Consider the following 71,531-nt stretch of genomic DNA (forward strand, 5'->3'; position numbering starts at 1 on the left):
AGCCGAGCTGTGTGGCTCTGGTCAAAGTGTGTGACTTCCTGGGCTTTGGTTTCCTTTTTTGCTCAAGAGGCTCAAGCAGGATCTCCCCGCCCCTGTTCCCCTTCTGTTCTGACATTCTCCTATTCCTTGAATCGGTGATGCGGCGATGGTGAAGTGAGGAAAGAACCCCACCTGGTACACAAGTACCACTTCTGTCTTGGAAACTTGTAAGCGTTTGCGGAGAATGCGGCCACCTCCCCACCCTGTCTCCGTCTCCCTCTCGCTCCCTCTCGCTCCCTCTCCCATACTCACAATCTCTCCTGCAGTGGTGAAACCTGCTTTGGCCTCAGACACAACAAAAATTCTGCTGAGAGACAGATGGGTAGACCTCAGAGTGTCTATGGCAGGACTTTAATTTTATAAATATATTTTATATACTTACATGTGTGTGTTTTCCTCCAAACTCTACCCTTCCAGACCTAAGACAACTATTCTCTTGCTAACTTTTCACAGATGTTTATTACACGGGCATGCCAATGCCGTCTTAAGATTCATGCATTTCTTATTATTTCACTTGAGTTTAGACTTATAAAATGATAGCGTTTGATAGGTACGTTTTTGAGACTGATCTTTCCACTTACAATTAGATTTCTAAAATGCATTCACATCCTTAGATGTCAAACTAACAGTGGGATTGTAGCCTATGATCGTGAACTAAAAAACACGCATTAGAATCAGTTAAATAAAGTAGTTGGAAGCTTTCCAGCTGAACACGGGAAACTTCAGGTTCAGGTTGTAAGCCGGGATCAGGTTTAATTTAACACAGGCGAAGTGAAATGAAACAGTTTCTGTGTAACTGTCCCATCAGTGGGTTTCCAGGTAGAGCTTGGCTTTTTTTTTTTTTGAGTTGGAGTCTGTCACCCAGACTGGAGTGCAGTGGCCGCTCCTGGCTACCACAGCCTCAACCTGCTGGGCTCCGGCGATCCTTCCGCCTCAGCCTTCCGAGTAGCTGGAACCACAGGCGTATGCTACCATGCCCGGCTAATTTTTGATTTATTGTATAGACGAGGTCTTGCCGAGTTGCCCAGGCGAGTCTCAAACCCCTGGGCTCAGGCAATCCTCTTGCCTCGGCCTCCCAAAGTGCTGGGATGACAGGCTGAGCCACTGAGCCCAGCAGGATTTTTTTTTTTTTAAAGGAGCCAATAATATATTTCCTTAATCATGTTTTTTTTTCCTCACGGATAAAGCCATTTTTCCCAAGACAGAATTGTCCTCTCCAATCCTTTGACGTTTAGCAGCGATGAGACAGGATGCAGCCACTAGATGGCCGCCTTGCCTTTCAACTTCATAATTTCCTGGGCAAGGATGCTGCGTTTGAGTAAATATGTCCTTGACTTGGTTTATTTATTTTCTGCTAAAATGGCTTTCATGACAGTTACTCAAACATACCACCACTTCGCACTGCTAGGCTGGCGTCTTAAACAGGGCAAGCGCAGCAGAGCGATGGTTGCTGTAGTGGGTCTGTCTCTGCCACCCAGGCTGGAACGCCACGGCACAGTCACAGCTCACCACAGCCTCCACCTCTTGAACTCAGGCGATCCTCCTGCCTCAGGCTCGTGAGTAGCTGGGACTACGGGTGCATGACATTACGCCCGGCTAATGTTTGGATGTTGAGTAGAGACAAGATCTTGAACTCCTGGGCTCAAGCAATCCTCCTGCTTCAGCCTCCCAAAGTGCTGGGGTTATAGACACGAGACACTGTGCCAGGTGACTTTTCACTTTCTAAGGCCACTTTTTTTTAAGGTACATAGAACATGCTCCATGTGGACTCCTAGCAGGCTCAGTGATGACCCCACCCCACCCCAGCACCCTGAGGACATCCACTTTGGGAAGATCATAGCCTCCCTGTGGGTCCAGAGTCTGCTGGAGCAGGTGCCATGACTCTTGGCAGGAGGGCAGTGAGAACCTCCCACTCAGTGGGGGTCCTGCATCTCTTCACACTCTGCACCTCACAGGCTGAGGACCAGTCTCCAGGTGGTGATTCCTGTGCAGGAGTGTGCTGGCAGCTGCGGCTTACCCCAGCTTCCGATCACATTTTGTCAGTAAAATATGGGTCTGGATTCCCCTCTACACGTGGCCTCTGCAATATTCTCTAGCTTCCCGGTGGATTCCAGGAACTCTCCCCAGTAACGCTGGGCCCCGCAGTCCAGACACACCAGCAGCCCACGGCGGCCATCCTGCAACAGGGTCCATGGTGTGACATGTCCTCTGGGTGGAGCCGGTTTTGCAGATGACACCTAAGGGCAGACCCCAGGGAGGGCGCACTTTGATGAGTTCTTGGCCAGGAGGCCATGCAGAGGCGACGAGAAAAAGGAATTGGCCACCCAGTGAGTAAAAAGCGGAAATGGCCACACTCTCCTCCAAAGAGATGTTCACTCTGTCACCCAGGGAGACGCCCACACTGTCCTCTTCAGGGTACGCCCACACTGTCTTCCAAGGAGATGCCCACACTGTCCTCCAGGGAGACGCCCACATTGTCCTCCAAGGAGATGTCCACACTGTCCTCTAAGGAGATGCCCACACTGTCCTCCAGGGAGACGCCCCCACTGTCCCCCAGGGAGACGCACACACTCTCCCTTAAGGAGACACCCATGCTACCCCTTCCCTTCAGGCGTCCAAGAATTCCCGTGATGCTCTGTTTCTTGTCCTTTGCCTGAGGAATCTCTGGGCCTGCTGGCGAGGGACTTTGGGGGGCAGCAGAGGTCCAGTGACCGTGCTGCCTGGGGGTGCAGGAAGTGCGGGCACCTGTCCGCTCTCAGCTGTGTTCACCCTGGGTGGCAAGTGGCCATGCTGGTGCCTCCTGTCAGGGGTCGGGAGCCCCCTGCCCTGCGCCAGGCACCTGGGAAGACGTCCCTGTCCCTACCCAGTGTGGGCAACCGTGGCTCCCAGTTTTCCTTGGCCTCTTCCCCAAATGCATTAATCTCAACTAGTCAAAGAGGCCGTCTTCCGGTGCGGACTTAGGGCTGAGTCGTTCCGACCAACATGGACGATCAGGAACAGGGATCTCTGCCCTCAACCGGGGCTTGGGGGGCTTCGTTATGTGACAACAGGCTGAGACCTCGGGGTCGGTCTCCATTGTCTACGAGCCCCCACATGGCACTCGGGAAAATGGGGTTTCCTTGTGGTCACATGCAGTCAAACACTTATTTGGCAATGAGAAATTCCAATTGATTGGATATACACAGTTCTCGTCATAATCCAAGCCATCATCTTTATTTTTTTGCGTTGGAGTCTCCCTCTGTCGCCCAGACTGGAGTGCAGTGGCCGCTCCTGGCCACCACAGCCTCGACCTGCAGGGCTCCGCCGATCCTTCCACCTCAGCCTTCCAAGTAGCTGGAACTACAGGCGTGCACTACCACACCTGGCTAATTTTTTTTGATTTATTGTAGAGATGAGGTCTCACCAAGTTGCCCAGGCGGGTCTCGAACTCACAGGCTCAGGCAATCCACTCACCTCAGCCTCCCAAGGCGCGGGATGACAGGTTGAGCCACCGAGCCCGGCTCATCATCTCTTTTGAATACTGCCTTTCCTTATGAGTTCTTTGGTATTTAAACCCAATCCAAGGCACAGCTGATTCTCACTATTTGGAAAGGAATGATGTAACCAAGCTTTCAGTTGAAGCTTGTTAGGGCTACTCAGGCTCTGAGAAGGGCTGAATTTATTTGTGTGGTTACTTAAGGGGGGGTTGGTGTCCGGGAAGTTCCAGTTTCTGGTGAGGGCCTTTCCTGGTTTGTGGACGGCGCCTTCTTGCTGTGTTCTCTCTTGATACAGAGACGGGGGGGGGGGGAGAGAAGAGGGGGAGAGAGAGACAGAGAGACAGAGCCACAGACAGAGAGAGACAGAGAGAGGGATCAACAGAGAGGGAGTCAGAGAGAGAGAGAGGTGGGAGAAACAGAGAGAGGGTTGGGGGGAGGCAGAGGGAGGGAGAGGTGGAGGAAGAGGGCTGTAGTCTGCTCCTCTCCCAACGGGCCCCTTCCTGGAGCTGCACACTCCTGCTCTCACCCGCCGTGGTCACCCCCAAGGCCCCACCCCTGGCACCATCACCTTAGAAGTTAGAGCTTCAGCATCTGAGTTTTGGGGGGTCCAGACCTCCAGTCCATACGAAAGGGGAACGCCGGAGGGTCAGGCGGTGGGCTGAATTGTGTCTCCCCTAAAATCTTATGTGGAAGCCCTCGCGCCCCCCACACCTTGGAATGTGGCTGTCTTTGGAGACAGGCCTTAAGGCGGTGGTAGGCTGAGACGAGGTGACTGGCGTGGCTCTAATCCAGTGTGACAGGAGCCCTCGTGAGACGAGAACATGAGGACACAGGGGGACCACCCCGGGAGGACACAAGGAGGGGGCGCGTCTACATGCAGGGGCCTGGGAGGAACCAGCCTTGACCACCCTTGGCCCTGGGCTTCTGGCCTCTGGAACCACGAGGCGTTAACTCTCCGGGTTGAGACCTCCAGGCTGTGGCCCTCCGTCCTGGTGGCCCTTGTGCACAGATACGCCAGGCAGGGAGGCGTCCCTTAGCCTGAAGAAGCAGCGGAGATGTGGTCCAGGGGGAGGTGGGGGCGGAGAACTGTGACCCAGACCCCTCCAGCTCTCGGGCACCCCTTAGCTCCTGCAGTGCCTGGAGGGTTCTCTCAGCGGAAGGAAAGTAGGCTGAACTGAATTTGGTTTCTTTGCTTTGAGTTGGGGTCTTACTCTGTTGCGCAGGCTGGAATGCAGCGTCACCATCACGACTTACCACAGCCTCGACCTCCTGGGCTCAGGCCATCCTTCCACCTCAGCTTCCCCAGTAGCTGGGACTACAGGCGTGTGACACCGTGCCTGGCTAATTTTTTATTTCTTATTTTTTTGGAGTCTGACTTTATCGCCCAGGCTGGAGTGCAGTGGCATGCTCACGCCACCCCATTATTGATCTGCTGAGCTCCGGCAGTCCTGCCTCAGCTTTCCAAGTAGCCGGAACTACAGGCATGCGCTACCATGCCCGGCTAATTTTTTGATTGACTGTAGTGACGAGGTCTCACCAAGTTCCCCGGGCTGGTCTCAACCCGGCAGGCTCAACCAACCCACTCACCTCGGCCTCCCAAAGTGCTGGGATTACAGGCTGAGCCACCGAGCCCGCCGATTTTTGATTTTTTTGTAGAGACGAGGTCTCGCTTTGTTGCCCAGGCTGGTTTCAAACTCCTGGGCTCAAGTGATTCTCCCACCTTGGCCTCACAAAGTGCTGAGATGACAGGCGAGAGCCACCACACCTGGCTTGAATTGAGTTTTAGTGGAAACCAGGGCACCTTTCTCATGGCCTGCAGGCAACACACAGACGGAATAGGCAGTCCCCTGTGTGGACAACAAGGGCACAGTGAGGCACAGCAAGACACATGCGCGACCCGGCCACTGTGGGCTGTGGGGAGTGGGGCTAAGGCTTCCAAGGGGTCTTCGGGTGGGCAGGGAGGCGAGGAGGGCATTTGGAGGGACCAGCAGGCAGGGCAGAGCGGGAGCTGCAGGAACAGAGGAGTTAAGCGGGGCAGCAGGGAGCGGCCACGGAGCCGTCGCCGGGCTCGTTTCCAGAAGCCCGAGGAAGTCAGTCGGGTGCGTGGTCTCCACGGAGTCGAAGCTGCCCTGTCTCACCCAGGAGCAAAGCTGCTCTTGGCTGCATCACACCCCCCACGAGCCCGCTGGGAACTCCAGACCCAGAGGCAGGTGGGAGCCCGCTGTCAGGGCTTACGGCTGCTGATTTGCCGTCTGGGCTGAAGGCCGTTGTCTTTCTAACGAGGCGACTGATGAAAGTCCCGACCCAGATGAACATTAACTGATGCTTGCAAATCTTAAACATGAATGAAAACCCGGCACTTGCTACGTGCTGGGTCTGCTAGAGGTTGGAAGTGGACGCGGGAGTGAGGCGTGCTTAGTCAACCGTAAGGGATTTAGTTTTTTGGAGGGAAGGGGTCCCAGTAGCCGGCCGGGCAGGGGGCCCTTTGATATGGTTTGACATTTGTCCCCTCCAAATCTTATGCTGAAATGTGGTCCCCCATGTTGGAGGAGTCCGGGGTGGATGGAGGGAAAGCTGGGTGGGAGGGGGAAGAAGGATCTGAAAGGACAGGTGGGTGATTGTCAAATGTCACCTGATCTATTGTTTCTTTTTTGTTTGCTTGCTTGTTTGTTTTTGAGCCAGAGTCTTATCCTGTCGCCCAGGCTAGAGTGCAGTGGCACGATCATGGCGCACCAAAGCCTTGACCTCCTGGGCCCAGGCAGTCCTTTCACCTCAGCCTCCTGAGTAGCCGGGACTACAGGTGCACACCACCACTTCCAACTCGTTTATTTTATTTTATTTTAGTAGAGATGAGATCTTGCTACGTTGCCCAGCCTGGAGAAAGTAAACTGTCCTCATAGGCGTTCCCACCTCTGAAACTTAAATAGTGTACACAGGGGAGGCGCACTTCTGAAACACAATGACTCATTTACATATCATTCATTCATTCACTTAATAAATATTTATTTAGGGCATGGAATGGGGCCAGGCCCTGTGCCCAGCTCTGAACACACAGATGGAACTAAGCGAGTCCTGCCCTGCGGCAGCTTTCACTGCAGCCTTGGCGCAAGGGCTGGTAACCGAAAGCATGACTGTCGGGCTCTAGGGTGTGTCTTGAGTGCCCTGGGAGCCCACGAAGGGCCGAGATTCACACACAGAAGGGCCTCAAGCCTGGCGCTTCTGTGAAGGCGGGCGATGGTGAACTTCCCAGTCGTGTGGACGACATCATTCAAACAGCGGTGGTGACACCCAGAAGCATCTATGCTGTGTCTGTGAAGACTCTGAGCGGCCCCCCCACATAGTAGAGGCTGGCAGGGGGTGATTGCGGGTGGTACTACCCCCGGGCTGTTCAGCCTCCCTGACTCTGTGCCCTGGGCCCTCACACCACCATTACAGGACACGCTCTCAACACGACATGGGAACATACCGGCTGCTGTAAAGGCACAGGGGAACCTACGCGTTGCTTTTGAAAATCCTTGCCTTGAAACCGGAGCGGAGACAATGCTTTGCTCATCGAAGGGTTGCAGGTGCACAGCCCAAGTGGCGGCCTTCCTCCGTGCAGATGCTTAGGGGTGTCCACCTTGGGCCGGAGGACATAGGAGCCCACGAGGCACGCCCCAAGCCTCCACCGAGACACACAGCCGACAGCCTCTCTGTTTCTCAGATGCTACTGCTTCTCAGCAGGCTTCTTTTTTATTTTTCCTCTTGAATTTCTGTCACCAAAGTGGATGCCCTATCCCAGGACAGTCGCTAAAAATTTGCAAAACAAAAACATTAGGAGAACCGAATACCTCCTAGATGTCTTCTTTTCTAAAGAGTTTTCTAAAAGATTTCAGAAACGCCTTCTGAAGAGGGCCGCTGTCAGACGCACAGAACCCCCAGCGAGGCAGCAGGTATCTGCCTCACGTTCTCTCTGCTAATAAATGGCTTCTCTCCATCCTTCCAGCCCATGAAAAGAACGTTGAGAAGCCAAGTGCGGCGAGTTACAAAACAATGTCCTAGGGAGATGCTGAGATCATATATTTTACTGAGTCTTATGAAAAGCAAGCATCTCGCTAACCGAAACGACAGTCCTAAAAACATCCCAGGCGCCAGCCCCCATCAGGATTCCAGGCAAGGAAGTCGTGTGGGAATTTATTTAGGATCTGACTTTCTCAACTTGACCCGACTTTGCCCCACAAGCTTTTTTGGCCCTTCACTGAGAGTATCTTCAGGATGTGCACAGAAGGCCCAGAACCCTGTGGCCATGACCCAAGGCCAGCAGAAGAAACACAGATGGGCAGTCCCTCTTTCTGTGGACACCAACTTCACAACAGTAGGTGCCACAATGCGCTTGGCCGGCCCGTCTGCAACCGTGGCTCAGATTCCAATAACTCTACGTTGCTCAAGAACGTAGCTCTTTTGCAAATGTTTATTTTATTTTTAATAGACAGAGTCTTGCTCCCTCACCCTGGCTGCAGTGAAGGCTGGAGGGAAGTCATGTGGTCGTAGCTCACGGCAGCTTCAACCTCCTGAGCTCAAGCGAGTCTTCTGCCTCAGCTTCCCTGGTAGCTGGGACTACAGGTGTGTGCCACTGTACCTGGCTGCTTTTTCAAATTTTTATTTGTAGAGACAAGGTCATGCTGGGTTTCCTAGGCTGGTCTCAAACTCCTGGCCTCGAGCCCTTCTTCCACCTTGGCCTCCCAAAGTGCTGGGATTACAGATATGAGCCACCATGCCTGGCCACATGGATGCACTTCTTAAAGCAGGTGGTTCTGACACCTCCCAGGCAACACGGGAAATGAGGGTCCATGAGTAGGGTGCAACCAGTTCATTGCAATCTACTGTTAGACCACAAAAACACCTTAGAAAAAATTTCCCAAAAGTTTTTTATGGGGTTTAAAATCTATTTACCCACATGTCTTAATGTGAAAATCTCAAGACTTGTTCAAGCTTCAGGGGACTTTGAACTTTCTAGCACGAGCTGGACATGGTTCTTGCATATGTATGTATTCAGATTTTTCCTGAGAAGAGGCTCAAAGACATGTGGTACCTTTCCCACAATCAAAAAGCATGCTCTCAGAGTTCACCAGGGTGTGTACCCAACAACAGGTGGGGGCTCTGGGAGGAATTTCAGACCAGGAGAGAAAAACCAGCTCCCTACCAGAGTAGACTGCATCTCCTCCCAGCCAAACCATGGGCTGTCGGACAGGGCAGCAGGGGCAACCCCAGGAGGCCCTTTCCCCGTGGAGACGTCAGAGGAAGGCGTTACCAGGAAGGCATCCGAGCTGTTTGTTGGCCTTTCCCTGTCCCGGGAAGCCTTGCTGCCTTGCTGCAGGGGGCAGGGAAGAGCTGACTTGTGCCAGGACGCAGGGCGGGTCCACAGAACGGCAGGCAGGGCCGGAGAGTGAGCATGTTCTCCAAGTGAACCCCTTCCCTGGAAATCACAGCGCAGGGAGATCCAGGCACCCCTCCCTGAGACGGATGCTGATTGGCTTCTTATGCCTTTCGAGTCCAGGGTCATGCTCTCCTGAAAATATTGTGAAAACAAAGAGGGAAACATTAGAACTTCTTTGAGAGAATACAGAAATGTGCAAGACTAAGACGAGAGAGGCTAGCGAGAGGCTCGCTGAAGAGGAAAGATCACGGCAGAATTCACCAACCTCCAGTCAATCGTAACCCACATCTGCACGGCTGCATCAGGGGTGACTTGCAAGCGGTTCATTAAATCTTCCCTGCACACGGGATGGTGCAACTTACATGCCGTGCTTTGGTTCTCACGTTAGCCACTCGTTACTGCAATGTGAGACACAGGTGAGTCAAACTGCTTTCTGCTATGACCCTACGGGGTAGGGTGTCAGGGCCTGGGTGCAGGTGCTCAGAAAGCTGAGGCCTGGCCCGTCCCTCTGCACCCTTCAGTATTCAGGCGTGTTCCCCATGGAGAAAGCTAGCCTTGCCACCTTGAAAAGGAACTACCACTGTGCACCACCCACGGAAACACCTTGTTCGGAAGTCTCCCACAAGTTGCACGCAAAGTCCTGTCCTGAAAGCACATGTATGTGAGCCTCACGTGCTCGGACACCTAGGCCTGCCACTTATCCTTCCTGAGATGGGCTGAGGGGGCACCAGAGTCTTGGAGTGGTCAGCACATACTGCTCTTGTGACGCTGCTCAAAACACGTAATTACAGCTCCAGAAATAATTGCATTCATGAAATTAAGAACATACACGGTTTCCCCTTCTCGATTCCCAACAGGATAAACATTCTAAAAAGACACAGCAATTGTCTTATGATGAAAAGTCAGAATCAGTAGTGTATGAAGCAAATAAAGTCAAAAATCAAATGGCTGCATTCTAGAAACTCTTACGATGCATGTTTTCAAAAGACAACCAAACAAAACCACCAGGAAAAGTCTTTGATCTAAGGTATGCCACTTTGTTGGCCTCCAAAGCATATTATTTTCTTCTGATTATGCTAATTAAAGAAGATTGCCTTTAATAGCACAAAATGGAGATACCTTGTGTCCCATTAATTTCAAGCTTGCTTCGTGCGCCAAAGAGAAAAAAAAAATCCCGTTTTGCTCGTGAGGGGGGTATACCACCCCAGCCCCACCAAAGGGTTCAAAAGGGCTTGCGCTTTATTTAAACACACCTTGGACGGTCCATACCACTGATATGCGGGTGTCCTGATCTCAAGAGGCGCTAGTGTGGTGTGTGAGATAAAAATGGGGAATACTGCCTTTCCAACCCAGCGGGAACATTTATAAGCATTTCAAGGCGTACTCGTGGCAGGACGCCACCAGAGGATATCGTGCCTTAGTTCCAAGCCTTGCAGAACTTCTGACACCAGATTGCCTTCTGTTGTGTATTTCACGCCATTCTTATCCGTGGCCTTGTTAGATGCTTGGAACCTTGGGCTCACGTGAGTGACATTGTTTGGGACAGGAGGTGACGCAACTGGGAGCCGGAATGAGACACGCAGGGCTCAGATCATCGGATGATGAGTCACGGGACTCTGAGCAGCATGAAAGTCTGTTTCTTCGTTTGTAAAAATCGTCTTACACCAGATGTGTTGAGCATTCAGGGAAATGATATATGTTCAACGTTCAACTCAGAACAAGGCACATAGGGAATGCTTAAGAAACGGCAGCCATTATTATCCTGGAAGCTTTTCTCAAGTCACACGGAAACAACTTGGTGACCTGGAAACAATCTGAATGCCTTGCCAGAGAATAAGCCCTGAGCAGGAAGAGAGACACAGGCATTGACCTCCTGTCCATCAGGACAGGGCCTTCCTGGTCAGGTGTCCCCCGTTCCTGGTCAGGTGTTCCCCATTTCTGGTCAGGAGTCCTCCACACCTGGTCAGGTGCCCATCCTAATGGGTCAGGCATTCGCCATATCTGGCCAGGTGTTCTGCATACCTAGTCAGGTGTCCAGCGTTTGTAGTCAGGGGTCCATACTGTCAGGTGTCCACCACACCCGGTCAGGTGCCCTCCATATCTGGTCATGTGTCCTCCATACCTAATCAGTTGTTCCTCATACCTGGTCAGGGGCCCATCTTAGTCAAGTGTCCACCATACGTGGCCAGGTATCCACCATACCTGGTCACATGTCCTCCATACCTGATCAGATGTCTATCGTACCTGGTCAAGGGTCCACCGTACCTAGTCAGGTGTCTACCATATCTGGTCAGGTGTCTATCATCCTTGCTTTCTGGGGCCTCTGCTGGCTGGGCTGGACATGTCCACCCCTGCCCCCAGTGTGTGACGCTGTAACTCTCTGGCAACCCAACCCACTGCACAGCCATCACTGGTCCTTCTGGTACCTCCACGTGGGCTTGGGGACCTGCACCCCAAAAGGCAGACGTCCGGTGTGGGGGCTTCTGTGAGTAACGTCGGTGTTGTTCTCGGACCCACGTGATGTCTGCAAACCTGGCAGACTCAGGGGTGATAACGCCCCCAGGAGCACAAAGCCTCAGACCCAGCAGGCCTTTCTTCTTCTGTTTTTTTTTTTAAGAGGCGACATCTCGCTGTCCTTCCCAGGCCGGTCTCAAACTCCCAGCCTCGAGCAATCCCCCGCCTCAGCCTCCCCAGCTGCTGGCATGGCCGGCGTGAGCCACCATGCCCGGCCCCCAGCAGCCTTCCTCAACACTTTCTCTTCTTCTTTTAGCTGAACGACGGTGCGATAGCAGCATCTCTGCAGGTCCTGAGCCACCGTGGCTGCCGCCTCCGTCTGAGTCCACGTTGGAAGCCCCTTTCCCCAGTCCTGGGGCGGGGCTTGTCATTCTGGAAAGCCTGGAAGGCACCGGAACAGCGGCACTGCCCTGCCCTCTGGTGGCCGCTGCGGATTCCGCATGGAGGGAGAAGGGTCTGGAGACACCTCCCCACCTAGCTGGCCTCGGGCGCCGGCTTCGTGGAGGACAAGTTTTCCGTGGACTGGGAAAGGCGGGGAGGGTTTGGGGATGACTCGAGAGCATAACATGTAGGGCGCCCTTGATTTCTATTATCATCACATTATCACCCAAAATGAAATTATATGACTCACCATAAAAAAGGAGGCAGGGACCGAAGGGGTAAATAAAATGATGGGTGGGCCTTGCTCAGACTCAAATAAGTGTCGCTTCCGACCCGACGCGGCTGCACAGTTGAAGTCCATCAACTCACTTGCCACTCACGGACAGGGTTTTGGTGTGAGTCTGCAAGCCAGTGGTTTATTATGGCTTCTGGGCAGTCAAACCTCCGTGCTCACGTTCGTCTGTGTTTGCCGTTGCTCCCGGGCGTGGGCAACACTGCCTCAGCTCCACCTCAAAGCAGCGGGCATCAGACGGCCGTCAGGAGCCGCAGCCTGGGTCCTTCCACGCGCCTTTACGGTGGGGATCGCGTTCCTGTGAGAATCAACGTGCCACTGAGCTGACAGGAGGCGGTCACGCGAGCGATGGGAGTGGCTGGAAACACAGAGGAAGCTTCGCTCCCTGCGCTGCTGCTCGCCACCTGCGGTGTGGCTGGTGGGGGTGGGGGGCTTGGGTCTGCAGGAGACCGCCCCCCAGGTTCGACACAGCCTTGCCCACGACATGGTTGTCCCTCCCCCGTGTCCCCGCCGTCAGCCGTCACGCTCCCCGGGGGGAGCCCACGCGGCTGTCCTGCAGAAGCGAGCGGTGGCGGTCCTAGCGGTGCGCTCCTCCTCTTCCCGGGGCCTGTCCGCCCCCGCCCGGTGCCAGGGCCCTCCAAAGTGCTGGGCACTCCACGAGGCCGGCTCCCGCTCCCCTGGTTGGGGCAGGGTCCGCACACAGAGCACTGGGCGAGGGCCACGCAGATCACTCTTTCTGTCATCTGGCCCTTCTCTGCGTCTCTGGAGACGCGTCCGCACACGGACAGGGACAAGGCCGTGGCGCAGACCTCTCACTTCCATTTTCACTTTATTCTGTTGCCTTTGTCTTCCCCGCTCCCTTCTTCCTTCTCTCTTTCTTGACAGGGTCTCATTCTGCTACTCAGGCTGGAGTGCGGGGGTGCATCGTAGCTCACTGCAACCTCAAACTCCTGGGCTCAAATGACCCTCCAGTTCAACCTCCCAAGTAACAAAACCTGGCTAGTTTTGTGATTGTTATTTAGAGAAAGGAGGTCTTGCTATCTTGCCCAGGCTGGTCTTGAACTCCTGGGCTCAAGGGATCCTCCTGCCTCGGCCTCCCAAAGTGCTGAGCTTACAGGCATTGAGCCTCCACGCCCGGCTTCGTTTTTTATTTAGAAATGGGGCAGTGGCTTCCACAGATAGGATCTAAGAGTGAACATCTATGCACACCCAACCCGGGATGGTCTGGAGTGGCGCAGATGAGTCCGGGCACTGCTCAGCGCTGAGCCTTGCCCTGTTCATGTTGGCGTATGCTTCCAGGTAAACCCGGCAGGTGGAGGGGGTCAGACCTACCTCGGGCAGCCCAGGCTCATCCCATGGTCGCCAGACACGTCTCCGTGAGGCTGGCGGAGGGGCCTTTCTGGGTCTCCCCGGCCTGTCCAGAGCCGCCTCCTAACAAGGCCTTAAGAACGGAGGCCGTCCCGCGTCCCGTGCTTCCAAGAGGTAGTCGGAATCCCAGCAAGGGGTGGATGGCCAAGCCTCGCAGTGGGTCGGGCTTGGGAGGGCTGAGACGGGACACAAGAGAAGGTTGGAATCTCCCTCCGAGAGGGTGTCCCCCGCACAACTGGGTCCAGTCCCTTCCATCAGCCCAAATTCCACATCGGCTTCAGATGAACCAAACCTCCACGTGAGCCTTTCCAACGGGCCTTGCCTGAGAGCCAGCAGCCTCTCTGTACTGCGGGTCTCAGGCTCATGATGTCTCCTTCCTGCAAGGTCTGGGGTCTGGGGGAGTCCAGAGACTGGGGTGGTGGAGGCTGGGGGCACGAACCTCCACATGTGCCCAGGGAGAGGCATCGGGCAGGGGTGCAGGCTCCGGGCCTGAATCCCAGAGTCTTGGTCATCCATCAGTCTTGAAAAGAAGTCACAGATGAGGGCAGCCCTGCTCGCAGGGGACTGGAGTGACCTCATGGGCTCACGGGGCTCCCAAAGCACCACCTCTCCTAGGTTCTAGCTCCGTGAGGCTGCAGCAGTGTCTCCAACCCGTCCTTGGGATGTGCAGGGTCACTCAGCAAGGAGACCCCCATGCAGGAAGGAACCTTTGCACACAAGGAGCAGGACTGCGATGGGTCCACACCCGGGAGCTGCAAGGGGCCTCCAGGAGGCTGCGAGAATGTCGACTGCCTTCCTTTGGCACACACACACAGACATGGACACAGACACGCAGGGATATAGGCACACACAGAGACATAGATACACGGAGACAGGCACACACGGACACACACAGACTCACATAGCCTCACAGAGACAAGCACACCGTCACAGAGACACACACAACGACACATGCCAGCACACACGCACACACACAGGACACACTCATACCCACACAGCCTATTTTTGTTCTCTCCATCAACAGTAGTGAGTAGTGGCAACCCGGGACACTGTGAGTAGTGAAACTCGCTGAGATTGCAGAGAGAAGTTTCGTGAGGCAGAAGGAGAGACCCCGGGGAAGAAGGGACACGGGGAGGCCTGGGAGGGCATTGAAGGCTGAGCAGGCGGGCTCTGAAGGGTCCTTGCGTTCCCGACCCAGCCCTGGACAGCCGAGGATGGTCCCATGGTCCCATACCTTGACTCGGTCACGTGGGGGGATGCGGGGGATATGGGGCCCGGTCTCTTCACTGAGAGTCACAAAGCCAGAGCGTCTGAAGAGGGCAAGGACCCCAGGTGGCACGGTTGGCTCCAGGATTGCAGGGGACACATGCCAGGGGCTGTGGCACCTCTAGGAGAGAGGGCGGCTCCCTGGCCACCAGCCCGCCGGGAAGTGATCTCAGCGCCACCATCCCAAGGAACCGGACTCCACCCAGGTGGCGGTCAGGGCTCTCCAGGGAAACAGAACCCATGGGATCCCTTGCAGCCATGCCTGTCTATCATCTGTCTCTCATCAATCTATCACCGATGTCTATCTGTCATCCATCTACCTTCCGTCATCGGTCTGTCTACCATCGGTGCCTGTCATCTAGCTGTCTCTCATGGATGCCTATCTGTCATCTGCCTCTCCCTCCATCTATATCTGTCTCTACTTATCTGTCTATCTACCTGTCTAGACCTATCTACCTGTCTGTCTGTCTATCATCCGTCTATGCATCACCTACCACGTATCTGTCTTTCTGTGTACATCTGTCATGCATCTGCCTGTCTTCCCGTGTTCTATGTGTCTATCACCTATCTCTCCATCAACTATCTGTTTGTTCACCGTCTATCTATGTATCAGTCGCCTGCCATCTCCCTGTTTAGGGAAGAGATCCCAGCCGGAGACTCAGGAGAGCAGCTTCCAAGCCCTTCTAGAACGAGGAAGAGCCGACATTGCCGATGAAGTTGAAGACAGGTCCTGGAGCGTTCCCTCCTGCTTGAGGCAGGCCAGGCCTTTTGTTCCCCGAAAGCCTTCAGCTGGGTTCCAGGCCACCCACACGAGGAGGGCAATCTGCTCCACTCTATGCCCACCCACTCGCACGTTCACCTCACCCCAAACAGCCTCACAGACACGCTCAGGACTTTCCTGTGGCCCAGCCAAGCTTGCACACGCTATGGACGCTGCAGTCCACAACGAGCTGGAGGGTGGGTTTTCCCCAAGGCCCGGCCTGGCCGACACTCTGACTGGGGCCCTGGGATGTCCCCAGCAGAGAACCCCGATGAGCCCTGGAGCTTCTGCCCTGGGGAACCGCAGCGCGTGAGCCGGCTGCGTGACCGCCAGGTTGTGGCCGTTTTTCAGGAGCAATGGAAACGGACTGTGAGATGCGTGTTTGAAGTCAGAGGAAAGAAGGGCTCAGCCGCTGGGAACAGCACGTCCCCAGGGCTGTGCTCAGAGGATATGCAGCGTGCCGGAAGTGTGGAGACAAGACTCGAGAGGCCAGGGCCAGATTCCAAGCCCTGCAGGCACCGTGAGTGTTTGACCCGGGAATCCCACCAGGACGTCCTCCTGGCCGACACAGGCTTTAACGGAATCCCTCTGCGCCCTGTGTAGAGTGGGGGATATGAGATGTCTCTGAGGTCTTCCATGTGCAGTTGCGCTGAGTGCTCACAAAACACCAACATGTGATGCTGGTACCTAGGAACGGTTCCCCTTCTATGACTGAGAACAATGAGGCTGTGGCCCTGGGCTACTTCGAGTCCGCTCAGTTTGTTGGAGGGAAGGGGACACAGTCGCAGGCAGCTGCTGGTCCTCTGGGAGGGAGCGGGGCTCTGCATGGCGGTGGGGTGGGTGTCTCGGGCTGGGTGGGGCCCAGGGGCCTCCTGACTCAGGGCCGAGGAGACTTGGACATCCTCCAAGCCCATCCTGGCCTCCGGCTTGGCTCCCCAGGGTACATACGTGGGGGCGGAGTCAGCAGCCCAGGGACGGCGCCAGCCTGCGTGCTCTATTTTCTTCGCTCTCTGGATGATGAGCCATTTATTTCATGCTGCAGTGAGTCATGGCCACTCAAAGCTGGACCAGACTGCACAGGACACCTGACCTCCCTCAAGCCCTCCCTTTTATTTTCCAAAAGGCTCATAAAAATCTACTTGTGATCAGAGAGGAAAGCCTTTAGGGGAGGGGTTCGTGGAGCAGAAAGCAAACCTCCTGTCAGAGCCAAGTGCCTGGGCCGAGAAGCGACGTGAATGAGTGCGAGTCTGGTCATTTCTGAGCCAACTCCAGCCCCATCCTTCTGCTCCTGGCGCTGCCAAGAGATGCAGGGCGGGTGCCTCTCCCGGTGCTTCTGGGCTCCTGGGCGCCACTGTCGGCTCCCCAGCCCCACCTGGCCATCTTTGTAGCAGAACCAGGGCTGGATGTGTTTGAAAATGAAGTGACTCTGACTTCTCCGAGACACTCAAGGCCTGCCTGGTACAGCGGTGCAGCCAGGCCCCCATGGCTGAGGCCATGAAGATCAGGAGGCCACCCTGGCACCGACCCACGTGTGTGCCACAGCTCTGCAGCTCCCCTGGGGGCCTGTGAGCACAAAGTTTCCCAGGCTAGGCAGCTGTCACAAATAACCACGGTGGGGTGATGACAACTTGGCGGCACTGACGGTCGTTTTGAGGGTGTGATATAAAGCGAGGCTGCAAGATTCTAGAACGTCATGGCCCTGGAGACCGCCAGTCCCGTCCTAGGTTTTACTGGTAGGGGAGTTGAGGCTTCTCAGAAGAAGGGGTCTCAGAACCACCGCGTCGGCTGGACAGAGGGGTCCTTCCTGGGGACGGTGGCCCTGATAACATGGGGACTCCTGAGGGCTGGGACGTGTCCCCCAGACAGTCAATCACATGTTCGTCTATCTTATCTATCATCTATCACCTATCTCTCTATTATCTATCTTACCTAATTGTCTATCTACCATCTATCTTTTATTATCCATCTTTTATCTACTCATCTGTAATATATATTCTGTCTGTCGTCAATCTACCTTCAACCTATCTATTACCTAACTCCTCTCTTCTCTTTATCCATCTTCTGTCTCCCTACCCATCTGTCTATCGTCCATTGTCTATCATAGATCGTCTCTCTATTAATCACCTATTATCTGTCTATTATCTATCATCTATGTAGCTGACATCTATCTATCTTCTCCCTGTCATGCTAGCTATCTTTCTGTCTATCATCTGTCACCTACCCATCTTTTAATCAGTCTGTCTTCACCCCCCTCACCTGTGGTGAAACGCACACACCGCGAACCTGCCCGCTCTTGGATGCGCAGCCCGAGCCATGGCACGCCCGCCCCTGCCGTGCAGCCCTCGCCACCTCTGTCCACGGAGCGTCCGTCTCCCCAGACTGATCGCTGTCTCCCCCAGCACTCGCTCCACCGCTCCCCAGCCCCGGGCACCTGCCGCCTACCTTCTGTCTCCCTCTGAAGACAGCAAGAAGGACGTCCCTTCTCCTTTCCGAAGCCGTCCCCGGAGAGCAAGAACACAGGAGGCCAGCCCAGTCTTCGTGGAGCTTCCAACACGGCCACACGGATGTGGGGGAGGCCTGTGGGCCACGGGGCAAGAGGAGGGTCTCTGTCTGGGCACTCTGGACGCAGCCCCAGTTCGCAAGCCTCCTGCCGTCACGCCACAGCCTCAGGGCAGAGCACAGGCCTCGGGCGACGCCAGGGAGCTGCTGCAACTTCTACCACACAGAGAAACCCTGCACTCTCCGAGCATTTCCATGTGTCAGGCGTCACGCGGAGCCCGTGAGACATGACTACCAAGCGCTCCTGTAGGAGGCGGCTACCGGTGAGGCAAGGTGGGAGAGAGCGCCTGGGCGGCAAGCAGCCCACAGCCTCCTTTCAATCCACTGGGGAGAAAGGACAGCAGACGACGCCTGCGCCTGCACACACAGGCACACATGTACACACAGGCCTGCACACATGTTTGCACACACGTGCACAAGAATACACATACGTGGCTGCAAGCACACACATGCACACACACATACACACACGCGCGCGTCATAAGAGCTCCATTCTGAACAAGGGACGCTCTGCCCTGGCTGTTTCCTTGTGGAAACAGCCGGTCCAGAAAAGACTCCATGTGTTAAAGAATAAGAAAGGGAGGAAGCATGGGCTCAAGGGTGACGGGGAGCAGGAAGAGAAAGACCGCTGGGGGTGGGGACGCAGCAGCACCCGCAGGTGGCGGCGAGCGCAGGGAGACGGTGTGAGCCAGGAAGGCGTGGGCAAAGCAGGGAGTGAGACCAGCCAGCCGCCCGCAGAGACAATTCAGGGGGACCCATGTCAGCTCAGGAGCGAAGCTGACGTCAGGCCAGACGTGAGAAGGTGGAGGCGGGAAGCTTGACTAGGCCCCCATGCATTGTGGACAGACGGTGCAGAGATGGACACGGACACGCAGAAAGGCCATGGCGCCGGTCACACGCGGGAAGGGCAGAAGCCAGTTGGCCCCTGCAAATGGCAGCAGATGTCAGACACCAGGGAAACATGGACACAGACGAGGAGCAGTCCTACGGGCGTCTAAAACGAAGAGACACCTCTCAAGCTGTCCGGCCAGTCAGACCAAGCAGCCCAGAGCTCCACACTCCTCAAGGGAAACCCCCTGCCACGTGCCTCGCAGCAGTGCGTAGCGCCAGAAGGAGGCAGGCATCCAGGGGAAAGAACCCGTTGAGCCCCTCTTGAGGAAACTTCCAGAAGATGCCTATGAAACGAGTGCTGATGCAGATACACTGTGAGCTGTGAGCACCGAAGCAGCTTGATGTGGGAACGAGACTGAAACTACCGCAAGACAGAGACAGGGACGGTCTAATGCGGAATGGCCTAAGCAAAAGGCTGTGGAACTAGGGAGAAGGAGGGAGCGTGGCCAGAGGAGGTCTAAACACTCTGCGTCCCTCCTCTTGTCTAGTCTGGGTTTGAAAACAACGCGTGAAGCTGCAAGATGGCACGCGTTCAAAGGTACACGTAATGGAAGGGCTAAGAATAATAAAGCAACAAACGAAAACGATTAGAGGTAAGAAAAGGAGGCGAGAGACTGGAATTCACCAGCTGCATATTGAATCAAAACATGGGCCAGGCTCGGTGGCTCAGCCCGTCATCCCAACACTTTGGGAGGCTGAGGCGAGTGGATTGCCTGAGCCCGCAGGTTCAAGACCAGCCCAGGGAACTTGGCAAGACCGCATCTCTACAATAAATCAAAAATTATCCAGGCATGATAGCGCACACCTATAATTCCGGTTACTTGGAAGGTTGAGGCAGAAGGATCGCCTGAGTCCAGCGGGTCGATGCTGGGGTGGCCGTGAGCGTGCTACTGTACTCTAGCCTGGCCGATGTACTGAGACTACGACTCAAAAAAAAAAAAAAATTTGAGGCTCTGGGAGGCCGAGGTAGGAGGATTGCTTGAGCCTAGCCTAGCTAGACTTCATCTCTACCAGCGGTCAAAAAATTAGCCAGGTGTGGTGGCATACACCTGTAGTTAGGACTATATATGTTGGGAAGGCTAGCCGGGTGCGGTGGCTCATGCTTGCAATCTCAGCACTTTGGGAGGCTGAGGCGAGAGGATTGCTTGCATGGGTTCAAGACCAACCTGGGAAACATGGTGAGACCTCATCTTTACAATAAATAAATTTAAAAAAATTATCTGGGCATGGTGGCATGCGCCTGTGGTTCCAGTTACTTGGAAGGCTAAGATGGAAGAATCACCTAAACCCAGCAGGTCGAGGCTGTGGTGGCCGTGAGTGTGCCACTGCACTCCAACCTGGCCGACAGAGTGAGACTCCAACTCAAAAAACAAAACAAAACCGACCAACAAGCAAAAAACCAGGAAGCCTATCGATACTGTCCAAGAGAGAGGATAACATCTGTTATGTAAATCTAGTTTTCAAAATGTCCAGTGAAGAACTAAGAACAAAATATAAACATTTCAAAATAGCATAAAAGAAAAAGAAAACAAACACAGGTGAGATAAAGATCACACCCGTAGACCATAGAGTGACAAATTTAAAAGAAAGAAAAGCGTTGAAACAGAGGGAAAAATTAAGATAGAGCTCCTTGCGATCCAGCAATCCCACTTCTGGGTATGCACCCCAAATGTCAATAACTGGAAGCAGCATCTCAAGGAGACATCTGTCCAGCACATTTATAGCAGTGTTATTCATGGTAGCCGAACGGTGGAAAAAAATCCATGTGTCCATTGAGGAACAGAATATGGAATGTGCAAAAGGGCTATTCCTCAGACTTAACAAGGAGATGAGTCCTGCCGGGGCAGTCGCACGGGTGAACCTTGCGGACATTAAACTGAGTGAAGCAAGCCAGATCCAGAAGGACAGATGCCGTAGGGGTCCCCTCCATCGAGGGGCCAAGCCCGGGATCTATGTGTAAAAAATTGTGTGGTTGTGCTTACATGTTCAACCTTCAGTCCCCTTCCAAGTCTTCTTCGTTGGATGCAATACACCTGTCGAGACGTCTTTTCCACTGCTCAAAATGGTTTCTGAACTCGTCAATTTTGATGCCGTTCAGTGCTTCTGCCGTTTTTTGCTTCACCTCTTCCACGTGGGCAAAATGCTTCCCTTTGAGGACTTTTATCATTCGGGGAAACAAGAAGCAGTCGCTCGGGGTGAGATCTGGTGAATAGGGAGGGTGGGGTGTGGGGGTCTTGATATTTTTGGTCAAAAACTGCTAAGCATTCAGTGCAGTGTGGGCAGGTGCACGCATAAATTGCCCATCATGAAATGGGCAAATGTATTCAAAGACTCTCCAAAAAAAAAAAATTGATCTGGAGCCATCAGAACCTCTCACGGCAACGCTAACTGGTGCACAGATGCTGATGGCTTCCTAGAACACTGACCTAGCGGGAGAAGCCTGGACTACAAGGGCCTTCCAAAGGAGAATTCCATTTTGGGGGTAGTCCCCTGGGTGATCCCTAGAGTCAATCAAAATCATTGAGGCTGAGAGAGAAGTGTGGCTGCCAGGAGCCGGTGAAGGGGTGACGGGGAGTTATTGATGAGAGTTTCGGTGTGGGGAGATGAAAAGGTTCTGAAGATGGGTGGTGCTGATCATAGCACAACTGCCACCAGACTGCACATTTTTTAAAGGGCCAAGATTGTAAATTTTATGTGGGTTTTACCACAACTAAAACAAAAAATAATTAAAAATTCCAGAAAGCATAAGGTATGATGAAGGCAAGACCCAGCAAGGTCTAACAGTTCTGAGTAAAACATAAACATTTATAAATGCAGAAAAAGCATACTTATCTGTATTAGACTGTATTTATCTGTTTTTCCTATTATAGCCATCCATCCATCCACTTACCCACTCACCCATCCACCCACATATTCGTCCATCCTATCAAGTATCCATCTAACCACCTATTCTGTCATCCATCCTTCCTTCCACCCGTCTGCCCTCCCATCCATTTATCCATCTCTCATCCTATTATTTATTATCTATCTCTCTAATCTATTTCCCCAAATTCATTGAGATATCCTTGACAGATAAGAATTGTGTATGTATAAGGTATACACCGTGAGGTTTTGTATATGTATACCTCATGAACTGATCATCTCACTGAAGCTATACTCACGACCCTCTAGTCACCACATTGATGAAAAGGTATGACCGATCTATTTAAATCATAAGTCAAAGGCACTAATAGTCTATTTTGACATCATGTTGCCAAACCCATATGCTGAGTGACTGAATGGTGGCTCAGTTTTTAAGCAATTGGTGCAGACATTTTACCGTGGACTTAGTGGACTAGGTCTCAAGGGTACAGAGTTGAGAAACGATGCCTCACTTCCCATTTTCAAGATGCTTCTAGTTGAATTTTTCATTATATCTAAGGCTCACACTAGGCTTTACAGAAACTCAATGTATTTTTTCATGAACTCAAATTAGCTGTTGACCTCTAAAAAAGCTCTAATTAGATCATTTAAAACTTGAAGTGCATTTGATTAAATACATAAACAAGTTGTCCGTGTGCAAACTTCAGTCCATAGTACTCAACATCTTTCGGTTGGGATTTCAACACTGTGTGTACTATTAAAGGGATAATTGAACTTGATCCACCTAGGATTATTATTCTAACTTCCTTTTAGGTGGCTTCCATCTTCTGTTTACAGTGAAAAACCAACAGGTATTGTACAGCTGCATCGAATGGGGGTGAGCCCATCCCTTACGTGCATGTCCCTATCTACACAGGAGAAACACAGAGGGCAGCTGTGTGGCCACATTGTTAGCATGACTCAGTGGGCGATTCTGCGGCTGTTGTGAAGCCCGAGAGAGCTTACTCCTCCGAGTAGAGTCTCAGGACTGAATTACAGCCTCAGCAGTCCACTAGATTGCTTCGTGGTCATTCCTAACACCACAAGACAGGTAGAAGGACTTAGGAGAACAGGGCTTCCTCACCTGGAGCTAGACAATTTACCAATTGTCACTCCCAAGAAAAGTTAGTGTAGTCAGCCAAGCGCATCTTTACTGAGCAACTTAAGTAAAGGCAAAATGGGTTTTTCATGTTGGATTCCATTGGTCCACCTCACTGATCCCGCTGTCTTGGAACTATGACGACAATAAATTATTACAATATCTTCATTCAGACTTCAATCACGTGAATGCTCATTCAACGGGTCTTTCACGAATAATGGCACATCCAATGAAATGCAAATGATAAGAAGTGAAATCACGAGTTAACAAACTTTCTCTGCCAAGGAGCTTCCAGGAATTCCACAAATCAGTTCTAAGTCGCGCATCCAGGTAGCATAACGTTGCTTGGGAAGTCTATCGTGTGTCCACCGCAGTCCTAGGTGCCGTGGGGTTTATCGAGGTGCCACCTTAGCTGATGCTCAGTGCCGTAAAGAGCCATTTACGTGGCCTGAATCATCAGAGAGACCTAGATGGGGGTACACATGCAGAAAGAGTGAAAGCAGGGGCATTAGGACAGGGAAGACAGGGAAGAAGACCCCAGCGCTCCCCACTCATTCAGCTGTGACCCCACTGACGTGAGGGCCCAGGGAGGACTCATGACTGTTCGTCTTCTTGGTATTTATCTCTTGGGGTGCTCCACTCTGATCGAATGAGCCACAGGGATTTCTTCCAGAGCGGGGATGCTTACTTCCTAGGCTTCAGCAGTGACGGGAGTAACAGCCTCGTAACGCGAGGTCAGGGAAGAAGTCAGGCCAAGAGCTCCCTGCAGCCTGCGAGCTGGTCTCTCTGCTCTGACCTCATGGGGTCCCCTCCCAGGAGAGGCTGGGGGTGAACAGCAGAACAAAGAGGGTTGGTAAGTGGGAGACAGGATGGCTGAAAGTCAGCTTGGAGGCAAGGAGGTTAAGGGGGGTAGAAACGTCTCCAGGCTCCAGGGTGGGCCAGGCGATGCCTGCCGCCCCTTCCAGCTCCAACGCTGAGCGTCACTGAATCTGAGGCAGTACCAGGTATAGGGAGGTGGCTGAGGTGGGGAGGAGGGAGGCTCCCATGGGTCCTAGGAGACCTCCTGCAACTTCCAGAGGAAAAGGGCCAGAGGACGAGCGGTCATGTTTTGGCACACGACTTCCTTAAAGCACCTGGAGACACCACTCAGCTGAAGAAAGGTGCTCCCTCTTGAGCAACTCAGACAATGGACTTCACCTGGTGCCCTCAGCATACGTCGTACTTAGCAAATAACCGGATTTATTTCATTCGTGTGTTTTCTCTTGGAGCAAACAGCTGATCCCCACTTTTCCACCAGTTGCTTTGCTGAGATTTGGAAATTGCACTGAACCCATCAACGACCCACCTAGACAACGTCCCTGATTGTGTCAGCATGAGGTCCCAGGCGTTGGGTGTCATCTCCAGGACACATGTGCTGAAGGTGTGTGTCGGCAGGTTGTGTGGCTATGCTTGCTGAGTGGCAACCACGAACGTGGCTTACTTCTCACTTGTGCTGTGTGTCCGTCCATATGGGCTGCTGTGGCAGCTCTGTCCTGTGGTCACCCATCTGTTGACCCTTCTCAGCCCACGATCCCAGAATTGCAGGGGGAAGGAAAGGAAAATGGGGTGAACTCCAGGTGGCTCTGAAAGCTCCTGCCAAGAAATGACACTTCACTTTCATTCTCGTTTAATTAGCAAGTTGCACAGCAATGCATGAGTCCAAGCTTGCCCACGTGCTCATGTGCACGCCCACCTGCCCACATGCTCACCTGGCCACGTGCTGGTGCTGGAATGAGAGGAGAGAAGCCTTTGGAGAGTGACACAGTTGGTCTTCCCTGGGGCCTCCCCTTCCCATTAGGTAACTTGCAAATGTAGACGGGGACACAGTGTCTCATGTGTCTTGGACCTCAGAATTGTCTCTCAAGAATCTGGTGACTCCTCCTGGTCAGGGTAGAGTACCGTCCTCCCTTGTGCCATTTTGGCATCCATCAAGGGGTGAGGATGAAGGGACTCACTTGTGCTGGAGTTACCAGTCATTGTTTTATGGAAGATAACACTGAGCCATCTAATTTGTTGAAGGATCACCTATTATTATTATTATTACTCTTGTAAAGTCAGGGTCTCACTCTGGTGCCCAGGCTGGTGTTGGACTCCTGACCTCAAGTGACGCTACTGCCTTCATCTCCCAAAGTTGTGGGATTGCAGGCGTGAGCCACTGTGCTCAGCCCAAAGCATCCATTATTGATCAAGACACATGACCTTGAGATATTGAAGTGTAATTGCTCAGCTCCTCAGAGGCAAGGGAAAGAAAGGGTGATCTCTTGGTCCCAGGGTTTTGGGGCACATGGATCTCGACCCCCGGGAGAGTGAGAGAAGTGCCTGAGGAAGGAAGACTTTCCCAGCAGGGCGGGCATTTGGAAGAGCACAGCTGGGGGCCTGGAGGATGGATAATTTGTGCCATTCAGAGCTCACGTGGGGCAGGCTTGCTGGTCCAGCCCCACGGTGGAGGCTGGAGGTCAAGACAAAATGGAAAAGGAGGACATCTGAGCATTGCTAGCCCAGTCACTCGCACCTCCAGCACAAAGTCCTGTGGCTCTGGGGGGCCTTTTATTGAACATATCTTCCTTCCATGCTGGGCAGGAATGAGGTGGATAGAAAGGGGATCGCTCTTGAGAGCAGCGCTTAGTGCAGGCACGTGGCAGCTATCCAGAAAAGCTCATTGCTTGCGTTAGAGAATGGGCAGGCGCTGCTTCCGATGGGACCAGAGGTGGAGGAGGAGGTTGGTGCTGCCAAGGTCCCCGGACCACAGCTCCAATGGAGGGCACTCTGCTGGGGCTGGGGGTATCCATCGCCCTGCCCTGGAGTCCGACAGGCCTGGAGAAAGAGTCACAGTGGGAGGAGCAGATCCAAAGACTGTCTTCCCCCCACACCCTCCAGGACCAGGAGCATCCTCGGAGCCGAGGGAAGGCACCTCCTTCCCCAGCACACCCCCGGCAGAGACATCGCATTCGTAAGGGCACACCAGTGGCTCACGCCTATAATCCCAGCACTTCGGGAGGCTGAGGCAGGAGGATTGCTTGAGTCCAGGGGTTCGAGACCAGCCTAGGCAACATAGCGCGACCAAATCTCTACAAAAGACTCAAAAAATTAGCAGGGAGTGGTGATGCACACCTGTCGTCCCAGCTACTCAGGAGGGTGAGGTGCAAGGATCACCTGGGCCCAGGATTTTGAGGCTGCAGTGAGCTGTGACTGTACCACTGTGCTCTAGCCTGGGTGCGCAGAGTGAGACCCCGACTTGGGGTAAAAGAAAGAAATGAAAGAGAAAAAAGATTCTGCCTTCCTAAACAAGAAGAACTGCTCTCAACCTTCTAGCAACTCAGGGCTGTGCTGTCATTAAGTGATTGGAACTAGTTAAATGGGCCATGCATCTTCTATCTGGTGAGCAAACTTTCCCTTCATAATTTTCTCTGTGAGCTTATGGTCATCTGTGTTATTCCTCACATTTATTTTTGCCCTTTTCTCCGCCCCCAGATGTTGTCATCACCGAAGAAAAACCCCAGTCTGGAAATGTGGGCCAAAATTATGGCTTCGCTCTTAGCTTTTTAATGTAGCGTCGGGACTGTTTATTATTTCACAATCCTCTGCTAAGAGACCAGTAGTTTGGGAACAAGAGATCATTCTTACATCAAATCAGCCTTAAAACAGGTCAGTTTGGGCGCTACTGTAATTTTGTTTGATGTTTTCTTTTAAACAAAGTCATGACTTGCTAACCACTTCGGTAAACCTTGTTCTCTGGAGACGAGATTGACAAATGCGCTTGTCTCCTCGTGTGGGGGAGGCTTGCTGGGCAAACTCAGTTTCCTCATACAAAAGCAAAGGCAGTAGCGTGTGGAGACAGAACTCGGAACTCCCAGTGGGGCAAAGCATGTACCCTTTGCCCAGTTGAGAACGGTGCCTGGAACACGTGGACAGGGAGAAATTCCTCCTCCAGGCGTCATGGTCCTTACTCTCACCCTGAGTTCTTTTCCCGCCATGAGCCAGCCAGTGACAAGTGCATCTCCAGTACCGCCTTGCAGAAAGCCATCTGCTGTGCTTTCAGATGTCTTGGATACGTGGGATTCTCTCTACTGTCTCCACAGACCGGTAGGAAATTCTTGAGCCGAACGCTCAGCATCTCTGTCCTCTGTTTAGGGCAGTTAGTGTTGTATCTGCGGTTTTTAAAAAAATGTATTTTTATGTATTTATTTTAGAGACACAGGCTCACTCTGTCACCCAGGCTGGAGTGCAGGGACACAATCAGAGCCTACTGCAGCCTCGGCCTCCCGGGTTCAAGGGATCCTCGCACCTCAGCCTCCTTAGTAGCTAGGATTACAGGCTGTGTGCCACCACACTCAGCTAATTTTTTCTGTATCAGTGTTTTTACGTGATCCTTCAGACTCGAGCAAAATTCACATTCTGTTCCTACTTTTCTGTCTTTCCCTCCACCCCATGAGAACCACCCGCATAGCCGCAGAATTGTTTCCTTAAATATTGTCACCTGTGTGTTTGTTTTACAACCAGAATGATACTGCTTAGTGCGTTGTGACCCCCGAAGCGGCAACGCTGAAATGTTCGTTTGTAATGCTTTCCTTACTTTTTTGTTTTTTTCCTGGTCCCCCTGGACTCCGCTCTAGAAAGCTGTTGATTCACGCATAGGTTCTTTGCTCCCTGTTGCTTACCACATGGGCCGTTTGGCCGACACTTCGTCTCTCTCCCTTTCCCCTCCTTCCCGATCTTATGTGCCAAGGACGGCTCAACGACCCAGCAGCAGCAACTATGCCATTTAGGGCTCCACACACAGGCTCACGCTTCTGTCTGTGTTTTGCTGGGGTCCAGGGTTCCATTCCTGGTCAGCTATGTGGTGGTCCGTTTTCAAAATCAGATCTCCCGCTGGAAAAGAGGCCTTTCTGGCCCATTCTTAGCTCTCACCTCTGCTCGTCGGCTCTACTGGCTTTCCTTCACTTCCTTTTCTCCCTTGTGGCCAACTGCTCCCTCTTCCCGAGGCCATGTCCTTGTGTGGTCCACTGACGGGCATCTGGGAGTCTCTCCCACGGGACATCACGCCCAGAGGCGAGTCCTTGCTCTGCCTCCCAACCTCCGGCACACAAAACACACACTTTGTTTGTTGGTTTGTTTCTTGTTACGTAGGTCTTGTGTGTGTCCTCGCTTAGCTCACCTGCAAGCGAAGCAAGATGAGAGAAGACCTAGGGCTTGCCCATAACAAGGTGGGGGGTGGACTTCGGTGCCGTTTCCCGTGGTGTGAGGCTCTGTCCTGTATGCCTGCTCATGGTCCTTGTCTGGGATCTTTCTCATTCCTGAGGCAGAATCTTTATTTTCACCTCAGTCCTTGGTTCAATGTTTCTTTGAGCCAGTGTTAAAGCTTTATGTTAAAAACCATATTTTCGAGAAAAATGCCATTACGGCTTTTCTGCATATGTTGTCGTCTTCATATACAGCACTGTGTGGTTCAGTGGTTTCCAGGGTCCAGGGTGTGCTTGGCATAATAAGCTACCGTCTGACTCCCTCGCAGGTTTGATTTTTGAGACGTTTAGTCGCTATCTGAATGCCATCAATAGTGTTGTGGACATTGGTAGTGCGGCTGAGGGTGATTACAGCGGAGGTAATGCTGGCTTCACTGCTGGCGATGGCGTTTCTACTGTTGTTGTCAAGGATGATGTGTTGGTGATCAAGTTTCTGGTGGAGTTGGTGATGACGTTGGTGGTGACGGTGTTTCTGGTGGTGCTGATGGTGGGGGCGATGTCGGTGATGATGTTTCTGATCGAGCTGGTGATGGTTAACAGTGATGGTGGTGGTGATGTTGTTGGCGAGAGCAGCCCAGACGCCCAGGCTCATCTAGAGAGGCGTGTATTCCAGAGGGAGGCGAAGACCCAGGACATGGATTTCCTCATGGCGGTAGATTCAGTGTTCAGCTGTATGTGCTACTGTGTGCAAGCTTGCCCCTCCAGGAAAAGAGAGTCACTAACATCGCTTTGCATTTTGTACACGATCGTGAACTCTGCCTTTCTGGTATCCTCTCCTAGCACTGGAAAGCACGAACCTTGGAAGAGCAGGTGGCCCCTTACTCTCTCTCCCAAGAGACTCGCGAGAGGAATTTCTCTGTTCTTGTTCCAGGAATGCATCTCCCTAGGAGCGAGTCTGGGCTCATCTTGGGCTCACTCCCGGCTGGTCTCGGTACGTTTTGCTGTGTGGAGCACCTGTTGACAGCGCAGAGCCCAGTCTGTGGCTCACCTCTGACAGATGTGGTGAGTCTCTTATCTGCTTTCTTCTCTCCCCTACCTTTCCTTTGCTCTGATTTCATCATTCATTTCATTCTTTTTAAATTCCAAGCATTGGCATACCCCTGTTTAGACACTTCTTGCAAAAGACAAATCACAAATGAATAATGAACGGACAGCATCCAAACTCAATGCCAGAATACGAGACAGGGAAAGGGGCAAGCGGGATGAGGCACAGTCCCTGGCTCAGATTGTTTTGTCCTTGCCTTGCTTTCATCTGGAAACGCCATCACTTAGCACATCTAATCTTATCCCAGATGCATTTTTTTTTGCCTCATCGCTTATGTTTATTTCTTTAGAGGTGACGGCGTTGACTCTGTTTCTACTGCTTCGGTCAATTCAGAGATCGTCTGGGCAGGCCTGAACAATCCAACAGGCAGTGGTCTCTGGAAGGAAGAGAGAGTTGGCCAGTCCTGGCAACTGTTTCTGAGAGATGGCAGTGGGCACACTCTTATTTCTCTTGGTACCTCCACGGTGGCAACCTGGGCAGAGTGATGAGGAGCTCAGAAGCCATCTACCTGCACTTCCACCTGACTGCAGCCACGTGAACACACAGGCTCAGTCCACCCTTCCTGGCCAGCTTGAGTCCACTTTTCTTATTTTTATTGGGCTGAGGGAAGTCATCCCTTGCTGGAGAGAGATATCATGCATTTTAGAAAGTTTAGATATAAAAATAACGTAGATTTGGAATCATCACGGCTAATTTAGTGAGAGAAAAGTTGTGTTTTTCTTTTTGGCTTGCTTCCTAAATTTCTTTAATGATCTTGGACACATGAACGCATTTTTTTTTTAGATTAGAAAATACAGTTTATTCAAAAGTAAATTAGAGAAAAAGAGAGAGAAAGAGAAAGAGAAGATTCACCTCCCCAAGGTAAGGGAAGGGGATGAATGCGTTTCCCCCCCCCCCAATCTCAGGTACCAGGCTTGGAAATTGCCGTGTCCCGGGTATTTCTGGAATCCAGACCAAACACAGCAGCTTGGAAATCTGCTCTGACAAGTCATGAGGGGACATGTGTTGCTAGCACAAGGGTGGGAGTTACTGGCACAACCCCAGAGTCAGATGTGAATTCTAGAAAACCAGAGACTTTGCGCACGGGAAATTTCAGACATATGCAAAAGTAGACAGCATTACAGCACACCCCCACGTGCTCAGCAGCCAGACTCCTGAGCTATGAATTCACACTGACTGGGTTTCATCCATGGTGGACCCTTCCCTTCCTCCTTCTATCAGTCGGGATGACAAGCGCAAATCCCAGGAGGGTTCTCTTTTGCCACGAAAGCATAAGCAAGTCACCCCATAAGATGACCCGTGTTGCTCAGTTAGAGGTCCCCTCCAGCAGTGCCTTCAACTTTGCCAAAACCACAATGATCTTCACGGAGGTATTGATTCATCTTCCATGGAGGCTGCAGAATCTTGAGGCTTATCATGCAGGAGTTCTTGGAAATGGCACATTGTTTCTAGAAGGCAGCGTTCTGTCATTTGCTGTCTACATTGAACAATATCTGCCCTGAGAATGAAGGGGCCCAGCTGGAGGCTTTGGGATGGAGGGAGTTTCCCTAAGAGGTGGTCACCCACAAGACGCTGACAACAGAGAATTGCATGCCAACGTGCAAGTGTGGTTCCACTTATCAGGCCACAGATTCACATTTGTATCCTTCATTTGGCAAACAGCTGTCGAGTACCTGCTGTATTCCAGTCACAGCAGCAGACAAGACCAGCAGGGGCTGTCCCCACTGGCGTCAGTGCTTGCGGTGTGGCTGCTAGAGGGATGTGACCTCACAGGCACTTGTGTGAGGAGCGGGCGTCAGATCTAAAGGAAGTGCTGTGACCCACCACGGGGATGAGGTTCTCTTCTGCTCCCACGGGTGTTCCGTCTGTTCCGAGTTCTGTCTCTGCCAGATGTGAGACCCCAACCAACATGAGTCCCCACCGTGGAAGAAGAACCAGGGCTGAGGCAGGCCTCATTCTAAAGCCGCATCTAGCTGGGGTTCGGGCCCGAGAGAGGGCCGCCTCATTCCTGTGCCATCCTGACCTGTGCCGAATTCCTGTGTCTGCCAGCTCACAGGTATCCTGGCTCCCCTGGCGTCTTAGCTTCAGGGAGGGCTCTGCCCCGGGCTCTATCATTTTTGCCCTGGTCTCTGCTGGAAGCGACTTCTCCGCAGGTCCTCCCTGGGAGGTCGTCGACTGACACTGCTGTAACTCTTGTTCCTGGAAGGGTTTTCCACATCCGTCTCTCTCTCCGTCTTCCCACTCTGACCTCTGCTCTTGGGTGTCGAGGAGATAACTCTACAGTCCTCCACCCACCTCGGCCGTGTGGAGTCCTTTGGGGACTGTCTGGACAGGCCAGCCCTGCTCATGGGCATCTCTGGGACACACTGAGCAGGAGGTGAGCCTGGGTGTATCTTCTTGAGATGGGCGGCCTCGGTGTCTCTGTTCTGTGGGACCGCCGCCGCACTGCCTAGCTGGCATTTCACCCCTTCCTCCTTGGGAGTCTCCCGCAGTAGAGAATATGGCCCAAGTCCTTCTCCAGGGTCCCTTTTGTCCTGGCTGAGTCTGTCTCCACTTATCCCCACTTAGGAAAGCACACCCCCTCTGAAAGCAGGGAGTTGGCTCTCAGACGCAGACACCCTCCCAGCCTGCTGCTCTGTCTGAGACTCAGTGCTGGACAAGGAGCTGGGATGAGCCCTGCTCTTTCTCTCTGGGTTTGTCATCCATTTCTGGGACAGCCCAACAGGACTGGGCCGGAAGCTGAAGAAACACTAGAGGAGCTCAGCTCAAGCGACACTCCTCAGGGGAGGACACTGAGATGGGTGAGCTGCGGCCGCAGGCCGGTCCTGGCGGGCTGACAGGGAGACACGACGCTGGAATCCCGGGCCCGTGGTCCCGGCTCCAGGCCTGGTGACACCCCCCGACAGCTCCTGCAGGCAGGCGTCCAGCGGGGTATTCAGGACCACCCCTGGAAACAATTCTCCCTTTCCTCCAGGGCGCCGAGGGTCCCTGAGTTTTCTAAAGGTTGTGTGGATGAGTGTGTCTTCCTCAACATTTTAATTTTTGCACATCGTATATCCATGTGCTTATGTATGAGTTTTCATCCGTGGTTGGGCTTCCTCAGATAGCCATTTCCTGTTGACAATGTTTAAATAAATTCAGGAGACGGCTCCTCTCCCCCATATGACAGACGTGCAGGAGAAATCTTTGTGCTCTGGCATTTTGCAATTCACATATTCAGTAGCAACCACAACGTTTCTTCCCAGATGCAGAGGGTTTAGGCGCAATCAGTTTTCGGACTTGGCTGGGGACTCAAACACAAAAAAAAGGAAAGGAAAGAAAACCCTCGTCATCATGAAGATAGGACCTCTCTCTCCCTCTGTGGTCGGTGGCAAAGGCCACCTGGAGACGCTTGCTGAGCAGTGGAGAGGGGGCACGGGGGGAGGGGGACAGGGAGGAGGGGCACAGGGCTCTCGCTCCACCCCACCGTCATCTTAGTCTCTGTGGGACAGGGCAGCACCCTCACTGCCTCCAGCATGCAGCGGCGCCCTGGGCGTGGAGGCTGGGCTGTCCTCCCCCGCCAGCCGGGTGCTCTCTCTGGGGCCCGGCGACAGCTGCCCCTGGGGTCTGACTGCCATGGCGTCCTCCCAGAACTCTGCCCCATGTGGGCGGGGCATTACCGGGCCGCTGAGGACTTGGCTAACATGTCCTGTCCTCGTTCACAGATGTCTGGGCTCTGGGCGTCTGTCTGGGACATGCCGGGCTGAGCAGAAAGAGGTGGCTGTGGGTTGGTGGACCCGGCGGGACAGGGCCCAGCTGTGGGCTGGGCAGGCCGCTCCTCCAGACGAGCCCGACCTGAGTCTCTGACTGGCTGTGCACGGGGCTTTGGGGACTGAGGCCAGCGCAGCATCCCAGTTCTCATCCTCCTCCCCGGAACGTCTCCTCCCGACCTGCTCTGCTCTCCCAAGACTTCCGTCGACGGGATGCCCCTTCGGGACCTCCTTGGAGCCTTTGGGAGAGTCCCACTCCGGACGCAAACCGCACCCCAGGGCTGCCCCTCCTTTGCAGTCCCTCCTTGTTCACACGCCCGCCCAGCACGGTGGGCAGCACGTCACCGCGGGGATTCCCTCCCAGTGCCTCCTGGGAAACGGCACCCGCTGCCGAGGTGAAGGGCAGTGGAGTCAGTGAGAGAAGGAAGAGGGACCAGCAGACAGGGAGTGAGGCTTGGGCGCTTCCAGAAGATGCCCGTCTTCCTGGAGATACATACCGATTTGGGGCGAAATGTATCTTGGGGACAAATCAAGGTAATTGAGGGAAACTCTCCTCCACTTCCCCACATTGTTGTTGCCGTTGTCAGATGTGGACTTGGATGATAAACGCCACATACACAAAAAACAGGATACCACATACACAAACACCACAGACACAAATAACTCGGTCCTTCCAGGTGCTGAAAAGCATGATGCTTTCCACGTGACTCGTGGGTGTGGCTGGGAGCTGGAGAAGGAGTCGCCGTGGTGTCCCCAAGGTGACTTCATGCCTTAAAACCGCACATCAAGGACAGGGTTGCTGGATTCAGAGAATAAAAATGCAGGGCACCCAGGGCAGTGTGAGTCCCAGAAAAACAACAAAGACACGTGTGAGTGTAAGTATGTCCCGTGCAATATGTGGGACATGCTGACGCAGGGACGTTATTCGCTGTTAATCTGAAACTCATGTTTAACCGGGTTCTGGGCCACCACGGTAGGCGAGCCAAACTTAGGCCAGCGCAAGATGTGAGCTGAGTTTGGGGTAACGTCCCGCCAGAGCCAGGTCGTCTGGCTGTGACCTTCCCCAGCCCCAGGTGGCTTCTCCAACGTCCTGGCCAGCCAGTCACTCCCATCCTAATGGCATTGCCAGGGCTGGGGGGGGGCATGTGTGTGTCAGGAGGTGGGGGGCGGAGTGTGGAAAGAGATGGCAGACAAGGATTCCCGGGTTGTTCCTGGAGCCACGTGGCGGGGGAACGGGAAGAGTGCGACAGTGACCGCCGGGATTCCTTCTGAGCCACCAAGGCCAGGGGGCCGGTGGAGGGATTCGTGGGGGTCATGTATTCCACCAACAAGCGGTTGTGGAGGACCAGGCCCTGTGTCTGTCGTCTCGTGGTGGGAGTGGATGTTGGGTAGGGAGCTACGGCCCAGGATGGCTGTCTCCGTGGGGAAGCCGGGGCCACTGGGCCTGTTGCAGGGGTCAGGGGTGCCGGATGGGCCGTGGTGTCAAGCAGCACACTGTAGGGCGGCGCTCCAAAAATGTCCATGGTTAACGCCATGAACATCACAGCAATCAAACGCTGATGTCTGACACGAGGTTCCGAGCTGGGTGGGGCCATTTTGGGGTCAAGGGAAGAAAGTCAGCAGCAGTGATCCCACCTCGTGGTCTCGGTATTTTGTCTGTCACAGGCTTCTGTGTTTACTCTGGTTTTAACATGTGGCACAAAAATGCAGCCTGCCTTCTGGCTGTGACTGTGGCCGGGAGGTGCCCGCCGGCCTCGGCACCGGAGGGCCTCTTTTATCCGTTTCTTTTTCCTTTTTTTTTTTTTTGAGTTGGAGTCTCACTCTGTCGCCCAGACTGGAGTGCAGTGACTGCTCCCGGCCACCGCAGCCTCGACCTGCCGGGCTCCGGCGATCCTTCTACCTCAGCCTTCCGAGTCGCCGGAATTACAGGCACATGCTACCACGCCCGGCTGACTTTTTGATTTATTGTAGAGATGAGGTCTCGCTGCCCAGGCGGGTCTCGAAGCCGCGGGCTCAGGCCATCCACTCACCTCAGCCTCCCAAAGGCGCGGGATGACAGGCTGAGCCACCAAGCCCAGCGTTTTCTCTGTTTCTTAATGGCGACAGCAACAAGCTTGGAGGTAGAGGCGGGCACCGGGGGTAGCGTCTGGAGTCGGCCAGGGACGGGGCGGACAGGAAGTAAGCCTTGAAACAGTCATTCATTCACTCATTCATTCGTTTGTGCCACGGTGGCTCACTGGTCTCAGGACTGAGGGGTTGAGATCTGGGTCCAGGACCATCTCTGCTGCCCGGGACCATCCCCCCCCCGCCTTCTGGCGGCAGAGGGCCCGGCCTCCACCCCTTCCCGGCCGTGGCACCCCCAGCCCGAGCATGCTGCCTTCCCTCCCTCCCTCCTGCCCAGGCCTGGTTGGCAGAGTGAGAGAGCGACATGGCTTCGCAGACTTGGGCTCAGCTTGCTGCTCGACCTCGGGCCCTGGCCTTCTGGCCTGCCGAGGCCACTCCACCCCCCTTGCCTGGCTCCGGGTGGGCCAGGGAAGGCAGTGGGGGCTGAGGCACCTGGCCAGAGTCTGGGAGACACAGGGCAGCTGTGTGCACCTCGGGCCAGGCCGGAGAAGGCTCCGGGCACCAGAGTCATGGCGCTTGTCTCTTTCTTTCTTTTCTTTCTTTCTTTCTTTTCTTTTCTTTCCCTCTCTCCTCTCCTTCCCTCCCTTCCATCTTTCTTTCCTCTCCTTTCCTTCTCCCCCTCCTCCCCGTCTTTTGAGAGCCCGGGTCTTGCTCTGTTGCCCAGGCTGGCATGCAGCGGCGTGATCTAGAGCTGACTATAACCTGAAACTTCTAGGCTCAAGTGATCCTCCTGCCATGGCCTTCTGAGTAGCTGGAACGACAGATGCGCGCCACACCTGGCTACGTTTTCCATTTTTAATAGAGACGGGATGTCACTGTGTGGCCCAGGCCAGTCTCGAACTCCTGGCCTCAAGTGATCCTCCCCTTCTTGGCATCCCAAAGTGCTGCTGTTACAGACATGAGCCAGGTGCTGGGCCTCAAAGGGTGTTCTTAAACTGCTGACAGAGATCAGGGCTCCCAGTAGGTGAGTGGAGTGAGGCTGCAGCCGGCCAGAGCCTTAGCAAGGAGGGGAGACTTGGACCCTGCAACCCAAGCCTGCCTTCCTCTGACTTGGGGAGAGGGACTGAGCTCAGGGCTGGATCTCCCAGAAGGAGCGGGGCCTGTTCCAAGTCCAGAACGCAGAAGGCCTGAAAGAAAGCTGCCTCCCCTCGAGAGGGAAATGCGTGTTCTCTGATTTGAAGGGCAGCGCGCCAGCCCGGCTCATGCCTTATCCTCAAGCTGTCCCTTGGTGGGATCAAGGCCAGTTATTTATAGCCAGCAACCCTGTTTACACAACGGCACTGCCCAGGCTGTGGGGGTGTCGCGGCTCAGACCGGGGTCCTGCTCGGCGGAGTCCGGCCCGTCTCAAGGGGATTCTGCACGTTCCTCGTGGGGGAGAAGCAGGTTTTCATGCGGCCCCCGCGGGAGCACCTGTCTGGATCTGCTTTTCCACGGCGGGCAGGAGGCATAGTGCAAGCCCTGTGCCTAACGGGGGCAGCTGTGGGGTGCTGTCGGTCTCAGCATCCGCTCAGGCTGGCCTCTGGGTTTTCTCCATATTTCCAGCCTCTTTGTCGTGGGTGGGTCAGGTCAGCCACGGGACCCTGTGGCCCAGGATGACATTGCCAGCCTCCTTACACGGTCACCCTGCTGCAGGCAGATGAACTTTCTTTTCTTTTCTTTTCTTTTTTGAGGTGGAGTCTCCCTCTGTCGCCCAGACTGGAGTGCAGTGGCCGCTCCCGGCCACCGCAGCCTCGACCTGCTGGGCTCCGGCGATCCTTCCGCCTCCGCCTTCCGAGCAGCTGGAACTACAGGCGAGCACTACCATGCCCGGCTGATTTTTTGATTTATTGTAGAGATGAAGTCTCACCGTGGTCTCACGCACAGCACTGACCCTGCCGCCATCCCTCCAAAGAACACATGGTGCTTGGTCCCGGAGGGCCCAGCGGGTCGGGGAAGTGTTCGCCCAAGGAGATGGCCCGGATGTGGGTGCGCAGCCCTGCAGGGGGGAGAGGGAGGGGAGGGGCTGGGCGGGTGTCCCTGAGGACTTCCTCCTTAGAGCGGAGTGGATGCTGCTGTGGGCAGCAGCTGGCCCCCGGAGGCCATGAGGGTGTCTCTCCTCTGTTCGGCTGCTCTGAGGCCTCCTTGGTGACTCTTGGATGCTTGGGCCGGGTGCTTCACATGGGACCTGGTGCCCAGGGCACCCGCAAGCCTGGGGCTGTCCACTCCGAGTCCCTCTGCTTCATGGTCCCCCTAAACACCCAGACGGAATCTCTCTTGGCCTCAAGTGGTTCCTTTTCTTCCTTTTTTCTCCCTAGATACAGGGAAATGGATTCACTATGAACCACCTTGTGTTCTGGGATATGCTGCAAACACGGTGGTCAGAGTGCCTCTCTCCTTTGCAGTGACCATCCGGAGCAGAAGGAACGAAGCTTCTCTCACTTTGGACTTGAGCCGTGTCCTTTGGGCCACGGAAGCTGTGCCACGAGTGCCTCCTCAGGACACAGAGAAAGCTCAAAGCGGGTGCGTTGGGTCGTGTTGCCGCCGCGTGCAGAGACACGGCAGCATCCACTGAGTGCAGACCAGGACGGAGGAGGGACGCCTCTGGCCACATCCCGCGCCCGGCACAGCAGGCGCTATTGAAGGTCAGGGGGGTTGCAGGATGGGTGGAGCCAAGACCCTCATGTGCTGGGGGCACGCCCTCGCTTCTAGGTGAGTCCAGGACTCGGAAGCGCCCTGGGCCTTGTGCTCCATGGGATGTCAGAGTTCCGAGGACGAGGGAGCTGGTTCTCCTCTCCTGTCCGCACCTATTCGTGAGGACCGCCACCCCTCGCTGTTCGGTGGCACCCAAGAGCAGGGCCTGAGGATACCCCGCCAGCCCTCACCAGTCGGCCGGACAGGCCATCAGCGTGGCGCCTGCATCTCAAGGGACCATCACTAGGTGTCACCATCCTCCGCGGAATGAAGCCGCTTCCCTCCTGCTCCCGTGAAAAGGACAAGCAAAATTTTCTAGATTTCATGGAAGCCCCCCTTTCTAATAATAATGAGATGGTGATTAGTAGGGAAAATGGTTTAGTGAAGCCATGATTCCAAACTACAGAGAAATGTCTTTTTTAATGCTTGTTCAGCTGGCGTGTAAAACCGCCTTGCCTGGTGGCCGCAAGATGGCCCGGCCTGGTCCCCTGGCCAGCCTCTTGCCTCTCAGGTCCACGGTCGGGGGCACGGGCTTCCCCTTCTGTGCAGACCCCAGCAGACTCTCGTGGCAGTGCATGGAAGCTCTCCGAGGGGTTTGTGGAAGACCCCATGAAGGCCTAAGGCGCACATGCCAGGGGACAGGACCAAGGGACAGCCAGGCCATCTGGGAGCACCCACAGGCGTTCCGCACGGCCCTCCATGCTGTCCATCTTAGCCTCTCTCCATTGTGCCAGTGGGGTCACAGAGGCTTAGAGCGATGCGGTGATTCTGTCAAAGCCAAGGCAGGCTTTGCAATCTGGGTCTGTTTCATCCTGAGACCCACGCGCTTTGCAGGCCACTTAGCTGCCTCCCGTGAGGTCCTTCTCGCGGCCGACTGTTGGGGGCCGTGGGAGGGGATGGCGGGCAGAAGCAGGAAGGGCACTTTCAAAGGAAAGCCCCCGAGGCCAGAGGCAGGACGCAGGAGACCTGGGGCCGGCCTGCAGTCTCTGGGAGGGCGACGCCACGCTGATGGCGGACGCGCTGTGTATGCTTCCCCGGAGGGGAGCTCTCTGAACTTTCTGAGGTCGGGTGGAAGTGAGCCGGGTCGAGTGGTGGGTGGAAATGAGCCAGGCTGAGTGGTGGCGTGGCTGGGGAGAGGGAGGATGTCCGACCAGCCCAGCCACCAGCAAGAGTCGGCACGCACAGAGGTGGCTTCCCGGGCGGCGCCCAGCTCGGCCAGAAGGACCCTTCCTGTCTCTCACAACAGTCCCGCCTCCTTGTGCTCTAGGGCTCCTCCACGTGTAGAAGAGGCTCTTCCATCCCGGCTGACCCCCTCAGCCCCGGCTGCAGCCCTCACCCAGGGCCTGAGCGTTGTTCCTAGAGCCTGGGACGCCGTTTCCTGCCTGCCTTTGTATCAGGAGCCGACAGGCGTCACCGCGTCCCCCTGTTCCGTGTGCAGGCCACCGTGATGGCCATGGTGGGGACTCCTTTCTGTAGTTTTGCTCGGTACGCGGGCACCTGCTCCAGGGGCTCGTGTTTCTGGGAGGCGCAGCCCAGCAGCACTGATGGAGGTGTTGTCTGTGTTCAGTTGCCGAATGCGGGATACATGCTGGTGAAGCTGGGGTGGCCTCCCTGTCACCACGGCAACGGGAGTGTGTCATGCCAGGTCATCCTGGGTGTTTCCAGAGCCACCAGCTCCCCGTGAACGCCCCATTTACTCCTGACCCCGACAGCCACGTGTGCTCACACTGGAGACAGTGCGTGTGAAGCTCCGGCATGAGGGGGGCACCAACTTGGTCACAATGTCCATATCCCGTGTGGCTTAAAGCATCGCGGCAAAATCCAGCCTGGGAGGATCATGTGACTAGCGTGACTTGTGGCCCTGTGGGACCTCCTGGCTCTGCACACGTAGCCACTAACCTCAGAGGTCTGCACATGAGGCCGGGCACAAGGAACACACATGCACACACATCCACACATGTGCACGTGCACACACACGCACAACTTGCATGCACACACGCACACACACGTGCAGGCATTTGCATATCCATACATGTGCAGACCTGCACACATGCAAACACACACAACACACACTTACACACATACACACATGTGCAGGCATACACACATGCAAGGCACAGGTACACACACACAATACACATTCACATGCATGCATGCTCACACGCGTATACACATATGTTCACGCATTACAGACATGCACATTCACACACATACACACACATGTGCAGGGACACACATACATGTATACACATTCTCATGTGCACATTCACTCACATCCAGGCATGCAAGCACACACACACAGATAAGCGTGGGGAAGAGTCTGTTTCCATGGGGCCCTGCCCTGCCAGCCGTGTTGGCCGCATCAGGACACAAGCAAGGAGACCACACGGGGCGATCCCGGGAGAGAAGACCAAGGGGGAAGGGTCCTGGGGGGCAGCCAGGCCGAGCCCTGGCCGATCCACCTCTCACGGGCTCCGCGGTGTCAGTGCGTCTGTCCTGCCCCTGCGGATCCCTGGAGCGGGGGGCAGAGTCCTTGAGGGGAGCGTGTCTTTCTGGGTGTCCCCGTGTGTGGTGTGTCTGTGTGGTGTGCACGTGTGTGTCTCTCTGTGCATATGTGTCTTTGTGGTGTGTGTTTCTTTGTGTGTGTGCTATATCTGCGTGTCTGTGTGTTGTCTGAGTGTGCAGTGTGTGTCTGTGTGGAAGGTGTGTGGTGTATGTGTGTCTGTGTGTGTGTGCTGTGGACAAGATGGAGGACAGGGAGGAAGAGGGACTTGCACTAGGAGACAGAGGCCGAGGGGCGGGCACGGGAGCGGCTGGCAGGTGAGGAAGCCCGTGCTCCTCCCACATCCGTCACCTGCTCTGAATCTCACTATTTCCCTCCCACAGTGGCGAGTGGCCCTGGTGACCTCATTGGTGTCAGCCCGTCCCCAGCAGAGAGACTAGGGGGAGGGGCCGAACGCCGGGTGGGCTGGAGCCGGTTGTGACCGAAGTCTCAGGTCACCGACTCCCGGGAGGCTCACCACCCCTGGTGCCCTACCCTTCAAGGTCGGGGCAGCTCTGCCGCCCTGCAAGTCTCCCGGCGGCCAGCAGGGAATGCCTTTCCCCAAAGAGCCGGGCAGGTCACTCTCCCTCACCACTAACTTCACACGTTGGTGAAAAATAAGTGTGCTTGTGTTTGAGAACAGCAGACTGCATTCTCTTGGAGTTTAAAAACACGTATGTGTGACTGTGATGTCAATGCAGTCATGCTAGAAACACGGGTTAAAGAATTCGGTGGCTTCACAGGGATTCTCTGTTCCCTACACACACACAATGCCATTCGGGAAATCAAAGTGCCCATGGTTTTACCCCTGCTGGCTCCAAGGTCTGCAGAAGCGGACGAAATACCAGACTCCTCACAGGTTACAGTGAGTGCTGAATGGACCTGACCTTGCAGCCTTAAACCAAGGGAGATGTGTGAATATGAAAGTTGAGGAAATTAAAACATTTCCAAGATGGTGGAGCACACGGTGTCTTCAGACAATATTTTGAATTAAGACAGAAAATACACGTCTCAGACACGGACGCTTCTGTCTACATGATGCCGCACACCAGGATGCTTAGACTCACAATATTTGCCCTTCGACGTCTCACTCTTTCCTGGGACACCAGCAGGAAGGGGGCCAGCCCCTGACCCGGCCCGAAGGCTCTCCAGATCTGCTGCTGACCGGGTGTTTGTGCCACGAGCCTTGATGACAAGCCTGGGACACATCCATCTCGCAGGGATCAAATGGGCGGTCCCTTGCGGTGGGTCATGTAATCGGCCGCCATTATTTTTAACGAACTTGGTCTTCGTCAATTTGGGACTATCATCAACATCTTCATTGTTAAGACTATTTCAGCTGAGGCCTCACTCCGTTAGCGCTCATGGCTCACCACAGCCTCGACCTCCTTGGGCTCCTTCCACCTCAGCCTCCCAAGTAGGTGGGACTTACAGCTATGTGCCACCATGCCCGGTTATTTATTTATTTATTTTTGAGTTTTTGTAGAGACAAGTCTTGCTACGTTGCTTAGGCTGGCTCGAATCCCTGCGTTCAAGCAACCCGTCTGCCTCGGCCTCCCAAAGCACTGGGATTACAGGCCTGAGCCACCACATTCGGCCTTGATATTCTTTGTTGTAGATAAAAGATATTCAAGCCGGAGGTGCCATGATGCTCCTCTTAGGCCGTGACACCCCCTTTGGTGAGGGAGGGGTGGGCTCTTGAGAGATCATGAGGCTTCAGGACTCAGGTCTCCTGTTCCCTAAGTACGGTGCCACCAGGGAGGTCACCGCAGCTCAAAGATCTCACAAAAGCCTTTTCAAATGCTGCGCTTGAACATGGCTTCCTGGTTAATGATCTTTCTTCGCTTAATTAGATTTTCTATTCACACATACTTGTTGTCACTTCCTTCTCTGTCCATCAATGAAAGCAGGACCCTCTCTCTATTTTGGTGGCTTTACCTGCAGGCACTTCACATAAGTGAGGCGATTATGGGCTTCATCCCAGTCTGCGGTTGTTTTTACTTAGGGATTTCAGGCCATTTCACCATTACTGCAGGGCACGAGTTCTTTGTTTATTTTAGCAGATTTTCTTAAGAGCCTTAATCTGCCCTCAAGTCAATAATGTGTTCCTCAACTTTCAAGGTAAATAGAATCTTTCCCTGAAAGGATCCCGCTGAAGCGTTGGCCTCCTGGGACTTAAAGAGACTGGAGGACTTTTTGTAAAAACGTCTTTGTCTTGGGTGTTGAAGCTTTTGCATTAGCTGACCTAATCCTCACACCCGCTCCTTTTAAGAAAACAGACTTTTGGCTTTGGGGATATTGGGTGCTGCAGAGCCGTCCTCAGATGTGGCCACAGGTGACCAGTGTCTGTGTGGTCAACTGTGGCTGGTGCTGAAAATCTGTTTGGAAACATGGTTTCCTCCCTGACTTGGGGCCAGACGTTCCCACTGGTTGAAACAAAAACAAAAAACCCCAAGCCCTCAGTCTTTAGAAGGCACCATCTATGCATGGATGCCCTGCTCGGGAAGTCTCCTGGTGATGGGATGGGCCTCCTCCCGGCCTCCATGGGGGCAGACAAGACTGGGCTTCCACAGCTTAGAGTCGCGAGCAGCGGTTTTACCGCCAGTTGCCATGGGGCGTGGAAACCAAGGAAAAGCGGACCTGCAGTCTTGCCGGGAAGTTGGGATCTCTCTGAGAAGCTGAGATCTCGCTGGGAAGCCGGGATCTCGCCATCACACTGGGATCTTGCCATCACAAGGCGGCGGGGAGGATGTGCTGGCAGATGAGGTCACTAGAAGCCTGGAGACTCTGAGGCCAAGGAGAAGTGGGGGCTGAAGACGGCACAGCATGGGTGTGGCTGGGAAGACCCGCCGTGCCTGTGGCCCAGGCAGCTGCCTGCCTGGCGTGAACGGGGATGGGGCTGTGGACCCTGGGGAGGGTGGGGCTGGGCTCAGCACTCCCAGAGCCTCCAGAGGGACTTGAGACACCACTGAGCCCCTGAACCCTGGATGAGAGGAGGGGGGCATGACGCTGAGGCCAAGCCCGTCGGCTGGGTGGCTCTGCTGGGGCCATTTTGTTACACAAGACTCCTGTAATGGTGCTTACGGAATCCAGGATGACTGCCCGGGATGTCCCAAGAAGCCTGGTAGGCGAGACCTGATACTCTTGGAAGTGCGTCACAATGAGATGCTAGCGCCCGAGGGCAGCAGGGAGGTCTCCCAACCTCGGGGTCCTGGGCTCTCACAGCTCCTTAGCATAAAGAGGACAAGTGACGGTCGCTGTGTAGTTCCTTGGGTCTGGGCTTTCTCACCTTCCCACTGCTCAATTATTACTGTAGTTACTGTTTGCCAATATTTCAATCATGGTCGACTGGCATTCAGAACTCGTGATCGGGGCTGGAGTTTTGTTTTGTTTTGTTTTGAGTTTGAGTCTTACTCTGTCGCCCAGGACTCACTGACGGCCACCCCAGCGCTGACCTGCTGGGCTTCGGCGATCCTTCCGTCTCAGCCTTCCAAGTAGCCAGAACTACAGGCGCGTGCTACCACACCTGGTTAATGTTTGAATGCGGTCTCGCCAATTTCCCCAGGCTGGTCTCGGACCCACAGGCTCAGGCAGTCCTCTTGCCTCGGCCTCCCAAAGTGCTGGTATTACTGGTTTGAGCCACCATGCCCGGCCCTGATTTGGCCTTTTAAACGTAAAAGGGAGTTCTGTTGTTCATTGGCTTGTCCGGTAAACTCAGTCAAGAGAGTTCAGGAGTCTGAGTGTGGCAGCCGGCAGGAGAAACAGAAGCCCCTGGTTTCTCTGGTGCCCGAAGGGGTGACCGCCACACCCAGGGGTGTGTCTGACTCTGGTCTTCCCTCTGCCTTATGAGGCATACGAAGGACCTGCACTCCTGCGGGTGGCCACACTGCTCAGATGGACGCTGCATAGGGCCCTTGTGAAAGTCTCGCATGCATACTTCTTTCTGGTCTCAATTCTCGATGAACCCAACGTGACTTTTTAAAGCGTCATCCTTTTTAAAGAGTTTGCACCATTATATGAAATGCAGACATACCCGTTTGTTTTCCTTCTGAGCGGTGGAATCAAAGCAAGAGCTCAGAAGTCAAAGCCTTAGAAAGGCACCCCCGGTCAGCATCTGGGCTGCATGGAGTTCTGCACTGTTCTGTTTGTGTTGATGTGACAGTCTTGGTTTGGCAGGCGGGTGTGTGAGTGAGTGGCCTCTCTCCTCCCTGATGGAGACTCCTGGTCCTCACAGGGGAGGCCACGGCCCCAGCCTGATGGGGTCTCCTGGGGCCTTCGTGTCGACTTTCCATCAGGGTGGCGAGGCGCTTCCCAGCGTCTTCTCTGACCGTTCCATGCGTGGGTGAGGCTTCTCTCAAGCAAAGCAAAGCTTGGCCTCTGAGCTTCCTGCAAACCAGGCAGAGGCTCTCCGAGGACAGTGGCGGCGGAGGGCAGGGTCGCGGGTGTCGGGAGGGGCAGAGTCAGGCACAGCCCTGCCGTCGCTAGTTGCCCCGGGACACGGCTGGCCTGGATCCCAGAGGCAGGATTCTCAGCCCGGCTGGATTTGAAACCATCTTGAGTCACAGACAGCCTTGGGGACCGTCCATGCCCACCCTTTCCTCTCCATCCGTTTCCTGTCCCTACTCCACATGAACAGAAGCTTTCTGGTTCACTCAAGGTGAGACAAGACCTCCATATCAGCGTGGCCTGTGCCCGACTACTGGCAGTCGGGCCCCCAGTAGCTCCTGCAGCTGGTCGCACGTGCCAGCTGGTCGCATGTGCCGCCTTCTTGGGCCACGTCGCCACTTGGAGCAGAGGCTTTCAAACTGTGGGACATGACCCATCTGGCTCACAACACTGATTTCTTTGGCCTCTACAAACACTGAGGAAGAAGGAAGGAAGACGTGAAGGGGGGGAGCGGAGAAGGAGATAGAATAGAACATATTTAAGCATGGTGCACATCCCACGGCAGCGTCTCATGAGCTCTGGTATGTGTGTCTGTGCTGGACCACGTGGTAAGCCATTGAAAGGGTTTGGTAGCTACTGGTGTGATGCAGTATATTCCAGGCAACACACACGTGGGGTCCCACATCTGGATTTTTTTCCCCTAAAAATAAGAAACTGAATCACACATTTTGTAAAAAAAAAATATTATGCCAAAATACGTATTAAGGTTTATATTTATTTGAGTTACTTTTTAGACTATCAAAAATGATTCTTTCCATCAGACAAATTCCTTCCTTCCTTGCCTTTCCCCCTTCTTCCTTTCTTTTCTATCTTTTTTTAAAAAAAATGTATTATCTAACATGACTAGTATTTTCAACACTAACAACAGAGTTCATGTTCCACCCCCCGCCCCATGAGCGTTCTCCAGGGAAGATGCATTCAGGCTTCTATTCTGGAAAAGCCAAGTGAACAGTGCCACAGAGAGAAAGTGGGAGAGTCGACTGGGAGAGCGTGAACGCGGATCCAATGTCCTCTACATTTCGTGACTCAAGCTGCTGCTCTCTCTGGCTTTCCCTTGGCTAGGCTAAATTGCATTTTTTCAGTGTCTTCATTCCAACCATGGGCGGCAAATCCATTCTTACTTTAAGAAAGGATTTCACCAGACATTTGCTTGACTCGAGCCGTGATTAGGGCGGTTTGCAGAGTTTTGCTCTCCTTCGTGCGAAGTCTGAGAATGGCCGAGGGTGCCCACCGGCTGACCTCTCGCTTGGGTTCCGTGCTGTGATCCACAGGGGCATCAGATGGTTTTTGTGGACCCAAAGGAGAGCCCTAGGAAGCTTGGCGGGGCAGGCAGGGCACGCCCACTCGGGGACACGCGGATTCTAATCCTGGTTTCAGATCACTGTGTTCTGCCAGTTGCTTGCATGAAAAATCGCCTTCACCTGCATGCAGCCAGTGTTTCGCTGTACAACTGAGTTCCAGCAAGAAGAATACGTGTTTTCTCACCCAGTTCCTTATTTCAATGTGTCTTCTCATCTGTGTCTAGAAGATTCCCAGAGCAAAATACTTGACCAGAAAAGGGTAAGATAAGGTTTGTCACTGCCACTTTACAGTTGTGAAGGACACAGACTCGTAGAGACTAATAAGGAGGTGAGGGTGGCAGCTGTCGCTCCTTGGGCTGAATGACTCAACCCAAGTCCCCTGACATAGTAAGGTGCTTTCAGGCAGAATATCTTTGGCCTGAAACTTCTCAGTAATACAGCTTAATAGATTTGCGTTTCATGACTTTTGCTCATATAAAACCAGTGTCTTGAGACATGCAAAAATCAGGTCATTTGGGATTGAAACCAGAGTGATATAAATGACAGAAACAGGTAGTTCTGAGAGGCAAAGTGGACCTTGGCTTGATGAGTCTATAATCTCTTTGCACTTACCCGCTGGATTTAATTTTCTAATACTACACCGTGGGTTTAGTTATTAGTCAAAGTTTTTAAGGTAGAAATCCAGTTAGAAAATACGGTTGAGTTCTGTCTCTTCATTGCTATTTTCTTTTTAAAAAAATTTTTGATTTATTGTAGAGGCAAAGTCTCGCCAAGTTGCCCAGGCTGTTCTTGAATCCGTGGGCTCAGGCAGTCCTCTCACTTCGGCCTCCCAAAGTCCGGGTATTATAGGCGTGAGTCACCACACCCAGCCCATTGCTGTTTTCAGCTAGGAACTTCTTCATGGGCAAGTCTGCACCAGGTATAACTACTAGGACGAATAGGGTGATTAATAGCAATGGAGTGATTGGTTGAGTTTTGCCAATGACCAAAGGAACTCTGGCATCATTACAGATCTAAGGGCATACTTACTGCAAATGTTTGACTGCAGGGTTCACAGTTGAAGGGATGTGAGGACAGGAAATTTTGGATACCACAACCAACTTACTGTCAATTATTGATGTTATATATAGTTATAGATGGCATAGGGCCGTATATACAACAGAGTATTTGATTCTCACATGCTCTGTGACTTGGATATTTCATTATCATTTTATTATTATTATTATTATTATTATTATTATTATTATTACTCCGTCTCACTCCGTCGCCCAGACTGGAGTGCAGTGGCCGCTCCTGGCCACCGCAGCCTCGACCTGCTGGGCTCCGGCAATCCTTCCGCCTCAGCCTTCCGAGTAGCCGGAATTATAGGCATGCGCTACCACGCCCGGCTGATTTTTTGATTTATTATAGAGATGAGGTCTTGCTGCCCAGGCGGGTCTCGAACCCGTGGGCTCAGGCAATCCACTCACCTCAGCCTCCCAAAGGCGCGGGATTACAGGTTGAGCCACCGGGCCCGGCTTTTATTATTAGTATTATTTGGTTTTTACAGATGGGGTCTCGCTCTATTGCTCAGGCTGGAGTGCAGTGGTAAGATCATGGCTCACTGCCGCCTTGAACTTCTAGGCTCAAGTGATCCTCCCAATCGCAGCCTCCCAAGTGGCTGGGACCACTCGTATGCGACCACCCCTGGTTGATATTTTTTACTTCCCCTCGAGATGGGGTCTTGCTCCATTGCCCAGGTTGGTCTCCAACTTCTGGCCTCAAGGGATCCTCCCACCTTGGCTTCTCAAGGAACTGGGATTATAGACAAGTGCCACCACACCTGGGTAATGATCATCTTTGCAAAGAGCTTTGTGCCCCTTCTTTGGCTTGAGCCTGGTGCATTCACCGGGGTGATATATGTGTCCACAAGCCTCGGGTCTTAGTCATTTTCTACCCAGCACTAAGTAAGAACAGAAGGCTCAAGCGTCAGTGCTGAGGCAACAGACACCAGAGAGATAATATCAAAAAGCATTTGTGAAAATATCTGTGTCCGGGAAACAGTAATCGCAAAGCGTTGTGTCAAACAGTGCTTCACACAGAGCTGCTAGATTGGCTCATTTTTGCCTCACTGGGGCCGCGTCACAACCCTATGAGAAAGGCAGGTAGGCATGCCCGTCCTGTAGGCAAGATGCTCAGAGGTGCCCAGGCTTTGCCAAAAGCACCGAGATGGGGCCTGGACATGTCCCAGGGCTTCTGAGAATCAGGCCAGCCTTGGACTCTTCCACACCTGCAGGGCCCTGATATTCCTGAACAGCGGAAGTGATCTCACAGTGAGGCCACAGGACCCAGCGCACAGTCAAGCAACGCAGGTAGACCAGCGACTGGATGGTCTGACGGAGCGCCGCTTGCCTCTCTGGTCCTGCACCCGGGAGTGCGTCATTAGGGGAGAAGCAAAGGAAATGTAAAACACGCCATGTGCCATGATCTCCCGAACCCAGAGAGTCGCGCCTTGTTCTTCAAAGTTCCCAGCGCATGTACAAACACCTGGTGTTTGTGACTCTAACAAGGCAGCTTTCCAGATCTCCGCTCTCTGGGTCCTCAGAATGGGTCTTCCAGAACCTTCTCTGGTCTGGCCTGTGGTCTCCCACGCCCGGTCAGACAGCCCCTGGCTCTTGTCTCCAACCCTTAAACCACAAGGGATGTGGCGACTCTTCAAGCTGATGGCCACATGGTTCTTGTATGGAAGGGGTTTGTCACTTCCCAGTTCTACTGCCTCTGAAACAAGAGTGTCTGGCTGAGAGCAGGGATGAACTCTTTTATGATCTTGAGTTACTGGATACAGGATCACTGAGAAATGATGCCATGAACCGAAATCTCTTCTGAAGTTTGGGAATGCCGACACTTCCCCCCCCGCCCCGCTTTTACAGATGTTCAGACAATGCAATCTGGCCCCTCTGTCTTTTGACCATCAGGACCTGCAAGTCAAATCCCACTTCCCAGAGATGGAGATATTCGGTGGTGGCCACGTCTGTGGCACGGCACAGCACTGGCTGTCCCATCAACAGTCCAGATTTCCAAAGGCCACCCAGGGTGTGCGTCCTGGCTGGACAGAAGTTACCTGCCACACTGTCTAGTTTGCCAACTGCATGTTTTTCTAAGTTCTCACTTGGGAATTTGATGGCATCTTTAATAACAATAGTTAAATCTCTGTTTTGTTCAACTTTAAGTTTTTATAAACTCTGGAAGCCTATTTTTTTTAGAGATTTACAACAGCTCACAAAATGTGTCACTTCAAATCCCTACATGTTAGGTCTCCTGAGTGCACAAATGAAATTGATTTTAATTCGCTACTAGAATCTACATCTTGTATTTCCTCTAAATAATGAGCGCCTGTTTGTCAACCCACATTTCGCCTTTGTCTATACTTATGTGCAATATACCAAAAAAATATGCAAAATAGAAAGTAAAGCCTAGAATTTCAATTATAAGTGACAGAAATATCGGAAAAAGAGATGGCCCACCAGCCTCCCCTCCTTCCTAGGTGTGTTAGGAATCTCAGTCTTCACGGCCAGGCCACAGCCCTTCCTCACTCTGGTTTGGAGTTTTCACTTTTACGTTATAGGTGTTTGCAGAGTCTGAAAATTGTCTAGAAAACGCACATGTCCCCCCTTCTTTTTATGTGTTCAGTTCTATTTGTGCTAAACAAATTTGGATCCTTCATGTTTTCAAAATGATTGGTGAAGTATTGTCTTTATTTCTTCCTTCAAAAATAGTTTTTCTGTCCATTTCCACTGGAGGGCACACACCTCTCCTCGGGCTAAATTGAGTCATTCCTCGTAGGGGAATTTTAGTTGCTAGAGTGGGAGAGACTTCGTCCGAAAGAACACATGACTGAAGATGTATTTCCCATCCTCACCAGAATGTTTGTCGACCCTCCATTAAAAATGGCCGCATCTAAAACAGCAAAAGAGAAACAGCAACACTGTCGCATGCCTGGTGATTTTTTAGACACCAAACGTGCGCACGCCGGTGACAGCTTGGCTCATGGTATCTGAAGTGCATTCTCTTATTATTAATAAAAGTTATTTGAAGGAGAGTTATTGATATGTTTTCATGTTTGTATCAGATGGTAATTAAGGAAAATAGCCTTAGCATTTGGGACTTACCTGTTTAGAAGATTTGTAACTTCTTCTTTGAAGAGTTGCTGAAATTCTTTCTTATAAATACACAACATTAGGTCATAGAGCAAGGTGAATGTTAGACTCATTTACAAGTCTATCTATCTCCTTTCTATCTAGCTATCTGTCATCTACCTATCTATAATCTGTCTGACATCTATCTATCAACTCTCTCTATCTATCAATCTATCTTTCATCTGTCTTTATCAACCGATCTAACATTTGTCCACCAATCTATTAATTCTCCCATCCACTCACCCTCCCCCATTCTCCCTCCCCTGTCCATTCACCCACCATCCACCCACCCTCTGTCCATCTGTCTGGCGGTCTACTGTTGTCTTATCTAGGAATTTACTCACACACTCAGCTCTTCCATCATTTTTATGCTGCAGCGGAATTTCTCTCTCTCTATGTATACACAGAACCTGAAAGAAAAATAACAGAGAAACACTAAAGATTAGCTGGCTAGCATGGATCTCTGACTCAATCAGGGTACTTTTCATCAAGTCTAATAAGATAGTTTGTGTACTTCTGCTTTTCTGAAGTAAACAAACAGAAGTTCAAGTTTTCAACAAGCTACATGTCAGTAAAGACGCTCACAGGCCTTCTTTCCACTAGAAGGGTGGGATCCGAGTAGGGGCGCAGTGGTTACCTCTTGGCTGCTCACATCCAGAAACTCTATCTCAAAGACGCCGCAAGAGAGGCACCCTATGAGTGGCCCAAGCACGGAGGCTGGTCACAACCAGCCTGTCTAATCACTGCTGGGCACCCACAGCAGTCTCTTTTGCCCTTTTTATGATCTTGAGTTACTTCTGTTATTTCTTAAGGGGAACAAAAGCTATTTAACAATTTTGTCCTTTAAGAATAATTTTCATCATATTTTACTTTCTCACTGACTTTTAAAAAATAATTTTGCAATATGTCAGCCTAGGGTTTGGCAGCCAGAGTCAGTCCATCCACATACCCCGCATGCTGTGAGGTTGGGCCAACACTGCGTGTAATGAGACAAAGGACACACAATATTTACGAAAGGGACTTGACTTTGTGGACAGGGACAGACGCAGCCCACTTCCGCCCAGCCTCCGGTGGACACGGGATTTAGAGCCAGACATGGTGAGCGGCTGTTTCCCCGCCCATGCGAGGTGGGCCTGGGCCGAAGCTGAGCTCAGCTCGTGGCGAAAAGGCCCCAGAGGCATAGACCTCACGAGACCCTCAGGAAAAAGCTACACCACACAGTCGCTTCTATTCAAGGGAAAGCTTGCAAGCAGAGTGTTCTTCGCTTTCTTCACTTAAGCTGAGACTTGGGCAGAGGCCCGGCGGGAGGCGGCCCAGTCCACAGCCAGGGGAGTCTGCAGCTTTGCACAGCCCCAGAGCCCTGATCCTCCAAGCCAGCCCGGTGTGCAGCTGACGTCCATTTCTAGGGACCTTGTGAAGAGCAAATCCGTTCCTTCCCCCGAAGTGTCTCGCCTTAAGGAAATGTGTTTGAACAGATTGACTCCCCAGCATTTGGCAGTTGTTTTGAAAGCCCAGTTTCTAATGCTATTTATAAGCTACAGCAGATGTGCACTCAGAACGTTGGTCCTCCGCATCTAAGGTTGGTCCATCCGGCTGACACAGCACCAGTCTCCGTCGGTTGTCCTGGTCTAGCCTTGCTCGGTTTGGGGTAACTACACAGTCTTAGGTATCATTGAACAGACCTCCACTGAAGGTACACACATGCTCGACTTTTAGTGTTCAGATGTGATGGGACACACTTGCATTTAGAACATACCGGAAACCTCTGAATAATATTAAATCTGTATGGCTGCTGAGGACTCTCAAACCGAGGACAACACAGGTGAGGCTGAGACCCGAGGGGAGACTGAGCCATGGTGTCTCAGGTTCCTGGGCTTTGGGGTGCTTGGAAGGAGCAGGGCGGTTTCTGGAGCTCTCTTTCGTGAAAAGCTTTTCTCTGGCCCAGGCCTCAGGGTGAGTGTTGCCACGTGACACAGAGACCATGGGTGATCTTACCTGATGGCAGGGTCCGACGTGGTCATCAGCTGCAAAGCAGGAGATCCCTTTTTGTACTCAATGATCTTCCTTTTATTTCTGATCTCTTTGGAGCATTTGTGGCAAATAATTTTTCTTAAACAAATGTTAATGCCCTTTTCAGAGCTGAGGTCATGCCTTTAACTTGAGGTCGTGTGTGTAAGAAGCGACTTATGGCCAGGCATGGTGGCTCAAGCCTGTCATCCCAGCACTTTGGGAGGCTGAGGCGAGAGGATTGCCTGAGCCCCAGGGTTCGAGACCAGCCCGGGCCACTTGGCGAGACCTCATCTCTACAATAAATCAAAAAATTAGCCAGGCATGGTAGCACATACCTGTAGTTGTGGGTACTTGGAGGGCTGAGGTAGAAGGATCACCAGAGCCCAGCAGGTCGATGCTGGGGTGGCCATGAGCATGCCACTGCACTCCAGCCTGAGCGATGGAGTGAGAATCCAACTCACAAAAAAATTCCCCAAAAAACAAAAACAAAAAAACCGGCCAGTCTCGGTGGACTAGCCTGTAATCCCAGCAGTTTGGGAGGCCAAGGCAAGTGGACTGCCTGAGCCCATGGGTTAGAGACCAGCCTGGGCAACTTGGCAATACCTCACCTCTGCAATAAATAAAAAAACCAGCCGTGCGTGGTGTCACGCGCCTGTCGTTCAGGCTCCTTGGAAGGCTGAGGTGGAAGGTTCGCCGGAACCCCGCAGGTCGACGCTAGGGTGGCCATGAGCGTGCCACTGCACTCCAGCATGGACGACAGAATGAGACTCTGACTCAAAAACAAACAAACAAATAAATAAAGAAGCATCTTATCTTTCTCCTCTTTTTCTTTTTCTCCTTTATTCAATATCCTCTCTGTATGCAGGCGATTTGTATATTTCTCTTTTCTTTCAGATGGTTTTGGGAGAAAGATGAAAATATACTCCCCCAAAGTCCAGAGGAGAAGGTGAGGTGAGTAGGGCTTGGCTGCAACACTCAGGGCCCTAGGCTGGGGGTTCTATCTCCTGGTCCTCCCACCCCCGGCTTTTCTAGGAATCCTGTTACTATGGTTACTTCTTGTCTGGTGGCACGGGGAGATGTCAGAGACCATTTTGCTTTCCGTTTTACCTTATTTTCCATATTCATAGAGGACGGTCAAATCACACTGTCCCCAACTCAAGGGAACCTTCCCGGGGTCAGGGCTCTGCCTTCAGATTTGGAAGTGTGTGACGACCTCCTCAGAGGGGCTGAAATGTGTCCTGCTACATTGCATCTTCTGGCGGGAGATGTGGGAAGACAGAGAGAGACTGTGTCTGCAGCGTGGCTCTTGCCAGAATAACGTGAAAATTAAATGCAGGTGGGGAGAGACTGGCCTTCACCAAACTGTGAAACGTGGCGGCTGTTCCCACTGTCTGTGAGGGGAGAGTGACTCTTTGGGCTGGGGCGCCCCCCTCCCTCCTGCCAGCCTGGCCTCTCACTGGCCAAGCTCGCCGCAGCTTTCGTCCTTGTTTACTGGTTTAATTCCTTCCGCATGTACAGGCGGCTCCAGGAGAGGCCGTGCTGCCCCTGCGGACATGGCTCTCTCATCCAACTCCTACCCAGGACGCTCCATGGGAGGACAGAGCCAGAGACGTCACCAGCCTGTGAGAGGGGAGAGGAGACATCAAGCCCTTCTGGTCTGGGGGATCTTGGGCTGCACCCCTGCTGAACTGCGTAGGGACGGCACAGGGCTCAAGAGGCCGAAGAAAAGACCAGGAGACGAGGGCGAGGCACAGGTTTGTCGGGGACTCGCATGAGGGGTCCAGGAGAGGCTGACTGGACAGGTTCAGCGCTGGCCCCTTGCAAAAGTCTGTCTTGCTCCGGCACCCTTCACCGCGTGACCTCCACCCAGCCCACAACAAAGGCCTCGGTTCCTTGAATGTCCTGGGCCCCAAGGAGTGAGCCGGGTCCAGGTGCTCTCCATAGACAAAGAATAATCCTGGGACGGGCCGCTCTTGGGTTCCTTAGCTTGGATCCCTGAACAAACCTTCTTGGAGACATCGGGTCCTGCTCAGGGTGTGCTGGTGCCCCCGCTGTCCGCCACACAGACGGTCACCCAGCCACACGAACTCACTTTTCCTGTCCCCACACTCCTCTCCTCTGTCTGATCGGGTCGTCATTCCAAAGAGAACAAGTAGAATATATCCTTTTAGAGTTCCAAGGAGTTTCTTTTGGTGGTGTGGGGTCATGGCCCTTGGCCCCCTAAAGGTGTGCTGAAAAATCACCAGCGTGAGGCAGATGGATAACCAGGAGAAAGGCGTCTACATGCATTTAACGTGGAGACCGGAACCTCCAGAGTGAAGACCCAACTTGCCAGTGAGGTGCTGGAACGTACGTACCATCTTGAGGGTACAGGAAGGATGCGGACTCGAGGTTTGCCCAGGCACAGGTGTTGGTGACGAACAGGTTGCAGAGGCCGAGGAAGAGGCTTGGCCAGCAAAGGTGGCCTCATCATGTCGATGCAGCCCCCCTCCTTGAGCATACCTGGTGCGTGCTTCCCTTCCGACTTTTAAGGATGTCAGACTCTCCGTCCCTCCCGGATCCAAGTAGGGCCCAGGAAGCAGAGGCCTGGCTCCATCATGGAGATTCTCTACCTGTGCAAATTTCCCAATGGAAGACAGCTTTGCAAGATGACATCTGTCTGCTGGGCCTTGTGGAAGCGGGTTCAAAATATGTCAAAGAAGTATGTTTTGGGTTAAGCTATTTAGATTTCCTTCAGAGACAACAGAGACCAACCAGCTTTTTTTCTTTTAAAGACAAGAATAACAGAGAACACAGAGGCCAGGGGGTTCTCAGGATTTGCAGAGTAAGCCAGCAAGGACGAGCCCCAAACCTGTCTTTGTGGACTTGGTCTATGCACGGCCCCCTAATCTGCAGCCTCTTCACTTGCTGCGAATGTCAAGAAAAATCCCCGTTTACAGGACCAGAGGTTTTGGAAGGAAGCTTGCTCAACTAGGCTACTGGTCCTGGTATAAATGATGTGTCTTGAGTGGACCATAAATTTGCACTAAAAAGACTTTTTTTTTCCTTTATAATCCATGCCTCAGCCTTAACTGGCTGTAAAGTTAATTCACGCTCGTATCTTTGGCATTCAATTAAAATAACTGGCAACTCCGCAGGACTCAGGGACTGCTGGGAAAATGTGGGCTCTTGGTGGGCAGGGGTGGGGGGTGCTGCACTTTTCTCTCTCAATGACGGCAACTCCAAGGAAGGAATCTGACAAGAAACCTGCGACGTTGGTTCTTGTGAACCAAAAATAAAATCCTAAGCTACCCCGCTGACTGAAAAGACCCCTCTGGGTCGAGGGAAGCTTGCAAAACTAAACTCCAGACGGTAACAGAAAAGAAGCTTGGACACATTTCACTATACCCCCTCATGGCGGGCTTTTAGGCACAACTGGCCAGCAGGCACGTTTAATGAGAGACCACATGGTTGACAAAAGGGACTCTGTGACAATAAGACACCCAACCTCAACCCGATTCTGCGATAGCATCGCATGACAGCTAGCAGGCCCCAAAGGAAATAAAAAAGTTTTACTCCAAAACGTTTCTTTGACATCTTTTGGAACGGCCCAGCAAGCCATCTCCCGAGGTTCTCTGTGTCTGCAGAGAAACTCCTTCCCTGGGAAGGGAGTCTGACACCCTTTGAGAGATTTGCCACCTACTCTCTCTGAAGCCTGCTACCCAGAAGCTTCATCCCCATGTCAAGAAGCTGGGCTTCCCTACCCCCGTTATCTTAACACAAGCATTTCTTTCTACTAATTAGCATCCTTTAGAGTTTTACTCTTTCAACCTATTGCCAATCAGAAAAACTTTGAATCCACCTATGACCTGTAGGCTCCCCGCTTCTAGATGTCCTGCCGTTCTGGGCCAAACCGATGTATCCTTGCCTGTAAACTTGTGTTTCCCTAAAAGGTACAAGAGCAAGCTATACTCCACCCACCTTTGGCACATGTTCTCAGGACCTCTTGGCCTGTGCCATGGGCCATGGATACTCATATTTGGCTCAAAATACACCTCTTTAAACATATTTTGGCAGATTTTAGATTCTTTCTGTCATCAAGAGAAACACTGCACAGCAGAATATTTATTAGAATAGAGTCCTTCTTCCCGTTCCCTTGGTCTGGGCTTTTTAAGTTCTATTTTAGTCCCTAATTTCTGTGAACTATTAATTCCTATTCTGCAATTAATGGAGATTCACCCAAAGTCTCCTGACTGAGGTTGCTTTCAGCAATCATGTTTTTAACAATCTAACTACAGAAGTCTTCCTGGAAAATGGAAAACGACAAAAGAGTTGAGCTTTATAATGGCGTGAAGTTCCTAGGATTTTAGTAGAGTCCCAAAGACACTATTTTATTGAGTGCTAATTAAATGGCTGTGCTCTTAACCAAAACAAAAGGAAGCGATTCAGTCTCAAGCTGTACAGTTCCACTGTGAACAGGCTCAAGTCACCTTTCCCCTTCACTGAGCTGCCCATGTGATGAAATAACTTGTGAGCCACTCGGGGCAGGGAATCACAGAGTATTCTTAGAGAAGCAGCAGCCTTTCCTGCCCTGTCCAGATCCACTCCTGTGGAGGTGTCCAGTCGGGGAAGCAGGGGGTGCTTCCACCCAGGTCTCTGCTGCATTTACTCTGCATCATCTTCAGCTGAGGGGGTGGCAAGAAGACAGAATTAAACACTCTCCCGCCATCCTTGACGTCTTCTGCATATTCTCATTCACCTCCCAACAGTATCGCAAAGTGGGGGGTGCAGTTTTAAGCGACGTATTAGGCTTCGTGCTCCCAAAGCTGGTCGTGTGCGACTGCATATTACCAGAAATTAATGAACAGCTAGTGATGAGGTGAACCATTTTGCAGGAGAAGGACACACCACTACCAAAATGCCAGGGGTTCAGTTGAAGTCCTATTGCTCACTGAACAAAAAGTCCATCTCTGAAGCAGCAAGTATTGCCAGGGAAGAAACTCTTCGTCCAGGTCATGTCACCAGAGGAAAGTGAGAGATTCTGCCCCAAATCTGTCTCCCTATCTCACTGAAGTTAGGGATTTATGTAATGGAGCAGGACTGTAGAAAAGAGGAATTAGGGAAGAATGAGGAAGAGAAGCTGGTCAACAGGAATCAAGTATTGTGGGAGGCGTGAGGAAGAGGAGCTGATGAACCAGAATTGGGATGGAATGAGGAAGGAAAGATGGTCAACAGGAATTGGGGAGGGGTGAGGAAGGGGAGTTGGTGAACAGGAATTGGGGAGGGATGAGAAAGTGGAGTTGGTCAACCGGAGGAATGTAGCTTCTCATCATCTGGATAAGGTGATCTGGTGAGTTTCAGTTCCTTGGTACTCTGGGCCTGAAGGTGGGTTTCCTGAGGTTGGTACTCAGATAAGACAAATGTAAGTTTTAAGCTTTTAAAATCAGGGGGATCATTTTTTCTATGTATATTAAAAAACAAACACAAACCCTGTTTCTATTCATTGTATGGAGAAGCTGGGTTGGTTTCCACTGTCTGGGACTCACTGTCTCTTTGTGTTTCTCAGGATGAAGCCCTGACCTTCAGTACAACTTCTGCTGGGCAGACACATCTTCCCAGATGCCGTGCAAATCTCCCCTCGGCTTTCCTTTCTGATTGTAGCCAGGCTCTGGCATCGTGCTCAGAACCTGTGCACGTCATTTTGTTAAATCCTCTCATAACTCTCTAAGCTAGTGGCCCCCCACTGCCTTCTTAAGACCAGGGGCCTACAGCCCAGAGAGACTGCGTGTTCTTACAGATCACCTCAGTGGAGCCTGCGGCCCGAGACCCATGGAGCCAGCCTGTCTGTCACTGATCACAGTCACTGTAAAAATATAAAAAAGCACAGAGAGGTGTGAGGAAGGAAGTCAAACTCACCCATCACCTGCCAACTCAGGAGTAGTCACTTTTCTCTGAGGCCAGTGTTTTTCCTTTTTAAAAAACATATTAATTTTATTTTTAAAGATTTTTAGAGTTGGCGTCTTGCTCTGTTGTCCAGGCTGGAGTGCAGTGGTACGATCATGGCTTACTGCATCCTTGAACTCCTGGACTCAAGTGATCCTTTCACCTCAGCCTCCCAAGTTACTGGGACTACAGGCATGCCACCATGCCCAGATAATTTTTTAAATGTTTCTTGTAAAGATGGGGTCTTGTTATGCTGCTCAGGCTGGTCTTGAACTTCTGTCCTCAAGTGACCCTCCTGCCTCGACCTCCCAAAGCGTTGGGATTATAGGAGTGAGCTACCCTGCTCAGCCTGATGTTTTTCCCAGCTATTTTCCATTGTAATTACGTATGGATGTGCACATGCATTTTTAGTATAACGTGGTCTGTACACTATTCCACGCATAACACGATGTCCCGTTTTTCCACTTGATGGTAAGTCGCAAGGTTTTCACAAGTTGTTAACGGAGCAATCGCACTGGCCCGGCTTTTGCCTGAGTCAGCCATGACTCAGAGATGTTCGATACCGGTTGTGTTGCAGAGGAGGAAGAAAGCCGGCCTCCCAACCGAGCAGCCCGGCTCCCTGCCGGGTCTCAGCTGCCGTATTAGGTTTTCAGCCCTGTCACTGGCTCCATCCGTCCATCCGAGGAGGGGGAGGAGCGAGCGTGTCCTCGTAAGGTGCTTCCAAAGGGGTCTGTGTGGGCTGTGGTGGTCGGCAGGCTGCTTCCCTGAGCACTCGCTGTGCCCTGTGGAGCTGGAGTCTGTCTTCCGAGCGGTCGCTCTGGGTGACCCGAGTCTGAAGCACTGGCCGTGGAAATGCGGGCCCCGCACCCGGACGGGGTGCCGTTCTTCTGCCGGGGTACAGGAGCCCCAAGACGGAGAAGGGGTCAGATTTAGGCTCGAATCATTAAATGCCCATTATCCATCCACATAATGAGTATATTTAAGCAATCTTATTTTGAGTCGGAGTCTCACTCTGTGGACCAGGCTGGAGTGCAGTGGCACACTTAACGGCCACCCCCGTGGCGACCTGCTGGCCTCCGGCGATCCTTCCGCCTCAGCCTTCAAGTAGTTGGAACTACAAGAGCACGCTACCACGCCCAGCTACCTTTTGATTTATTGTAGAGATGAGGTCTCGCCAAGTTGCCCGGGTTGGTCTCCAACCTGCAGGCTCAGGCAATCCACTCGCCTTGGCCTCCCAAAGTGCTGGGATGACAGGCTGAGCCACCGAGCCCGGCCTAGGCAATTTTTTAATTACACCTTTTTTTTGAGTCAGGGTTTCACTCTGTTGCCCAGGCTGGAGTATAGTGGCACGATCAGGGCTCACCACAGCCTTGACTTTCCAGATTCAAGGGATCCTTCTACCTAAGCTTCCCGAGTAGCTGGGGCTACAGGCACGCACCAACATGTCCAGCTAATTTTTTTTTTGTAGAGACAAGGTCTCACTATGTTGCCTAGGCTAGTCTCGAGCTTCTGGGCTCAAGCAATTCTTGAGCCTTGGCCTCCCAAAGTGCTGGGATTACAGGCGTGAGTCACTGTGCCCGGCCTACTTAAGCGACTTCTACATGCTCTGTGGAAACCTCACCAGGGTCCCCATGTCACCAGGTATACAATCTAGTGGGCACAGAGACCTACTTGTAGACAAATGGAGTATTTAAAAAACTACAGTAGAGTATACATAATACCAAATTCACCACCGCCACCATCTTTAAGGCACAGTTCAGGGGTGTTGAGTGCAGCCGTGCTGCTGTACAACCATCACCACTGTCCACCGCAGAACTTTCTCATCTTCTCAAATGGAAACTGTCCCCATTAAACAATCACCTCCCTGTCCCTCCCTCCCGCCAGTCCTGGGACCCCCATTCTACTTTCTGACCCTGTGAATCTGGCCACTCCGGGCACCTCACATCAGTGGAGCCTCAGAGCATTTGCCAATAAGGTACCTTTTTGTGATAAATGAAAAAAACCCTGTCCACACGGACAATTGTGCTAGAGATGAAAACCCAGAGCACTGCGCTGGGCGTGGCAGGCCCTGATCCAGACGGGGGCAGCTGAGGAGTGCCATTTCCACGGACACACGGAGGGCGTGTGGAAGGGCACCGCCGCGGGCGGTGGGATGTCACCGTCGCCGAACACAGCATGGCTCCAGGCCTCGGGGGGGCAGACGCAGACCCTCCACCTGGGGCGGAAACACTGCGGGGGGCCTGGGTTCTGGGAGGAGCTGGGTTGGGACGTCGCTGGGGAATGTGCAGCCTTGCAGGCTCACAGAGCTGCCTGCCTGGGGGTCGCGGTGGTCACGGGCACGCAAGCCGTCCCAGGGCGCCTGGGGCAAGAGCACATCTGTCCTCATACTCGAGGTAGGAAGGCGCCCAGGGAGACCCTGGCTTGCAGTCCTGCCCAGACATCAGCTGGGTGTGTCCGCATCGCCGTGGGCGACGTCCAGCGGTGGCCTGTAGAGTGTCTGCGCTGGGAAGGCCCGCGCCCATGCCCACGCCTCAGTTCACAGCCACCTTACGGGGGGCCACCTTATCATCCTCCTTTCCCTGTAAGAGAGTCGAGGCCTGAGGGCCTGAGCCCCAGCCAACACCTCGCTCGCACTGGAAGCGGGGCTGGGTCTGGAAACCAGGTTCACTTCCAAACCCGTGCCCTTGACCAGATAGTTCATGAGGGCCCATTTGGCGTGTGTTTCTCCATCCACTGCTTACAAATGTAGTGCTTACCTACATTTTAAAAAGATCATAAATAAAAAAACCCATCAAAATGAAAAAGTTACTAAGCACTGTGAAAGAGGCACTATCTATTAAGAAAGTGGGGAAAACCAGATATTCAAGATTTGTAGAAAAGGAAGCATAAGTAGCTAATAAGCCTCTGAGAAAATGTTCAGCGGTTAATAATTTTAAAAATAATACAAAGGGAAATTAGATCGAATTTTCAACCACCAGTTCAGCACGCTTTGATGCCATTTCAAGTTAGAGGGCATGTCGGTGGCTTCTCTCTTTGTGAGAGGTATTTTAATACCGCGATGCTTTTCAGCAGCCTGGGAAAGTGACCCATTTCTCTTTGACCAGCTTTCCATTGAAACTTAAACAACAGGACGGAGGTCTCCCGTGAAGGCTGCCAGGGAAGCGTGAACTCCTCAGAGAGGTAGAGCGCTGAATGCGAAAGTGCTACTCTTTTTTTTCTCACAAAGGACAGATAAACCCAGAATGCACATTTTAAAAGGTTAAATCCTATCCAGCAGGCCAATATTTATTTAACTACACTAAGTGAAAGATGATTTGGCGGAGGGGCTGGGGAGAGACCTTTTATTTGATCTGATTTTACACAAACATTTCTGCACACGTGGAGGGTGAGAAGTTTCCAGAACCTTATCCTAGCCATCATTAGGGGTCTGCTCAGGGGACCGTTCCTCCTCGCTCCAAATGTCATCTCCTAGCTGGGGCGGCAGGGCTCATGGTGTGAGCGCAAGCTTACTCCTTATCAGATGCACTCAGCTGTGGGCACAGTACCTGGAGACCTGGTCACGTGGAGACTTGCTCAAACAGAAGCCCGCAAGTAGAAAGCCGTGGGGCAAAACGCTCTGCGGAGGAAGGGCCGTGGAGAAGCGATTTCTAATTGTCTAAAGAAAGAAAAAGCAGTACCTGCAAAGCGGCCGTCTCCCCTGCTCATGTCCTACTGCACCGACTGGATTCGAAGCCGCAGGAGTGCTGGGCAACCCTGAGTGCTACCCTGTCACACACGGGTCATTCACGTGTGTCCTGCAGGCTCGATGAAATGGACATCTCTTTGCATAAACCAGAGCGGCTAGCCCACTCTTGGTTTGGTCTTGGCAGCCTTTGTTGACAAACAAGAGCCAGCTTTCGAGGGAAATAGGCTGGGTGATGACTGATCTGAGACATTTCCCCAGGATGGTGGTTTCAAGCCTAGATCCTGCTCTGTGTTTAATTTAGAGGTGGATGAGATGGATATGGGGGATGATGACCCAGGCTATCAAATAGTCTGGCATCGTTAAAGAGATGTTGGAGTAGGTTGGCTGACTTCCGTTTAGAGAGACGGGGAATAGGGAATCAAGCTGGTGTTTTATGTAAGGAACTTTGCAAGCCAATGGGAATAACTCACACTTCTGTAGCCAAGACTCTATGACCAGAATACCCGGCTGTAACTAACCTTACGAGAAATCCAAGTTCAAAAGACAAGGCGGAGCTTTGCGGTGCGGTATGGCTGTGACGCTTCTGAGGACACTTTGTTAGAAGGAGGCGGAGGAGGAGAGAGCAGAGGAGAGCACAGGAAGCCGGGATCCTTGGAAGACAGGAGCCCGTGCTGAGGCACGACGGTTTGCAGGCCTGCCTTCTCCATGGCAGGGCTCGGCACCCCAGAATGGACTGGTTGAGGGCATCTCTTGGGCAGCCAGTTCTGTGGATCAAACCCATGCCAGCGACAGATCAGAGTAGCTCATAGCTTTGGAGCAAGACCTGCCTGGGCTCAAATCTTCATGACATTAGTTGCCAGCCGGGCGACCTTGGCAAGCTGCCTAAGCTGTCAATCCAAGTAACAAGGGAGGGAAACTCTTTACAAGAAAATGTTGTTTCTTTGGGAACAGGCATTGCAGTGGGTATGCGTTTGTTTATTCAGGGAGGTAAACAGAGATTAATGGTTTTAAAAGAGGATGAGCAAACCAGGCACGGTGGCTCACACCTGTCATCCCAGTACTTTGGGAGGCGGAGGCAAGAGGATTGCTGGAGCTCGGAGGTTCGAGACCAGCCTGGGCAACTCGTTGAGACCTCATCTCTACAACAAATCGAAAAATAATTAGCCGGGCATGGTGATTCACACCTGTAGTTCCAGCTACTTGGAAGGCTGAGGAAGAAGGACTGCCTGAGCCCATCAGGTTGAGGCTGCGGTGGCCGTGAGCATGCCACTGCACTCCAGCCTGAGCCACAGAGTCAGACTCTGACTCAAAAAAAAAGAGAAGATGAAGCTTGCATAGTTGTTTTGAGGTAAGTATTCTTGGCTTCAAGGATCAACAAGGGAGGTGCCAGTCTAAGGCCTCACAGAGGTCTTTTCTTTGAGAAGGGTTGCGATGGTCTCACCCGTGAGAACTCTCCCTTTCGTGACCTTCCCTGCCCTAGTTGTCAAGGCCTTAAACACAAGCAACTCCATTTTGATTCTGCCAACTTTCCCTCGTGGGGTTGTGTGAGAACTCAACACTGCAATGGCATGAAATGCTTAGCATAGTACCTGGCTCACAGTGCACGCCATAGATGCTCCGTATCACTCAGGGAAGAGATACAGGATGTCGAGTAGTGTCAGGAAAGGACTGTTCAAGCCGCTGGTGGCTCGAGTGTGCATTCTTCTTCCCCGTGGTGAAAGGCTCTGACATTGTAGCTTGGTGTTTCAGCCTCAGCAAAGACAGCACTTCCCAGCCCTCCTTGCAGCTAGGAAGGAACAGGACTAAATCCTAACCGACTTCTTTAACAGAGACCGCCGAAGCTTCCCCGCCCTTCCTCCTGGCCGCGGTGTGGAGGTCCTGGCTGGCATTTGGGCCGCCATTTTTGCCCATGAGGCAGAGCATGGAGATGAAATAGAAGAGCCTGGACCCCCACGCCCAGGACGCTGTCACCTCTGCCCGACGCGCCACCTCCGGACTTCCTGGCTGGGTAGAGGAGACGCTTTCTGTGTCACGTGGCCCATGGGTCTTCTGTTTGCTGCATTCAGCTGACCCAGATCCTAAGTGATAACTCCAGGTCTCTGCGTTGGGTAGTGCAGCTGAGGTCAGGCGCTGAGAGGGCTGAACCAGGTGGAGGCAGAGGGGTCTCCTGACCTCAGGAGAGGGGCTACTCTGAGCATCCCTTCCTGCCCGGCGAACTCTCTCCCAGGCCCCGGTCAGCCTGTTTGCTGCAGACTTCATCCTCTTTGGCCCTGTTCTAGACCCAGGGCCGTGTGGAAGGTAGCCGGTGTTATTGGCACAGAAATCACCTGTTCCAAAGATGAAGCGAAACAAAGATGTGTTTCTGTGATCGGAAGTTTACTCAGGACTCAGGCTTTTCGGGAGTCCGTAAGTGGCAGAAGAAGATAAATAAAGCTTGGCTGGAATTCTCCAGTTTGCCACTGGTTGTGGATGACTGTTCCCGGTGCATCTACCTTCAAGGTCCACTCGTTAAACATCAATTTCACCCGGGGAGTTTTAAACCCTCTGAAGCCTGGCCCACACCACAGACCAGTTAGATCAGAAGCAGAGGGGGGGTGCCTAGGCAAAGGCAATTTGTAAAGCTCCCCAGGAGACCCTGCCATGCGGCAGGTGGGAGGAGCAAGACGTTTAATTCCTGCCAGGATGGTTCCGGGTCAGCAGTCCTGGGGTTTCTAGAGACCTGAACTTTAGGCTCCCTGCTGGGTTCACTAAATTTGAATCTGTTTCTTCCGCAAGAGCCTCGGAATATGAATGTGTTCACACTAGTGTGTGTGTGTGTGTGTGTGTGTGTGTGTGTGTGTGTGTGTGTGTGTGTGTGTGTGTGTGTGTAGTGCCCTTCTCTGTGGTGTTTTTCCTCTACAGGACAGCCAGGGACACCTGCAGGCCAGTGGTTTATTCACCCAGCACCTGACACAGGCTAGAAACAAAGATACTATGGAGGGAGGGTGGAAACACCCACAGAGTCAGGACCCGCCAGGCAGACCAGACAGCTCTGTCCTATCCCTCTCTCAAAACTCAGTCTCCAGCTGGGCTCACCTGCAATCCCAGCACTTCGGGAGGCTGAGGAGGGGGGAGGCTAGATGTTTTTGAGACCAACCCGGGCAACTTGGTGAGACTCTGTCTCTACAAAAAAAATGTTTTAAAAAATTAGCCAGGCTTGGTGGCATGCCTGGAGTTCCAGCTGCTCGGGAGGCTGAGGTGGGAGGATTGCTTGAGCCCAGGAGTTGGAGGCTGCAATGAGCTATGATCGCACCACTGCACTCTAGCCTGAGTGACGGAGCAAGACCCTGATCCAAAAAACAAACAAAAAAACCTCATTCTCTTCCCTTATGATCTGCCTGATCCCTTCAACCTTCCCCGGCCTTGAATTTGGGGACCGCCCCTAACAGCACAGTCTTGGGCTAGCCTCACCTGTGTGGTGGTCAGGCCTGGGCCCTCCGGGTATTCTGCGGACGAGTGCTCAGTGGTGATCGGGTGGTCCGAGGAGGAACGTGGGCTGCTGGCCACTCACCGTGGGGGCGGGGAACGCGGTACTGCTGCTGGAAACACACCCCTCTCACACCCCTGAGGGCCAGCAGGAAGCGGGGGTCCAGCTCTGGCATGGGGACTTCCGGAAGAGGCAGGCTGGTGAGGCGTGTTCGCCCTGACCTTCTGCCACACGTGTGGTCTTTTATACACGGATGCCATGGGATTTTAAGCCAGCGCGGACAGTCCTCGCAGCGACCCGGCAAACCACATCCTTCAGAAGGAAATGCACTTAGCAAGACCCTTGGGCTGAAGAGAGGCCGGGACAGCCGCCTGCCACCCTGCTGGGTGGCGGAGCAGGTTGGTCCGTGGGAATCGCTGACTCAGACGCAGAGAAGATTCCGCCAGCACTAACCAGTCCCTTCTAAAGCTGCCCCCCGCCCACGCACAGGAAACCAAGGACCGGGCAGAGGATTGGTTTTTATGGAAAGCAAACACTCAGTTTGAGGCAGGATGTCCAGTGCAGGTTAGACATAGACAGGCTTCTTGTAGGCAGTTTAAATCAGAATAAGGCAAGCGTTCAGACAACTTTCTTATTGGTGCGCAGCCTTCATTCCACTGACCAGGCAAACCAGATCTGACCACCTGTGGGCTGGAAGGTGGAGCTACTGGTGCAGGAAATCACAGAAACCACAGAGAGTTACCCCAGACACAAACGCGGTGCTCTAAGACAAGCCCAAGTCTAGTCAGGGGACAACTTGAATTATTGCGAAGGTCCTTGTGACCTTAGAAGGTGGAAGGATGGTCGTCAAAACTCGTGGCTAGACACCTGCAGCCTTCGGTTCTCAGCTCATGGCTTGCTTCATCACGGCTGTAAAAGTTTGTAAAGTGTCTTGTCAGAGGCCAGCTCAGGCCCTCTCGTAAGGCATCCGCCCTCTCTCCCCAGCACGCCTCCTTCTTTCTACGAAGTTCTGTCTCAGACTCTCCTTCGGAGTCGAGTCAAAAGACCCCCCAGAGCAGCACACCCCACCCGCCTGGCATCGCCTCCACCCCGTGGTGACCTGCTGGCCCCAGGAAGCACACGTCCCTGCCTGCAGGGACTGGGGGAAGCAGCACGGAACGCCTTGGGCGTCAATAGATTTCGTGGCACATCGGCGCCACACAGCAGGCACAGTTCTGGCTCGCTCTCTGTGAGAGGCGGTGCGTGCACACATGCACTGGCCTGCACTGCTGTTCTGGAAGCGTCCGCAGGCTACCCCTGACAAGAGAATGACCTCCTTAAAGCACCTCGGAGCCTGTCAGTGAAAGGTTGAACAACAGCCGCAGTGGGAGGTCGGTGGCTCTCAGGGGAGGACAGTTGGGCCTGTGATTCTCGTAGGATGGAGGAGCCAGGACACAGGAGAGGCCTTGGTGAGCGGGGCGGGGGGGTGCCTTCTGCCCCTTGGTCTCGGGACATCAACACCCAGGACACTAGAGGGGGCTCCTGGTAGGCAGGGAGGGAGCACCTTCTGTCTCTTTGCCTCAGGAAGTCAGTATCCAGGAGCTGGCCGATCTCCAGAAGATGGCAGGGCTCAGCTTCCTGCACCAGTTCCAGCCAAATCCTGCCCTGGGTGCCCTGGGGTGCTTCTGGGGAGCAGCACGCCCTGTCGGGCCCGACTCCCGCACACCGAGGTCTCTGCCTCTGTTCACTCTCAGCTCTCTTCCTCCAGAGCTCAGGCCTCTGCCGGTCTGCTGCTGCCTTGCAGGGAGCGGGGACTTTTGCCTCCCTGTCGCCACTTGCCAATCTTTTTTTTTCCTTCTTCCTGTTTTGCAACTTGTGGCTGCTGCACAGGACCCAGATGTGACTCACGGGTTGGTGGGAGCACCCCCCTCTTCCCTCGCTCCCCCGTGACCCGAGCATCTAATTGCTTCCTCTGGCAGCTTGTATTTTCATGAACAGCCACCGGGCTCCATAGGGCCCTCGCGAAGAATTCTTTTTAGGGCCTCTCAGAACAACAACAGGATGTCGGCCTGGCCTCCTTGGAACCTGTTCGGTGTTGAATAGTTCAACCCTTTTCTCCCCAACCAAGCTTTTCCCAGCAGAAACAACCCACAAGGCTAGTTGTTCACAATAAGGTCGGGTCAGTTTTCCAGACAGAATGTAAATGAGCATTGATCTGAATTAATGATACACAGCACGTGTCTTTGGGCTGTGTTGCTTCCTTGACGCAGAAAGAACGTTCCACCTGCCGGCCACTGCCTGTCACATGCCTGCTGCAGGGCCGGTGTTGTCACCTCTGCAGTGTTACTGCCATCTGCTTGTGGTCACACACTCAGCGACGTCCTGAATGTCTCAGAGGGCCAGCACTGCTGACCTAGGGGTATGGCTGGGAGCAAGACGCAAGCCCTTCCTGGTCTTAAGTTTCTCTTCCTCCTATGGGAGGAGGGGGACACCTCGGACTAGTGTCGGGGCCCGTGTGGACCTGCACATATTTTCGAGGGGAGCGAGCGACTCGGCACAGCTGGAAGCTCCCCAAGCTGTTGTCTCTCCCTTCCCCCAAGAGCGCCTGAAAGACAGCCAGGGACAGGTCCCCTTTAGCATGAGGGGTTATTTACTTCGAGGATTTGTCATTTTTTTTTTTTGAGTTGGAGTCTCACTCAGTTGCCCAGACTGGAGTGCAGTGGCCGCTCCCGGCCACCGCAGCCTCGCCTGCTGGGCTCCGGCGATCCTTCCGCCTCAGCCTTTCGAGTAGCCGGAATTACAGGCGCGCGCTACCACGCCCGGCTGATTTTTTGATTTATTGTAGAGATGAGGTCTCGCTGCCCAGGCGGGTCTCGCACCCGCGGGCTCAGGCCATCCCCTCACCTCAGCCTCCCAAAGGCGCGGGATGACAGACTGAGCCACTGAGCCCGGCGGATTTGTCATTTTTAAAGTTTTCAAAATTACACGAGAATGCTTGCTATCAATTTTAAAAATTCAATTTTATAGAATTAGAAGTAAAAAGACACATTGCCCTTCCTCAGTTTCTTGGGTTTTTAATTCTCTGGCCAGGCATAACCGTTGCAAATGTTCATTCATTCACAGGGGTTGCGGAGTTCCTCCACTGTGCCAAGAATTGCTGCAGACGCTGGCGCTGCAGTGGCCTGACAAGTCCCCCGTGACTCACGCCCCGGGGGTGTGGGGGTGGGGCCCTGCAACTCCCCCAGCAAGTCTGTAATGCCCCCCTGGCTGATGGGGTGGGCTGGGGGTGGCGAGGCCTGGGGTCGGGTGTGCACCGCGGCAGAGAAGCTAGACCCGACGCCCACTCAGGAGCTGGCAGCGACGGCGTGTCCCTCCAGAACTGCCGGCATTCTGCATGCACGTCTGAATACAAGCATACGTTTGTTTATCAAGAGCTGAGCCATAAACAGCATGGAGTCCACCCATACGGCGCCCCAACGTTCAGCCTTCAAGAGGAAGGAAATGCTGGCACACGCTCCAACATGGATGAACTTTGAGGACACTGTGCTTCGTGCAACAAGCCGTCCCAGAAAGACAAATACTGCGTGATTCCGGTCATGTGAGGTCCCGAGAGGAGTCAATATCACAGAGACAGGAAGTAGGAGGGTGGGCTCCGGGGCGGGGTCTTGGGAGAATGGAGAGTTTTTGTGGAATGGGGGCAGAGTTTTAGTCTGGGAGGATGACGAGTTCTGTGGGACAGTGGTGGCGATAGTTGCCCAGCAGTGAATGCATCCTGAACGGTACACTGAAAAATGACCAGAATGGTGAACTGCGTGTTGTACATATTTCACCACAGTAAAAAGTTAGTTGCCCATAAAATATATCTTGAACATCTTTCTTTATTCATACATTTATTGTCGTGAATATGCTATGACTTATTTACAGTCATATTTATTTTACGTTATAGGATTAATGCGTATATTTGGATTAAGCTGTTAAACCATTTTGAAGCTTCTGTTGTGAAAATAAAATCTCCCACGATTCCTGTACCTTGAATACAACCACCTTTAAGAACTTCTACACCCCTTTCTCCACCGCTTAAAGTTGGCCCGTGTCTGATGGTGCATGTTTAGGGTTAATGATCTGGTAACTTATAGGACAGCTCCTAGCTACGCCTTCTGCCTTTTAGAAACTTTCTTACTTTCCTTTTATTCTCCCAGTGGTTAATACATACATTTACATAGTTCACTTAAAATAGTTTTAAAAATGTATCAGCACATCTCGGTCTACTTTTTGTATGAAGTATGAGGAACTTAGTAAATGGGCTCCTGATTTTTCTAAGTTCTCTTATTGTTTTCAAGTTTCCAAAACTTATCTCATTTAGCTCTGTTCTATAAACAGAATTGAGTAATCGATGTTTTGTCTAAATTCGGCTTCTTCTGGAAATGTTCACCCAATAAGCGCATTTCCGATGTCACGAATATGTAACTGCTATTCACTCTAGGGAAAGCAATAAGCATGTCTTGATGTCCCCAGCAGTCAGGTCCTAAAGTGTGTCTTTCTGCCCATGTGTGTCATTATAGAAGTGGATAAATGTGATTTCTGATACCAGGTATTTGTGGAGAGGGCAGTGGAAATGCCTTTCCTGCGGGGAGAAGAAAGGTGGGTTTATTTATCTCCATGAAACTGTGTCAGTGAAAGATTGAGGCAGAGTCTGGAGTCATGTGGATGGAGCCGAAGCCGTCGCCATCATTTTCTGCTCCTCTCTCAGGCCTGCTGAACTGGCTTTCTTCCCCAGGTAGGTGACCTACCCATGTATCTCTTGCTGCCTCTGTTAAATCTTCTTAATTTCTTTAGTGCTTTATGTCTGTGTGTCACCTGTCTGAGCTCGAGAGCACAAGAATCGAAGCTTTCTTTCTCTCCACTTGTCTTAAAGTTTGTGTCCTGATGTGTTGTGGAAGTAGACATGTTTTTGGTGTATGAGAGTATACTTCAAGGGCAATTAGGTAAGGTGGTGTGATGTGTTTCCGGTCTAAATTCCTGAGCTGGTGTTGTTTCTCAGGACAGAGAGGCATTCCTGTTTTACTGATAAATTCACATCTACTTTGCATCCCTGATTATTGGGATAAATGGGTCTGGTCCTGATCAGAGGTTCCAGGCTTCAGAGGAACCCAAGCTTCACATAAGGTGGGCACGCCACCAGGCCACGTTTATCCTTTTCACCCTCCGTTTTCAACAAGTCTGAGTCAGGGGATAATGCAAACAGATGGAGACAAAAAAGTTAGTAACTCGGTCTGGTCTATACTTAATGTTCAGCGCATGTGGACTTGGGAGATGCCTTGATTGTGTCGAGACTCAAGCCTTGTGTCTCATTCAGCGCCCACCATGGGTAGGCAGCACACATGGTTGAATGCATAGATCAATCTGGTCCAGCTTTCCAAAGACCCCAAATCAATTCATACATGTCCCGATCCTAGAACACACACACACTTTCTATGTTCTTACTTTCTAGGAAGCTTCCCAGGGAAAGGCAGAGATGCCCAATTTTAGTCCTTTGAGCTGTTATAACCAAGTATGGGCAGGGTGGCTTAGCAGCAACAGACATTGACTTCTCACGGTTCTGGAGCTGCAAGTTCAAGGTCAAGGCAGCCGTGCGTTCAGCTCTGGTGAAGACCCGCTTCCTGGTGCTCAGATGGCTCCATCTTGCTGTGTCCTCATGTGGCACAAAGGGCAGAGAACACTCTGGGGCCTCTTTGACGAGGACATCTGTCTCGTGGACAGGGCTCGACCTTCAATGGGAGGGGCATCCCACAGTCTCCATTTCCTGACAGCCGTCATCATGGGGGTTAGGATTTCAACATGTGAGTTTTTGGGGGGGGCACAAATATTCAGTCTATGGCAAGGACCATGGAAACTGGGGGAAACGACGCTAGATGCGGCCGACAACATAAGCCCAGTGCTGGCCTGTCACCACAAATTAAATCTCTTGTCCCTGAGCCTGACTAGGTCATCCAGCAGAGTCCAGGCAGGCTCTGGTCAACTTTCTTCAACAAGCGCTTACTCTGCCTTCTGGAACAGTTGTCTGTTGGGACTAGGACTCAGCTCACTCTGGGGAACCTTGGACACGTGTCGCTTGCTATATGAACTCACTTGCTCCCAAAGAGACCTCCATCACACGCCGACAAGACCCTTCTGGT

The sequence above is a fragment of the Carlito syrichta genome, unplaced genomic scaffold (assembly GCF_000164805.1).
Source record: "Carlito syrichta isolate Samal-C Ts95f unplaced genomic scaffold, Tarsius_syrichta-2.0.1 Scaffold303711, whole genome shotgun sequence".
In the NCBI taxonomy this organism is placed as follows: domain Eukaryota; kingdom Metazoa; phylum Chordata; class Mammalia; order Primates; family Tarsiidae; genus Carlito; species Carlito syrichta.